Raw genomic sequence first — 61567 nt, forward strand, 5'->3', positions numbered from 1 at the left:
AGAAAAGACATGATTTGTTATATTGATATGGAAGCATCCTCAGGTAGTTTAGAATCCCCCCCCCCCTTATGTAAACTTTTCAATACCGAACTGATTTGTACTTTTTCCTAGCCAATGTGCTCAGGTGAGCAATGTGGCCCCTGGACCTTTCGTTATTTTTCATCATAAGCATGATAAATGGTGTATAATTTTCACATTATAATGTTTTTTTTCTCATAATAATTTCTAATATAAAGTATATTTCTAAGGTTTTGTGATTGATGGAATAAATTTTGTTTTATCATTGGCAGGTATTGGGGATGTGTGCTCACATGTTGGTGCTCTGTTTTTTTTTTTTTTTTTTTTTTTTTTTTTTTTTTTTTTTGCCATTGAAGCCAGTGTTAAGATTAGAAATACCCAACAGTGCTTTCAGAACTGTACAACAAGGACTGTGGATTGCTTCAGAAAGATTTGTTGTTAAAACATTGTGAGGATGCATTCTCATAAATCACTGTGACAGAAGAGGAAGCTGTAGGCTGTGAAGTTACAACCTGAGAGCAAGATAGCTGGAACAGTGGGGGCACTTTAGGACTTACATGTACTTGTTTTAGAAGAGCATGCAGAACTTCTATGGAAAATCCATCCAAAATCCTCTTTAAGCAAGACGTTTTCTTCAATTGCAACAGAGTGAGGCTGTGAACATGAGAAAAAGGCACATTGTCAATATGCAATCAAAATGGCCAAGATGCACACAAATTTTGAAGTAAAGGATGTGGGTTTTGTAATCAGCAGGCAACACCCATACATTGGAGCAAATCTAGATGGGATTGGTAGTTGTGACTGTTGCAGGGAATTCCTTATTAAAATTAAGTGTCCATAATGCAAACTGGATTCTTAGATAAGTGATTCGATAGACTGCCTTCAATCAGTGTACAATAACTTGGAGCTGAGTTGGAGGACTCAACAATACTATGCAAGGTACAAGGCAGCTGCTTATGACAGGGAAAGAATTCTGTGACTTTATTGTTTGGACTACTGAAGATCAACATTAGTGTGTTGCAAGGGACACCACTCTGTGTAAGGATATTACTAGATCATGGAAGGTGTTTTTTAAAGTTCCATTATGCCAGAACTTATTGGAAAGCTGTATTCCTCTCCAGGAGCAAGTATTGACTGCTGCATCGCCAGCAAAAAATATTGGTCAGGATCGAAGAAGGGAAGTTATTTGTGTCGACCAGATGGAGTAGGATGAAGACTCAAACAATGTCATTGGTTGTGAGGATGAGATCTTCCCTTATGTGTGGTTGCATTTTGAGTGTGCAGGTATCAGAAAGTTTCCAAAGGAAAATGGCTCAGCAAACATTGTCGAAATAAAAAAGAAGTCAGCTTAAACTGGACCAAATGTGTAAATAGTGAAAGCTTGTGTCAAAAAGACAAAAAAAAAGACCAAGAAAACCCACTGTCGTCGTCTGCTAGACGGCCTGATGAGCTCTAACAGAGTGAAACAGTGAATTTTAAAGTGTTATGTAATAAAATAAAGAGCATACAAAATTTATAATTTTCTTTTCGTGTTTTTTAATGTTCATAAATCACATAAATCTACCATTGGTCACTGGTAGGTGTAATTGCTCAATGAATAATCTTAATTAATAATACCAAAGATAATTGATTATTGACATTGGAGTAATTTTAGTCATTATTTTTCTGGCTTGTTTTAGAAGAGATGAGTTAAAATTGATTTCACAGATATTTTGTACTACGTGAATTAAATGACCATCAATATTTTTCGGAGGAACTCGTATCAGTTATGTTGCCTGTTTTTCTATACAGAGAATATGAAGACTATTATTTACTGAATATTACAATATATATGGGTTAGGAGCGTCTTTGATGAATATATCCATCGGGAATTTAATGTCTTCTTGGCAGAATTATCCCGAATGTGCCCAAAGAGCGATTAATAATCAGTGTCTGGATGAGCAAGTAATGTACAAAGTATTTTGAATGTGTAAGATCTAGAGGTGCAAGTTGACATTGAAGATATATAACCAATTACTTAAAGAAAATGAAAATCAGTGCGCATGTGAAAGACCAGGGATGACAGTATATACATGTACTTCCCAGGAAAGACCTAATATATGACTTGCGTGAATGAACTGGAAAAAAAACCTCATTCGAATTCTGATCCGCTTTCTGTTTGACATCTTATTTACAAGCAACTTAGTTGCAGAACTTGAGGGAAAAAAAGTAGTTGGCAAGACATAGAGCAACAAATGCAAAACTTGTACCAGGCGTGAATTCAGGAATTTTTTCCGGGGGGGGGGGGGGGGGGGATGGGGGTCCACCCCAGTGAAAAAAAATTTCCTACCCATAAATTTCTTGACAAGCAAAATTAAAAAAAAGAAATTCTTTAAATAATGCCATCATAAAGTCACCGAAGGTAAACTGAGTTCCTAAAAGTAACATCATATCTGGACATCAACTCGGGGGTGTCCAAGGTCACTATTAGTTGCTCTAGACTACTATATACAAATGTACATTTAATAATTCTGTAAATCCCAGGGGGGTCCAGACCCCCCGAACCCACCCCACCCCCTATGTCTGTGCATGGGATTCATGACTTATATACTACATGCATAAGCAAATTATAGAAAACATACAGTGTATTAAAAAAGCATGTGGAAATTTTGATTAACCTCTGACTGAACTAAGATGAAAAGAAACAAATGAGTACATGTACATGTGTCATTTAATACTGAATGATTTTATTTGAAAATTAAAATAAGTACACAAATAAGTACACGATGTACTTATTTTAATTTTCAAATAAAAATCAGTAAATGACACATGTAAATGATGTTGCCACTTGGAAAAACAAAGGGGAAATGGGCAATAGGGGTAAGACATTTGCTGTGTAGGTACATTGTGTATGCATGATTTCCAGTATGTTCGGATACTGCATGAAATTGAAGGTGCTGGAAATGTATCTTTATTTTAAAGAGGGTCCATACAAAGGGCCGGAGATATACATGAGTGGCACACTATGTTGAATACTTACACTAAACATGATTTTTATTTAAAGTACATTTAGATCCCTCTTTGAACCAGTGCGATACCTGAATATTGTAAATTATAAAAGTTATAGGTTAGCCTTGAGCAGATAAAGAGTATCCAGTCATTATGTGGAAATTAATAGAATAAGACAGAAATATTCTGAGAAATGACGGCTAATTGTATTCGGAGTGCGTCGGCGCACCGAATACAATTAGCCGAAATGACAGAAAGTGAAATTTTGTCCAATTTAATAGAAAAGGTATTCTTTGTATACTGAAAATGAAAAAGTCCACGAAAAAGTCCACTTTATCGAATGTTGTGATTTAGATTTATGATGATATAAGAAAAAGTTGTCACATATCAAAATATCTCTTTCTTTCAGGAAATAAGAAAATTTATTTCAGTATGGGGAACAAATATCTTCAGTGCTTAGACTTTTTTTTTCTAGATTTTGAAAGAAGAGACATTTTTATTGAGTCTCAAGAAGATTGATATTTATTAGTCATTTAATACTTGTAAAATACAAGAATTGTAAAGATGACAATATGTTATATTATGCTTTATGTTTGAACTTGACTATGTAAATATATGTGATTATGTAAATATATGTGACTTAAAATATATATACTTTGGGCCGATGGCTTGGAATGCTTTAATACAGGCCCCTAGCAATGGTTTCAAAAGTTGGGGGGTGGGGGCAACTTTGGACTTCCCCAAAAAATCTGAAAAAAACCTAAACTGACCAAAAGTGAAAGGGGGGGGGCAACTTCCCAAAATTACCTGACAAGCCAAAAAAAAAAGCTAATTTACTGTCCAAATCCTTTAATTTGCCTGTACTCAACCTTGCAACAACAAAAAGTGTGTGTGGGGGGGGGGGGGAGGGGGGGGGGGAATCAACATCTAGAGGAAAATTTACTACATAGCAAAATAGCCCCCCCCCCCCCCCCCGCGTTCTACGGGCCTGTAATAAAATATATTAATACCGAAAAAAAATATCACGCAAACACGTCCTGAAGACGTAATTCGTGGAAATAGCAGTACTCGGGATCATATATGGCAAGAAATTAGTCCTGACTTTCAAGTATGTTCATTTCTTGCCATATCTAATCGGGATCGAGATTCCGAAAATTCTACTCGTATAATTCGCCAGAAAATTGGATGGACGATTCATCTAATTCTTCAGATTCATCTATTTCTTCAAACTCCATTTTATCACCATGCTCATCCACTTCAGCATCAGAACTAATGCGGAAAAGGGGAAGATCAAGCTCAAGCGACGACAGTTACACCTTCGGAGTGAAATGTGGGAGGTTTGCTGAAGACCATGTTTCAGAATGGGATATTTGTAAATTAGAATCTTTTGGAATCTTTTATGACGAAAAAGCAACAGAATTATCTGAGTTATATGAATCAGCCCTGAAAGACTTGTATTTGGTACTAGGTATCAAAGATCATGCTACGTTGTGGTCTAAACTTCTTGAGATAAAGGAATTTCTGGTGGAGTCAACGAAAAGTTGCATGCATAGCTTAGATGTAGATGAAGAATTTTCTGAAATTGATTCAATGAGTCGATTTGTTGTTGTGAAAGAAACCGAAAAATGTTTGCAAGCAATAGCAAAAATTAAAGAGGAAATGGCAACAAAAGGATCTGCATTATCAATGGATTATCTCTCCTGGTATATTATTTCATTGATATCCTTTCACTCTTTGTTCCATATTTCACTGTGGCAGATGGGGGGTTATTTTATATATAACAGAGTTGTCAAAATTCTTAAATTACTGTCAGACATTTGTTCTGACAAAGTTAAAAGTTTTGTTGTACTGGATGAAGTTTTTTCAGACCAGTTACAGGTGTACGTTATTGTGTACAGAAAGGAAAATAAATAACATAGTGCATCAAATTGCCCTTTATTGTTGTAAACAGCATTCCATCTCACAATTTTATTTTCTTTAAGGACAATGTATCTTTAATCAAAGACAATAGCAATGTGTGCAATTGGACAAAACAATTAAGATACTGACAATTTGGACAATAGTCAAGATTTTTGGACACTTAAATTCTGAATTTAATAAAAAAAAATGTATGTGGTATTCAATCATCTTGTTCATCACAATTTTCAGGTCCATGGCCATTGGGGGGGGGGGGGGGTCTCCACTATTTAATGCACTGTAGACTCTATTGTAGTGTATATACTAGTATCATTCAAATGTTGTGCCCACCCCCACCTTCCCCACTCACCCATATTCCAAAACGCACACTTTCTGTTGCAGTAGAGTGGAAAGTGTGCCATGTATTATGCATGAAAAAAAAAATTCCCACAATTTAGAGGAATATTTTGACCTTAATTCTGAGTTTTAACAGTATATGTTTTTTTTTTCTAGCTTTTGTCAATTTTTTTTTTTGGCTGCCCCCTACCCTCTTTTGAAAATGTTGCTATACAGGACGTCTGTTTTATGTTTATGTCTCTCACACTATGATCCTCAAGAAAACAAATCATTTATTAGGTCTGTTATCTACTGAAAAATGTATATTGAGTTGATCGGGCTCATGGAAGGCTCAGCTCTGCCTTGTTGTCTATAAGATTGATCAATTTGATTCTTTCAAATGGTCATTTGGATTGATACATTTTCTAGTAAATAATCGGTCTAGCATTGTCAGCCTTATATACTGACAGGACCGATGGTTTTTCTACAACTCTGACATAACATTAAAAAGTACATAGTTCTAAAACCTAAACAATTTTATATGTATGTTATATCATTGATATTATAATGATTAATATTATGCTAATTTACTAAGCAAACTTCTTAATATTAACCTATGATCTCCATGCCTTGAAGATGCCAATCGCATCATCTCGGGTCTTTCCGTCAGAGGTCGGAAAAACAACCTCGAATGTATTAACATCACCCGATGTTAAAAATTCATACAACTTCCTATTTATTAAACTATAGGATAGATGGAGTTTAAAGTCCCTTCTATAGTATATTTTAGGTAATATCTTTACATTCAATAAAGTTTAACTTTATACTCCACAGGTAAGAGGTCTTTCCACATTTAGTTCAAAGTTTGTGAAAAGGGAGGTTGTCATGGCGTCTATATGTAATACATTCGAGGTCAGGGTTTGACATTAACTTTTATGAGTACTAGACCAGTCGGCTACTTCCCATATTTTTTGACTAGCCCTGACCATAAAATCACTAGCCCTGACCAAACTTGAAAATTTTCTTTTTATAACCTGCTATTAAAAGTTTCAAAACCATACTACAGTGTACAGTGTATCTCTCGCATGTGTTCATGTAAACATTTTGACAGACTGTTCCATAGGCAGCAGCCCATTGAGTCAACATGCGAATATTATAAGCTTTAAAGAACATTAATTCAAGGAACTTAAATAAAATTATTACCGTAAATATATATGTAAATAAATCAAAAACTATATTATTCAATGACTATTCATACCAAATGATACTGAATGAAGCTAGTTTCGATTGCTACTTGTCTATTACAGCTGGGCTCAAAAATAGCGATTGTGTCATGCAGGGAAGTTTTCTTCTTCAGAGCAATGGCTGTGTTTGCAATCGGAAATTAAGAAAATTTCTTTAAAAAGATTTTAGAGCATTTTTTTGAAAGACTGAAATGAGGGTTAACATTTATTTCATCCACACGACCAGTCAGTCTAGTTCATGAACATTTAACACGACCGGACCACGCATTTACTAGACTGGGTTGGTCGGACGTGCCTTAGTGTCAAACCCTGGAGGTTGTTTTTCTGCTAATCGGAAAGGCCCGAGAAGTTGCGATTGTGGAAGATGCATCAGTAGGCCATTGAAAAGAGGCTTATTAGCAAAATTGGTCACCTGAGTCATATGATGTTGTTTTAGTCATGAATTCTTGAAGATAAGGTTTGGCCACAATATGGGGTGAAATTTTTTTTATGGGATAAGGGGTGTGCAATTACCATTGCCTAACACCCGGGCTACCGATTTTAGGGGTCGAGTGAGCAAACATCAATGCTTCAATGGATATGGCAATTAACAGATATAGGGAAGTGTTTTGGTATCCTTGGCAAAATTCTTAACAATTCTTTGTAAAACTTTATGGTTATAATGAACTCTATTATAATGAATTTACAGATCTATACATGTATAGCGAACTGTGAAGGTTATAACATATATATATTTACATCTTTTGGAAGAAATTTTTAAAGATCTCAACATCAGATCTAAAAAAAATTCTCAAAGAAATTTTGTTTAATATAGGAAAACATTAATAATTTGTAATCCAAAGTAAGGTTTGTAATTTTTATACTTCTCAGAACATATTATTGCAGTTAGCAAGCAATTAGTCATAGTTGAAGAAAAAAATCCATATTTTGAATATTGGATATACATGTATTTACTTTAAGGAATTCATTATACCATTATAAGGAATCTTGGAAATGATGAAGTAAATTCACAGGTCCCCATGACTTGGCTGTAACTGAGTTTTAGAGTACAGTAACTGTTACAGTAATATAACTTATCATTAGTGGTCAAGACTTTCACCACAGCCTGATATAATTTTGGTGTGTTTTACATGAAAGATAGTCTTCCCAGAAGAAAAACAGACTAATAAAAAACAAATATCATCCTCAATTCAATATCAACCTAAGAAAAACTCATTGAATCTTTTATTTCATCATGTTCATACTATATTTACATATACGTTATTTGTGACTTAATATGAAATGATTTTTATTTTTACAGGCACATTTATGGCATTTGGCACACTGGAATTTTGGAGTACATTGAGTATTATTCTGACCTAGTAAAAGAATTGAGGTCTCATGGAAGATGTGGAATGGTAGGGGAATTCAGTCAACTTCTAATGTTCTTCAGCAAGATATTCCTGTTGAACGCTATGTGAGTTTGTGTTATGCTTGAAACAAATTCAAAATTTAGTTAAACACTCCTCTTGTATTTGATTCGTTTTAGCTCATCTGAACTGAAATCTCTAGTGAGCTTTTCTGATCACATTTTTTTGGTGTCCATCTGTAAACTTCTTACATTTTTAACTAAATCTCAAGAACCACTGGGCCATTTCCTACCAGACTTGGGTGAAAGGCAGGGCTTAATAATAATAATCCTTGAATCCAGGTTCAGTAAAAGGACCCTGTCCCTATTGAAAATTTGCTATTTTGAGTGACTAAGGTAACCTATTGCTATCTGTTTTCCTCCATCGATGTGCATCCTCAAGTAATTTAATGTACTTTTAACATTTGAACATTTTTAGCTTCTTTTCTGGAACCGCTGAACCATTTTCATCCATTTTTGACATATGGAATCTATTGGTAAAGAGAGACTTAAAAATTGTGATTAATTCATGGTCTTCTCTCTCCTGAGCCTGGGGCTAAAGCCATCAAAATTATAATTCTATCTTTAAAAAATTGCCTTCACTTCTTGACATCAAGCAGTCATACTGTTACATGTAGCATGATTGTACAGTAATAAGCATTATGAAATTCATGGTCCAAGAGTTAGGGGTATTGGAGTTGGATGTGCTCTATTGATCATATATTGAAAATGCATAAATTTCTTTAAAAAAGCTTCTCTTCCCCTGTATATTATGGTATATTGAACAGACAATGTAAGTACCTGGTTGTGATGTGCAAGGTGCTCTTTGCAAAATTTTATGGTCCCTGGGTCAGTGGTTCTGGTTATAAGGCGGGGCTCTGCAAACCAGTGCATGGTTATGATTTAGGTTGTCTCTTTCAAGTTTGTGTATTTTATGACCCCTGGGATCAGGTGTTCTGGAGTTAGGCCAGGACTCTGTTGATTAGTGAACTATACTGACTGGAGTTTTTTGATAATTGCTTGCTAACTGCAATAACCAAGATAACAGTGAGTTGTGAAACCTGACCTAAATTGTTGGCCAGGTAGCTTATATCATATACAGTAAAACACGCTTATAGCGAACACACTCATAATGAACTGACGTATACAGTGAAGTGATTTTCATTCCCCATGGTTTTCAATACATTTTGAAATTAAAAGATATACCGATAATGATTGATTGTTGTTTAACATCCCCATTTGAGAATTTTTAATTCACTCAATCTTATAGTGATTTCACCATATGCCAGTGAAGGGCTTCAAATTTAAACTTATACTAGGCACTCAGGGCCACTGAGCAGTGAGCGTTCTTTATCGTGCCAATGCCTACAGTGACATAGCATCTCGATTTTTAAGGTCTCATCCAAAAGACCCAGGACTTTCACTTCTAGTACCGAGCGTTTGGCAAAGGAACAGTCACTACCTTTGTTTATGTCTAAGGTTTGACATGGCTCGGCGAACGAGAATCAAACCTGGGCCTTCTGATCAAGAAGCGAGCACCCTACCACAAGGCTATCGTGACTGGTCGGATATATAACAAAGCAAAATCGTCCATTCCTGACACTTCATTATAAGCATATTTTACTCTATATTGTGTACCAGAATATGTCCAAAAAATCGCTCCTGCATATTTTAGCATGTAGATACGATATAATCAATAATTTTGTAACCTCCCAAAAATATGAAAACAATACATATATCTTTCTAATTTGATTGCATTCATCTGGATGCACATTTATTGAACTCATGCATCCTCTGCAAAATTAGTGAATAATTTACCCAGGACGCACAACAAAACTGACTCGCTGAAAATGAGACAAAAATACCACATCTTTGTACAATAAATGTTCTTCAATGACCAAGAGAGGCCAATGTGAAAGGATATGTGATGGGGTTACTACATGTGCTCAAGCACAATTGTTTTGTTTAGACTGCATGGTGTAAGTGATAAATTATGGGAGTGTAAAAGCACTGGCAAGTAAGGGCAAGTAAATAGATCTACTGAATATACTCACCTATAAGTAGGTTTTTTGGGAGTTTAATTTTGGTCCAAAACTCTATGTCCGACTTATAGGCGAGTCATAAAAAGATTAGTATTTTTCTGGATGGTGAAATGTAGTATTTTACAAACATTTCCCACGATTATCTTTGAACAGTCTGGATATATTATATCATTTATGTAATCTAAGATTATACATAAAGTACAAGTATTTACATATTTAAATCACTTTATTTTTATCTTAAGTGTGCATTAGGTATTTTTCTTAATGATTTAAAATTCAATATCGGCGTTATTTCTAAAAATATTAATTAAAACCAGGTTAAAACATTAGAGTATTGATTTGAAATTGTCAACTGATTCTGGCAAAAAGTTGTACCGACTTATAGGCAGGTCAATGGCAAATCCATCCAAAATAATCTCAAAAAATACAACCAACTTATAGGCGAGTAAATAAGGTACTTTTACTGAATACTTGAAAAACTATTTTGTTGATCCCTGATCATCCTATTTTTTTTGCTTTTGCAAAGTATTAAAGTGGTTTCTGGAGAGAAAAAATTGGAGTTAGTTGGTCAAAGTTGGCCACTTAAACCTAACTTGTCACAATGCATCCTTGGGTGAGTGGGATTTATGTTTATTTAAATGAAGGGCCACAAACAAAATGTCTCTTACAATGAGACTTGCAGTAAAGTGTTATAACTTAATGTTTTTGAACAGATCTTATTCCAAAGTAACTAACTATAAGCCCTATGGTGACAGGCTAAACTTGCATGGATTATGCTTCTAGAGATGCATACTACCAGGCTCGCTTCTGATGCTGGATCTGACCTTCAATTTTGGGATAAATAAAGTTTTTTTTATCCCCAGCAAATGAATTTTTTTATTGGAAGGGGGGGGGTATAAAGGAAACATCTAGTCAACAACTATTCCATAATTCTAAAAGAATATTCATGACCAGAGGATGTGCCATTTTTAAACTAAGGTGTTTTTAGCAAGTTCAAGGGGGGGGGGGGGGGGGTGTTACTATTTTATAAACTTGCTCATTGTACCTCTAGTTGGAGCAATTTCATTTCCAATAATTGTAAGCCCTTTGATGAACAAGCTAGCATGGATGATGCATTGATACATCTAAGGATGCACACTACCAGACTTGCTTCTGATGCTGGATTTGTCCTACATTTTCGGGATAGTTGACCAGATTATAGTTTTTTGGGCAGGTCCATTCCCAATGAACTATCAATTCTGCCCTAACCAAACTTGATAAGACTGATGAACCATTTAGGGATGAACACCACCAGAACATTCCTTTGGTGTGAGGTGAGGCTTTGCCTTATACTGGTAGATAACAGTGTCATAATGAGCTTTGTTAGGTTGAGATGCTTAGAATAGCAAATCCCTCTTTGTTGCATGTTTAAATGACAGCTTTCAAATAAAAAAAATTCTAGGACAGCATGCATGTAATTCATCTTTTTATGCCCCGATATTGAAGATTTGGGAGTATATAGTTTTTGCCCTGTCCCTCCGTCTGTCTGTCTGTCTAGCTGTCTATCTGCAAAAACTTTAACCTTGCCAATAACTCTTGATTGGTTGGAGCTATGGCTTTCATATTTCACATGTGTATTCCTTGTGACAAGACCTTTCTTTGGGTACAACCATATTTGACCTTGGAGTTAGACCCAGTTTTGCAAAAAATTACCAAACATTAACCTTGGCTATAACTTTTGAACAATTGGTGCTAGGGCTTTCATACTTCACATGTGTAATCCTTGTGAAAAGACCTTTTTTTGGGTACCACCATATTTGACCTTGACCTTTGATACAGTTTTGCAAAAATTTACCAAACTTTTACCTTGGCCTTAACTTTTGAACAATTGGTGCTAGGGCTTTCATACTTCACATGTGTAATCCTTGAGAGAAGACCTTCCTTTGGATACCAACAACTTTGACCTTTTGACCTTGATCTAGGAGTTTGATCTACTTTTGGAAAACATTAACCTTAGCCATAACTTTTGAGCAATTGGTGCTAGGGATTTCACATGTGTAATCCTTGTGACAAGACCTTCCTTTGGGTACCGACAACTTTGACCCTTTGACCTTGACCTTGGAGTTAAACCTACTTTTGGAAAACTTTAACCTTGGAGTTTGACCTACTTTTCGAAAACTTTAACCTTTGCCATAACTTTTGAATGGTTTGTGTTAGAGCTTTCATACTTCACATATATTATCCTTGTGAGAAGACCTTTCTTTGGATACCAACAACTTTGACCCTTTGACCTTGACCTAGGAATTTTGACCTATTTTTGAAAAACTTTAACCTTGGCCATAACATTTGAATGGTTGGTGCTAGGGCCTTAATTTTTTCACATATGTAATACTTGTGACAAGACCTTTCTTTGGATATCAACAACTTTGACCCTTTGACCTTGAAGTTTGACCTACTTTGGAAAACTTTAACGTTGGTCATAACTTTTGAACAATTGGTGCTTTGGCTTTCATATTTCACCTGTGTATTTCTTGGGAGAAAGCCTTTCCTTGGGCACCATTAATTTTGACCTTGATGTTTGACATACTTTTGAAAAACTTTTACCTTTTCCATATCTATTTAACGGTTGCTGCTAGGGTTTCATATTTCACAGGTTTATTCCTCGAGACAAGACCTTACTTTGGGTACCAACATATTTGATTTGCATTTGAGAAAGTATAACCTTTGCTATAAGTTTCCATTGAGGGCATCAGTGTTTCGCAAACATGTCTTGTTTTATTGCTTTCATAACAAAAGAGTTAAGGTTTTTAGACCAATTACATTTGATGATTTTATCATGAGAGTAAAAAAATAAATTAAAACATACACCACCATATCTTGAAGCATATTTTATTTTATGAGACATCTTTTGAATATAATTTCTTATTTATCAAATTCTAAAAAGAAAATGGTCTTTTAATTAAACGAAGTAAGGGAGTCAACTCAAATTTTGCAGGAGAGGAAATGCTTTACCGAAAATGCAGATGATGCTTGATGGAGTAGCTACAACTAGTGTTCCAGATCTGAGATACAGGTTACAGGGGGAATGTCACAGTGGTTTTAAAAGTAATTCTTCTCTACTGACAGTGACTGTAGGAGAGGTTAGTATAAAAGTTCTAAGTGGTATCTGTTAATGATTATAATTTTGATTAATGTATACTGTAAACGTATTACGGTAAGTACTGTACTACATGTTTATATACAGTTGAACTTCGGTATCTTGAACACTGATATCTCGAAGAACATGATTATGTCGAAGTGATTTGGATCGAAGTCCCAACTACTTATTCTTCAAGTATTTTACCCTCGATATCTCAAATCCTCGGATATCTCGAAGTTTTTTCTTGGTCCCATTGAGTTCGATATAATGAGGTTTGAGTGTATTTTGTAAATTTAATTTGGCAGTGGTGCAGTCAGCATATCCAGTTGACACACAGGGACAGTAGGGAGTTAATGCTCTCTGAGCATTGAACCCAGCTAAAAAAGGATAAATTATGTGAAAATATCTATCAAACTGCTATGCCTGCATTTCATTTGATGTCAAAACTTGCAATTGTTTCAAGATTAAAAACATCAGGCTGCATGATTCTGTACATTTAATTAAGATTTTTTTTTCAAGTGCAGGTGCTTGTAAACTGTTTTCCTTTACTTTTATTACAAATAAGTAGAGCTAGAGTGTCATCATAGACTTCTGGTTAATAATCAGATTTGTAGATTTTAAAACTAAGCACATCAAAAATCTAATTTCAGGTGAAGAGGTGGTCGCTTTCACATGAAGTAAAAACTACTGCTGATTTCAATATCAGAAACCTAAAGTTTACAGGCCAGTCTGTAGAGAGCTTGTTAGGGCAGCATGGAGGAGAGGTCTTAGTGGAATGGAAAAAGTCTGCTTTACAAGATACAAATTTAGGAATAATTTGTGTTAAGAACACGGTTAGTAAATTTAAATTAATATCAATGCTGGAAAGGCTCAATGTACTTTTCTGATTAAATTTTGTCAATTGGCCATATGTATTTTGTTTACTTTTCACATTTTCACATTTTGAACTTTGTTCAATTGAAGGGCCACATCCTCATGCAAGGGGGGGGGGGGATAATTAAAGAAGGCAAAAATAGGGTGGGTGTCCTATAAGGCCATATAAGAAAACCACTGGGCTAGAAAAGACAAAACATGTAAAAATTAGCTTTTTGACAGTAGGGTGGGGTATCAATGGGCAATCAAAGGTTGACATAGTAAAACATAGGAAAAATATTTAAAAATCTTATTCTCAAGAACAGCAATGTCATGATACTAGTAAGTCATGCCATGGGAAAGGCTCAGTGTACAAACAAGTACTTATGATGCCAATGTATGAAACATACTGAAATCAGTCCATGTAAAGTATTTTTTCACATTTACTTGTATAAGATAAATATAATATGGTTACTGTATATCAATATTGCAGATCATTTTCACGTGTTTGAAGTTGGACAGAGAGCATTTATCAAACTTAGCACACGGTCATTCAGTGGAAAATGAGAGAAGTGTAATCCGCTACTCAAAGCCTTACAACTTCTTAGTTAGAAAAGATCGAGAAGAAATTATGAATACCATGTTTCATCTTGGTTTGCTCTGCAGACTTGGAAGTTTACACTGGCTTCTGGATTAGCAACACATTTCACTTTTTTGTGTTAAGACCTTGAATACACCTGAAAATTTGTGAATGAATGCATTGACATGTTAATGAAAGATATGCTACTGGATCTTTTGAGAGGAGAAATGGATGACAAGGACAGGAAAATAAAATGATTGGAGAAAACGTGTGCAGAATTGGGGAAAATTCAAGAAGACTTTTGAAAAGAAATGAAAGCAGAATATATTCTACATAATGTAATGAGACCACAAGATGAACAGTGCCATGTATAATTATTTCATAACCATTGTATCTTTTTGGTTGTTGAAATATTGGTATTGAATACTATATTTTTTAATAAGTGAATAAAAATAAAGAGGAGCATTAGTGTTGTGTTTCTGTGAAATGAAGAGTCCATGCTAAATATGGTAATGATTTTTTAGCTTGTCTGAGCTTAAATCATGTGAGTTCTGGCTCACCTGAGCTGAAAGCTACCTGAGCTGAAAGCTCTAGTGAGCTTTCCTGATCACATTTTGTCCGTATGTGTAGTCTGTCTGTCTGTTCGTCTGTAAACTTTTCAACCAAACTTGCCACAAAGCATCCTTGGGTAATGGGAATTCAAAAGAAGGGCCATGCCCTCATTCAAGGGAAGATTATTCAGAAATAGTGAAAATTTGGTGGCATGTTTTAAAAAATCTTCTCAAGAACCACTGGGCCAAAAATATTGACTCACTTAAAGGAATCTTTCTTTACATAGTGTAGATTTAAATAAGTTTGTTCAAATCATGACCCCAGGGGCTAGGGTGGGCTACAATGGGGGGAGAGTCAAAGTTTTACATAGGAAAAATCTTTAAAAATCTTCTCAAAAACAGAAAAGCCATATACGGAAGCATCCTCAGGTAGTGTAGATTCAAATTTGTTCAAATCATAACCCCTGGGGGTAGGGTGAGACCACAATGGGGGGGGGGGGGGGTTCAAAGTTTTACATAGGAATATATATACATGTACAAGAAAAAATCTGATGAAGAGCAGCAAAGCCATGATTAGTCATATTTATATGGAAGCATCTTCAGGTCATGTAGATTCATTAGTTTGTTCAAAGCATTACCCTGGGGGTAGGGTGGGCCACACTGGGGGATCAATGTATTTTACAGGAATATAGGAAAAAATCTTTCTCTCAAGAAAAGCAAAGCCATGTTTAGTCATATATATAGAAGCATCCTCAGATAGTGTAGATTCAAGTGTGTGAAATTTGGCATTTTTTTTTTTTGCTCAAAGGTATGCTAATAATTTTGGCAGACACACAGTTCTAAGATGTTGTAAAAGAGAGGAAGTTTGTTTCATACTAATGAGTTTTCAGTACGTTAAATATACATTTGAATACCAATTCAGGCAAGAGTTTGAGTAAAAACCAACACCAGATGAAAGATATTATGTTTAATAACAGATTGTCCAAAGTTATGTTTCTACTATTTGTTACATGTACTCATTTGCCAGGGTGCAGCGAATAAACTATTAGCGGGCTACTTCAAAACTGCTAAAATAAGCCTAAGTTAGCACCCCACTAAAATTTCCTGCTAGTGTATAGTTTTATTTTTTCCCCGTATTATTTTTGCCCTCTCACACTTGCAAACAATTTTGCCCCATTTTAAATTCACTCAGTCACATTCTGTTTAACAAATTATACTGTTTTTTGAATTTGCCCACCTATGTGCAGGGCAAAAATTAAAAAGGGGCAAAAATTTTCCTGTATACAGTATGTGGTATTTAATAAATTTGATGTCCACATCAAAATAAGAGAAAAGAAATGAAGATGCAATATATCCAAATGTAACAAGCCCTAGGGCTTAGAATCACTCTTCTGATGAATTGTACAACGTACCCTATCTTTTTAATTCTAGGCCACTCAGTTTCATATTTAGTTGAAGCCTTGAAATTTAAAACATAATTCACCGTCACATACTTTTTCAAATTGATATCACACGCAAGAGCCCAAGATGCATCAACTGACAAGGTTAATTGATTATAAATCTCTTAATTATGATCTGAAATATGCTGATACAAAAATGAAATCCCAAAAGTAGGTCAAAGTTACCTACATTTTGGTTTACATAGTACATGGACCCAAGTGATTCAACTGACCAAATTTAATGATTTCAAGGCTCTTTGTACTCTAAATATTCAGATACAACTAGAAATTTTGAGGGTAGGTTACTGTGGCCTACAGGGGGAGAGTATCATTTTATCAATTTATGTACTAAACTGGACTAAACCGAAGGTATATACTTGTATGCTTGATATACAATCAAAATTTCAACAAAAATAATTGAAAAAAGGGGGGGGGGGACATGCCTGGTGGGCCAGTGCTGGATCTGTTTTTGCTTTGCTCTAGTGATAAATTGAACTCATATTAATCCTTAACCTTTGATAAACTATGATGCCCTGTACTCTCCTTTGCTGTAGTGAAAAGTTCAACTCAGCTTTAAACCTCATCATTCAATAAACTTTTTTCTAACCACCTTGATTTTTCAATATATTTTAAAAGAACAAAAGCTGTCATTGGTTCTACTATATTGTAATATATAAGGATATATTTCCAATAATTAACAGTGATCAATATGTTGACATTAGTGTATACTAATATGTACTCATTTAGCATCTACATGTACGAATCTGTTAAATAAAAACATATTTCCCCTTAAATTCAGTTTTTCACATATGCATTGCTGATTAACAAATTCGCTTAAATTCAATGTGATGTACTTTATGCTTGTGGTGACTCAACGCAGACAGACTGGCAAACACAGCATTGCAAGCTTCACATTTGTGACTGACAGGTCTTTCGTGTACCTTTCTGTGCATCAACATTTCTTTCTTCCTAGAAAACACCCTGATACAGAGACCGCACTCATACACAGAACTTCTGTCTGGGGACCGTGTTTGTGTCCCAGGGTTTTTAATTTCTTTCACAGTGTGGGCCTTTATATGGGAACACAGATTTGTTCTTTGCATGAAAAGCTTACCACAGATGTGGCAAAGGAAAGATTTTCTCAATTTTTCTGGCTCTTTTGGGTGAGTTTTCATGTGCTTTCTCAACATTCGTGGTAGTTTGAACATTTTTCCACACACAAAGCAAAATCTATTGTGCTTCAAGTCCAGAGTTGTCATTTGATGATAGTCTAACCATTTCTTGTACCTAAATTCTTCCTTGCAGACAACACACTTATAAGATGCTGTCTGGTTTCCAGGATTCATAGCATGAAGGTTTTTTTCCTTTGGATAGGATTTCCTTTTGTGCATTTTAGGATCCTTTTTCTTGTGAACAACAAATCGGTAAAGTTTATCAAAGTCCTGGCAACAGACATAACAGAAAAGTGCTGGGTTGTAATGTAATTGATTATGGATGTTAAGCTGATGGCGATAAGTGAATTTTCTCCTACACAATTTACAAGAAAACCTGTGAGAAACTGCATGACTTTTCATGTGAAGCCTTAGACTTCTGTTTTGACTAAATGTCTTCCAACAGATAACACAGGTCTTTTCTGTGCTAGACACGTGACTATTCATATGTGATGTCAAGTGAAAGAACGTAACAAATGTTCTTGAACAAACCTGACATCTGTGGACTTTTTGGACCATCCTATATTTCAACAGAGTTAATTTAAACTTAGCTCGTTCCTTACATTTTGTGCACATAAAATTGAGGTTGTTTACCTCCCTATGCTCTTTGCTTTGGAGCATATCTTTTTCTAGGTGATCTGAAATCTTCCTTGCTTGAATGACAAATTTCTTACAAACAGTACACCTCCTGAGCTTGCTTTTATCACGTTTCTTCAGAGCCTTTAGACGCTTCTGATATTCACGACACCTTTTCCGTTCGATCTCACGCTGTATTTCCCGTTCGATCAAGCGTTGCTTTCTTCGTTCATGGCACTCCAGGTGCCTCTGTAAATAACACTGACGACTATAAATCTTTGAACATATATTGCAAGGGAATATTTCTGGCCCAGTTACTGCGTGAACTTCTTTCAAGTGGTCTTGAAATGGCTGCAATATCTCAAACTGGGTTTTGCAGAAACGGCAATTTAAAATCATTTTTCTGCTGGTGGAAGGTTGACCATCTAAGTGCACACAATCACTGTTTCTTTTCCAAAATGGGAAATCCTTACCACATGTATCACATCTAAATACTATCTCCTGAGGTCTGAGTCCATGGACCCTATAGTGTATGCCCAGTGACTTGTCTCTTACTTGCTTTGAACATATTTGGCAATTTGCAAATAAAGGACCTTGCTGCGTTGGTTGACAATGAGTCAAGTGAGTTTGCATGTCTGTCAAAAGAGGTACAGGTTTTGAACAAACAAGACATGTTCGGGTGTGTTTGGCCCTAAAATGGTTCCCCAACTCATGGAATTCCCTATATGCTGAATCACACAATCCACATTTAAAAAACTTTCCCGTCAGCATAAATTCATCTAGGGACTTACATATTGGTTGCACATTGGTTGCATCCTGCAAATAAAATTATTCAATTATTGGATTAAAGTTATACTGATCAGAAGATTATATTTAAAAAAGCTTTTTAATGTTTGCTGTCAAGTTTGCAATGGGCCTCTCATTTGAATACAAAAATCTCTCTTTAATACTAGCAATTCTATTTTAATTCAATCACTCATTCACTAGATCATGAAAATCTGTTGTGAATGATAATATTTTGTTTATTTTTCGTTGCAAAAATTTACAAATTGAGTCATTTAAAGATTGCTAGTTCTGCATGGTCAAATCAAGCAAGCTTGGTAACTTGGCTTGGAATACTTTTTTCATCAAATTACCAAACAAGGATATAAAAAGAGGGGCATTTATTCAAAAATATTGTATTATAAATGCAAAGTCTTACTAAAGCATGTCCAGTTGTATGACCAGGTTCTCTCTCGAATGATTCTATTTGGTCAGTAATTGCAGGTTTAAATGTTACTGGAACAAGATGTTCAGTCAATATTAATTCATCTGATGTACTTCTGTGTTCTGAATTTTGGACCTGTGATGTCTGATTAAATACTGAGTAGTCCTCATCTTTGATTGCATTGACTGTTGAAGAAGTTTCTGTTCCATTCTCTTCAGGTATGTGAAAAGTTAGAGAAGAGCTGTGGTAATTGAAATCAGAAGGTTCAGCAGTATGGGTATAGTTCTCAGCAGAAAATCTGCCTTTTTCTAAGGTTGAAACAGAAGGATATTTGGGATGTGGTGAAAACTCTAAATTTTCAATATAAACCTCTGGTTTGATTTCTTGGGGAATTTCTGATACTTCTTTTCCACTATAGACATCTTGAGAGAAATCTAAGGATTTATCATTTGAAATACAGTTCTCCACGGCCAATTCTTGTTCAACAGTTGAAAAAGTTGTGAGCTGTGCAGATTCTAGATCCTCTTCACCAGTCTCAGACTTGAGGACTTCAGAAATTGTGGAGACTTTAGGTGTTAATCTGTGAAGTGTAAAATATGGAGGTGGGCCAGATGGAGTATAATTTTCAGAATTTCTCTCGAGCTCCCTGCATGGCACAGGTGCAGGCTGTGAATATAGTGAAGATGATGGATCTGTTTCACAAACCTCTGATTTTATCTCTTGGGAAACTGGAGGTATTTCTTCTCCTGGTGTAGAGGTAGAGAAGATCTGAAATGCTGGATAATTCTGAGAATTTTTTTCTGGATCATCATCACATGAGCCTGAAACAATCTTTGAAGGTTCTAAATTATCTTCACAAATCTCTGATTTGATGTCAGGAGCAGGTGGTGAATGATTTGCACCATCAGATGTAAGTGAAGATAAATTTTGAGGCAAACTGCTGTTTGTAAAATTTGCCAATGTTTGATATGTTTTAATGTTAACTTTGTGTTTAGGGACTGTATTTGGACTTTCCAGAATTCCACTTGGTTTTGGTCGAAGTATTACCACCTTATACTGTTTTTTCTTACCACCGGTTCTTTTGGCATTGACCACTTCTTGAAATCTCTTCAAAATTGGAGCATAAGCACCATTCCAAACGGGGTTTTGATTCATGTCTCCAAAGGAAGATCTATCCAACTTCTGTTTCTGCTCAGAGTTTTAAGATTTGTCACACATTTTTTTTCTTTTCTAGCCTCCCACTAAGACAAGACTAAGGATATGTTTCCCATTTCCCACTGAAAAATAAAATACATGACTTAAAGTCTGGCTTTTTTATTTTAGTTACTAAATAAAATAAATTTCTTTTCATTATTCTTTTTTTTACTGCAATGATTGAGGATTTTTTTTTTTGGCCATTACACGTGCATGTACATGTATGATGAAAGAAGATTGAAGAATTAAATATAGGCCACAAAGAAAAAAATCAATTAATTCTTGCAGTCATTTAAAATCATGTTGGTCAGCATGGGCAGGTCTTGAAACAATGATATGTAAAAGAAAATGTAGGTATATCTTGTGGCTATGCTTGCATGGACAAAAAATGAAAATCTGTGAAAACAGTAATGCAAGAAAGGCAGAACTATTTTGCAGAAAATAACTGGTCCCCTGAAACCCGAAGTTCATAGATAATAAAAGCAGTCATACTTTACTATTTAGGCCACAGTCCAATTTGTAAAAAAGTTCTTCGGATTTTCAAAAATAAAAAGTGAGGCGAGTGGGCGAAATAATTTTACAAATATTATTTTTCATTTTGGGGTTACAGGGGTTGAAATTTTCCTGGAAATCCCACTAGCCCAGGGGCTACTGATCAGTAAAAATTTACTAGCCCAAACCTCAAACAAACTAGCCCAACAAATTTTTTTATGCAAAATGAAAACGTAACTTAAAGATTCAAACACTTTGGTGAAAGAAACAAATCAAACTAGTTCTCGGTCAAAAGAAACCAGTCTACATAGAAAAGAGAGTGAACTGATGAGAATTTTTTTCCATTCTGCTAGTCCAACGGACTACAGTTACATTTAAATTAGCTGGCCTGAGTCTTTCAATGATTAGCCCCGGGCGTCGGGCTAGCATATATTTCAACCCCTGGGTTAAAAATTTTGATGCGAGCGAGTACCAGTACCGGGTAATATAATTTTTTTTAATGAATATAAAGCATGATTTCAAAGAGTGAGCGCTTAAAAATAAAAACTTAAAATTATTAGAAATCATTTGTATACCATATGAACTAATGATTTTCAACTTTTTTGATGTAATTATTTTCAATAAATAAAAAGTTTCAGGTTTCAAAGACTTTATTTTCATAACAAGTAATGTTCTGCTACATTAAAGGTGTTTGGACACAGATTTGAAGTTAATATTTTCTCAAGTTTTCGGTATAATATCATGACTTATATGTTGCTATAGCATTACAAATGGAAATAAAATAAAAAATTATCTTATCTGGAAATTATTGAAACTACAAATTACGGGACACGTTTGATTGATACATCCTAGCACTTTCTTAAAGCAAACTTTATCCTTAATACTTAAGAAAAGTAAAATTTTTGTTGTGTATTAATGAAATATATTCAAACTAAAATCCAGATTATTCTAGAAATGTAAGAAAGCAAAACCAGCTCACCAGTATTGTCAGTCTGTGCTCAGTGATGTGTGCTGAGTTTTACAAATTGAACACACCCGGTGAAACGTAAACATTAACAATAACAGAGCTCGTGCCCTGTTTACAAAAACAGTTTACGTACGTTTCACGGGTGTGTTCAATTTGGTAAACTCGATCTGCACATATCACTGAGCATGGACTGACAATACTGGTGAGCTGGTTTTGCTTTCTCACATTTCTACTCTTTATTTTTCTGGATTACAGTTTAATATTTTTCATTATTGCACAACAAAATTTCTACTTTTCTTATGTATTAGGGATGAAGTTTACTTTGTGAAAGTGCATAGATGTGTCAATCAAATGTGTCTCAAAATTTGTAGTTTCAATAATTTCCAGATAAAATAATTTTTTTTATTTTATTTCCATGTGAAATGCTATAAAACATATAAGTCATGATATTATACCAAAAATTTGAGAAAATATTAACTTCAAATCTGTGTCCAAGCACCTTTAAATAAGGTCTATTTGAAGAATTTCCTCTCCAATTTGTTGCCCATTCTATCAAATCATTAAATAAATTCTGTGGTCTCGTTTGCCTGTAATTTATTCCAGGGAGAGTAACCATTGTACCCTCTGTGCCCATTGTAACCAGGTCACCTTAACAGTCCTTCAGAAATTTAATTTCTACTTTCATTTTTCAATGGTTTTCTACTATAACCTTTTTGTAACCTTATTGTTAAAGGATAAATAGGGGATGTACCCTAGGGTACAAAAGTATGACCTCAAAACACAGTACCAATTTCTTGCCATATATTTTTCCGCTCTAAGCAAGTTGATCTTCTATAAAAAATATATTCATTAAAATCATTAAAATCCAAGCATTTGCTGTGATCAGAAGTTGTTGCCAGTGTTTTCAATAAGAGCCAGCAACCGGCAAAATTAACCGCCTGTACGAGAAATTTTGCCGGCTATGAAATTTCTGTAATTGGGATTTTTCGGGGGTTGGTACGCGAAATCCGTAGATTTTATCGCGACTATCTACATTTCTAGAGTAACTTCCCTTGAGTGCGCTCTTTTTAATTGAAGTTTGATTTGATCCAATACGTACTACAACTACTGAACAAGGCAGTTCAAGGCTACAATTTGCGAGAGTAACGTTTGAAGAATAAATTTTTAACGAATAATTCCAACCTCATATAAAATTCACAACTCAACGATCGGGATTTAACTTTAGCTATACAAGATATGATCAAGATTATTGGGAATTTGGGGCTTCATTGACGCAAGCGTCAGGTATCTACGGCCTAAAATGTCGAACAGGAAAATATGTTTTTTTTTTTTTAACATTCACTGTCACTTCACAAGCTAGGTCAAGATTATTACAACAGCAAATATTTAATATATCTAGACCGATAAAATTGTAAGACCTTACAAATAAAAGTCATTTTTTTAATCGTGACTGAGACGTGGGACAAAGGAATTCTTACAGAATTTCCTCAAATTGAAAATGTAAATTTGTATTCTCGTTTATTTGTGCTAGCTCTCTTGAAGTACAAGAACAGTTTAACTTTTCACAAGAAGGTTTTTATGTACTAGTAATTTGTATTTGTATCCATTTTCTTAATTATTTCGTTCTGACAATCTGTACAAAATAGTAAATAAATTTAAAGATTTATGATATTTTAGTCTGCAGATTACAGAATGCAGAATATTTCATTTTTGGGGGTTTTTGTACGTCACTACGTGTTAAAAAGTTTTTTAATTTTTAAATAAATTATCACCTTAATTTTGAATAATTTTCCTGACTGGTTAATGTGAAAGGGACTAATTATGCAGCATTTTCAGTATGAAATGAAATTCTAGCACAAACAATTGTATGTCAGTCTGTTAAAAGTCCATATAACAAATCAGTGAAAGCTAGGTACAAATTGTTTTCTTAATGTCTTTAATAGGTAAAATTTGGTATATAGTGACAGAAATGTGAAAAATTTATTGGCCTGAGAGGTAAGAAAAATGAGTCAAAAATGCCAATTTTCGTTTTCGGCCGGGGGGCTTTGCCCCCCCCCCCCCCCCCCCCCCCCCCCCCGGGCTCTGCCCTGGACCTGCTGGGGGCCTGAGACCCATCGCCGAGATTGGTTTCCTGCTGTTCCATATATATTTCCTTCTATTGAAAATCTTATTGAAAACACTGGTTGCATTAAATTATTTACGCATATTTTAAACATTTTGAACCAAACATCAACCTGATCAAGGTACAATACATACATTATTGGTGTTAAGTGTAAAGTTCTATGTTTTGGTTTCATAATCATATGATATGTACCTGAAAGAATTTAATATTGTTTTTCCAATAAACTTCTGAAAATGAGATCAGAGTTAAAGAAAATATAACCATACGTTCAGATCTTTCCTATACCACCTGAAGTACCAAGTAGTCATCTTGGGGTACAAAGCAGCTAAGCTGTGTGCAAATCTATGATGGCAAGCACCTGCCCTCTAGCTGTCAAAGACATATTTGTGCACCTGCAGACAGGTATATATATATATGTCCCTATTTCACAATACTATTGGAAATATTAAGTCTTGTGTTAAATGCTACTTACTACAAAGTAATCTACCTCCTTATAAGTTATATATATATGCAAAACATCTCCGATAAGTTCTCTTGGCTTTGACCATCGATGTATTACTCGAATAACGAACCCGAGGGTAAATAAACTGAAAACGACATATTCGCCCCCTAGCAAATCCTTACCGGTCATTCTGTGCTACCATAGTATTTATGAAAATTTTATCACGGCAACTTAGATAAAAATGACATTTATATATTAATTTGTACAATGTATATATATTTGTCCCTGCATTACTATAGTTCAAAACCTGTCTCTTTTATTTCTTTTTTATTTCTAAAATTGTGAGACAGATTATGCTCTGGAATTGCAAATTTCACTGGAATGTTTTATTTGATGAGCATTAGCCAGTATACAGTATAGTAAATACGGCTGTGCTCATGTTAACAGACATTTTAAGTATCCCAATAGCATTTAAACTGGCAAGGGAGAAAAATGCCACAGATCAGATAATGATTTGAACTCAGGCCCCTTGAATCAATATAGTCAAATGGGATGCTGGACAACTCGCCCCCAAGACATGTCGCCCCGAAGACAACTCGCCCCCATTCAGGACAACTCGCCCCCATTCAGGACAGCTCGCCCCCATTTAAGACAACTCGCCCCCAGTTTAAGAAACCAACAAATAGTAAATATATTATATAGATATTTGTATTTAAAAATGTTCCTAGAAAGTTAAAACAAACAACTGAAAATAAAATTTCTCAATTTTATTGAAAATAAAACACAACACAAATAATTTAAGTTATTTAACACTAATATCTATTGTCGGTACTGACACTTTTTTGATATATCTTCACTAAATTCACACATTTCTTTACATTTTCATCACAAATAAAACTGATTGAATATATGTAATTTTCAGAGCTAGCATGCTTTAATTCTTCATCACGTTGAAGCTGCTTTGGAGCTTGGATACAGCACACCAATTTTTTTAAACAACTAAATATATGCAATTTTCAGTGCTTGCATGTTCTAATTAGTCGTCACTTTGAAGTATCCAAATTAATTGTTAGCTTGGGGTTGTCATTAAAAATTTTTGTCTGATGTCTTCATTTAATTAGTAATACTCATTATCATAGTTTCTTAAAGCCGTCTGTTTAAACGTTAATTTCGTCATTAAATAGTTCAGATGTTTTAACACTGAGGACAACGTGCTCTTTTAAAATAGACGTATTTTATAAATATAAATTTAAAAAATGATAAATCAAAATGCATTTATTCACACTATTTCATAAGAATAAAATTTAAGAAAGCATGGATCTTATGATATATCTTTTATGCACACATTGTGTTTTTATACAAAAATATGATGTAAATGCATAAAAAAAAAAAACTATCCATTACAATCCTAAATATTGATTATAATTTAAATTTGCATATAACATGTATAAAATAAACATAATTGAATAACAGTTATTTTTTCCCCTTGCAATTCACAAGAAAAAATAATGGGGGCGAGTTGTCTCTATAATGGGGTCGAGCTGTCTTGAGTGGGGGCGAGTTGTCCTAAATTGGGGGCGAGCTGTCTTTAATAGTGTTGGGGGCGACTTGTCTTGGGAGAAACTGCCTGACAACCACATTCCCCACTCCATAAATGCCTTTGTCCCAGACTCCCTAAGACATTAACCAGTTTACCATTAGGCTCCTCCCTGCGCTGCAGGTCTTTCTCTTGTCACATCCTGGTCAAGGTGTCAAATGTAACTGGTGAAAAATACAATGGATCAGACCAGGATTTGAACCCAAGCCCCCTGAATCTCCAGTTAGGTGTCCTACCAAATTTTTAACTGAGCTAACTGGCCACTGGCAATCAAACCTGCCTGGCCAACACACATTCTACTTGTAAGTGAATTTGACCTCAACATTTGTTAAGATAAATCATGGTCTCTTTATTTTTTGGCTTACCAACTAGAAATATAAATCATGGTCTCTTTATTTTTGGCTTACCACCAAGAAATATAATTAGAACAATAGGGTACAGTTATGCAAACATCATATTAAGGATTATCAAACATGTTTAACATAAACTTACAGAATATGATTTTGACCTTTGACCTGTACAACAAGAAATGAGACTGAAAGAAAGATTAGACATAGTTATGTTTTTATTTGATGCTCACAACATTATGATAGATTACCTTAGTACAATTTACATATATTAAAGACATGATATATCATATATTCCCTGCAACTTTTTAGCCAGTCAAAAATTAACATGAAAAACTATTCATGCAATTGCCTAGCTGCTGTCATTAAACCTGATACATAACAGTAAAACACACTTACACAGAAGTGCTAGAGACAGTGTTTGAAACTCACTGCAAAATTAGCCAGACATGCAGGGCTGACTGCTAGTAAAAGTTGTCAGCCCTGCCAAAGATCTACTCGACCGAGAAAATGTGTGTAATTTATAAATTTGTTTTTAACGATTATGTGACTGGAACCAGGTCACCATACTTTCAAACCAGCTAGAATCTATAGACTGATGAATTCTTCCTCTTGGCTTGTTACACTTTGCTACCGATACTATTAGTTGATGTGAAAGAGATTTATCATTGACAAATATATGAATTTTAATTATCGAAAATTTTAACAGGTCCAGTCGAACATCAAACCATGCAAATTTGTTCACCCTCTGCTAAATTTGTGCATCTTGGGCGGTTGGGCACACGGTTATTTCAAACACTGCTAAAGACGGACAATTTGGCTTCATTGATAACTTAATTCGATATATTTGTCCTGTCTACTTTACTATTTTAAAGCAATGGGGGAGGACAATCACCTCACTGTATTTATGAATTTATAATGAATGTGTTTGCTACAATAAGCATATACTGTCTCTATAAAAACTGTATGTATATGTAACAAATCATTTCTGCTGTGTACAATTTCAGCTGTATTTCAATCCATCACAATCACAATAAATGACACCAAAAAAATAGTAAATGTTTTTCTTTAAGTTCACTTGGAGTTTAGAGATTTCAGTAGCTTAAATCCAGTATCTTTGACAGAAATTTTAAAATTTGCTGATTCATACTGTAAACAGGGAAATTTTTGCCACCGTCCTATTTTCGCCCATTTCTCCCTACTCACAGGTGGGTGAATTTAAAACGGGGCAAATTCAAAGAAAATGGTATAATTTTTCAAAACAGAACTGTGACTGGGCAAATTTAAAATGGGACAAATTGTTTGCAAGACATTAGTGTGAAAGGGTGAAAAAAAAAACCCTGTTTACAGTACGATAAATCATGTTGAAAGTTAGTGCATTTTTTCTCGATGACTTTCAAAAAACTCCAGCCTATCAAACTCTGCTGGACATTTAGGACATTTTATTAATACATTGTTATAAAGAGTATCCTTCCCTTGCAGGTGTGTACAGAAAGTATTTTTCTTAAAGAAGGTTCTGTTGGACCACTTATAACCATAGATGTTACAATCATCACATGTGATCATTAGGTCCTGTGATGTCAGCCCATGGCTCTGTAAATGCTCCGATAATTTCGGGCCCGTTATAACCTTGCAACATAATGCACAATGAGGTTTCTTCTCTATGTGAATGGTTACTTTGTGGAATTCCAGTGCACAGTAGCAGTCAAACTCTTTCGAACAAAACTCACAAGAAATATCATTAGACAATTCTAGGTTATTGGATAGCATTAACTGTTTACAGCGTTCACATTTGAGAGGTCGATGTTTCTTGTTGGGTTCTGCACTGTCTTCTTCTAAAGCTGGTCTTTTTCCATTAGATTTTTCTGTGTCTTCCTCTAATTCCTGAAATAAAGATGGCAGAAATGGTATAGGTCATGAGATACTTGTACATGTTAACAAAGTAAAGGTTTGCATCTAAAATAACCCAAGAACAAATGTTGAAAAAAATTGAGCTGACATCATTCTATAAGTCTAAAATTAAGAAAGTGTGACAGTCACACAATAATGACAATTATTATATAGCTAATAAATAGTCTATGATAAAATAACTACTAAAAGTCTAGAGAATTTTAGCGTTCAATATCTTGGTGTTTTATTGAATGCTTAGTTTGCAATGTGTATACAAGTATGTCCCGAATCATTCCGAATGTGAGGGTTCAATATTGAATGCCCCGTTGTAAACAAAAATATGTCCTCTGGTGAACTGCTCAATGGCAATATTTATGCTGGGTAGTGGCAGCTAGGTCTTAAGATGTGTCTATTTTCACACATCAATTTTGAGTTATTTGATATAAATAATTAACATTTAAATCAATTTGAAAATGTTTAACTATAATGATATAGTAAAGGAGTTATTAAATTAATTTTGGTGAATATTGGCACTCATTGGCTTGTACAACCAACTCGAGCCAATATTCACCATTATAAGTTCAATAGCCCTATAATACATCAGTTATTAAATAAGTCATCACCAGATGCTGTAAACAACACGAACATTCAAGTAACACACTGTCTGACATTCATTATGCATGCTAGCTACTTTAAAATACTACAATAATTATGAGACCCAAATAATTCAAGTATAATACATATATTTACCTGCTCTGCATAGTATAGGTAGGAGATGCATAAACAACATATTTTTCAGCAGGTGCATACATGATTTACTCCTTAAATGAAACAAATGTATAGTCTTACCAACTCTGGCTCCTCTTTAGTCTCTTTGGATGGACCACTGAGTTGCTGCCTCTTCTTGGGACTTGCTTGTTCACCAGCCTCAATCTCACGTAAGCATAAATCATCCTTGCTTTCTTCAACGTTACTTCTTTCTTTATGATTTATCTTTCCTTGCTGGGGAGGAAGAAGCTGCATTTCAGAGTGAGGGACTGGTAGGAAGGTAACGGAGACATGTCGTTCTACTACAGTCATTTCCTCTTTTACCGACTCAGTTTTGTGTTGCGAAGAATTTTTAGTTGCAACATTACACATGGAATTGGTTTCGGGGGGCTCATTTAATGATGTATCAAAGACTTTGGTCTTAACATCTTTAGAACTGGACCCTTCACTTCTGTGCTGTGAATAATTTTCACAAATGGAATTGGTTTCTGGGGGTTTTTTAAATGATAAATCAAAGAATTTGGTCTTAACATCCTCAGAATTGGGTCCTGTAGTTCCCTGCTGTGAAAACTTTTTAGTTGAGTCGTTGCACATGGAATGAGATTCTAAGGACTCAATAAAAGATATATCAAAGACCTTGGTCTTAACTTCGTTGGACAGTTTAGTTCCTTGCTGTGAAAATTTCTCAGTCGAGTCATGACACATGGAATCAGTTTCTGTGAAATCATCTAATGATATATCCAAGACTTCAGTCTTAACATCGTTGGATACTTCAATTCCCTGCCATGAAGAACTGTCTATTGAGTCATTGCACATGGAAATGAATTCTGGAGACTCATTTAATGATAAATTAAAGACTTTTGTCTTAACATCTCCTGAATTTGGCACTTCAGTTCCATGGTGTAAAGAATTTTCAGAGAAAACATTACTCAAGGACCCGGTTTCTAGGGAACTCTTGAAGGAAAAATCAAAGACCTCAGTCTTAACCTTTTCAGAAGTGGACATGCCTGACAGATCAGCTTTCAAAAGATTGTCAGGTGGCTGGTATTGTTCCCCTAAAGACACTTCCTCTACTGCCCTGTCAGTTCCATGTTTTGAAGAAATCCTTAAGGCATTACTCATAGAACCAGTTTCTGTGGACTCATTAAAGGATAAATCAACAACCTTGGTCTTGACCTCTTTGGAATTGGGCACTGCCACACCTGACTGATCATCTTTCAAGAGATTGTTTGACAATTGTAGAAATTTCTGAGCTCCAAGTTGCAAGGGTGTGTTCGAATTACAACTATTGTCAAGCTTAAATTTTGAATGCTTTACTGGTGAAAATGGTTTGGCAGCTACAAGAAAATGTCTCAAAGGCCGTTTTAGACTTGAAAGTGTTGGACTATTTGTGCTAAAACTGAAGTGCCCTCTACTGGTATGAGATTTTTTGGACTTGTCCTGTTTAGATTCTTTTAATTTTTGTTCTTCCAAAAGCTTGTCTTCATTTCGTTTAGTGCTTGGAATTGACAGGCGAGACACACGTTGTGCAGGGGGGCTTTCAGCAGAATGTCGTTTATCTTCAAATACATCCCCCATGATTGTCTTCAAATCTGGGAAATGTTTTACTGAATTTAATGTATGTTGATCAAGTTTCTAGTTTGAATGGTCATTCTATAATTCCCATTTTATTTTTTTCAGTACTGATGCAAATCTATATTGTTTCACCAGATTTTGACTGTTGTACATAGACACTCATATTTTAGATTCTTAATTCATTTCATGAAGTCTTCATTTCCTCTTGTTTTTTATGTACCAGTGTGATCTGAAAATGGAAATAAAAAGTGTCTTTTAGCTAGGGTTCAATTGCAAAATCCTTTGTATGTTATGAATATGCCTGTCTTCTAGAAGAGTGAACTTTGCTAAAAATATTGAATTTTCACTTCAGTGTATCAAATCATGTAACATTCCTCTTTTTTCCAGATACTGCATTCATCTTAACATAAACAGCTCAGTAGAAATATTGTTTTTCTTAACACCTTTCCATTTTGCATATATAATTGTGTGTTTTACAACAACAATAATAACATTCATAGTATACCCCCTCCCCCCACCATCACCCAATTTAATTAAAATTAGACTTTTACATCCACACCTGTATATATATTATTACACTCTACATAAGCTTCTTACACAGAATGTATGTGACACAGACAGATGTAAAGAGTCTGATTGATGTACCCCCTTTTAATATAGTAAATTTGTAAAAATTAAAAAATCTATCTCCCATATATACATGTACTAACATAATGTCGAATTTACCAATGAAGATGGTCATCAAAAACATGCGTGGAAACACCTCACTAAAATTGAATAGGAAAAGTCAGCAAACTCTTGACAGACTTAATGATCTTTGATCTAGAGCTCAGGAGCTTACCTGCAACTTACTGATAAAATTTCAGGTACCTGTCTGTACAAATATAGAAGTAGATTTTCGATCTAGAGCTATGTTCATGAACTAAACAGCTATAAAAGGACTTTTTAAGTGAGGGCTTTATTTGATAAAATATCAGGCGCTCGTGGAATAACAAGATTAAAGTACTTGATAACTAATTCATTTTCAAAAAATCTTGCCATGGTTTAAAGACTTACTAAAATACTGCCAGCTCAGTCTATTTTGTTTACAGAAATCGAATTTTCTCTGTGGTATTCAACACTCGGTTTACCTTGGATGCTTTACTACAGAACTAGCTATGTTGAGTTCCGAAGGACAAGCAATCAAAGTACTAACAGTACTGATGGAGCCCCAAAACGTTAGTAGACCGATTGTCCATCCTTCTAACAAGGGCGGAGTGGGGTTGGGAGTTATTTGAATTTTTATGAAAAAGTAACGAAAAAGTGACCTTGGATCTCCCCTAGGAAATTCAGACCCCTCTTAAAATGTGACTTAAGACACCCCCTCCGGAAACAGTTTTTTTTTTCAAATTTAGTGAAGTTTTTACTATTAGGCCCTATTATTGATTAATCAATTTATTTATTTTTTATTTATTTATTTTATTGTTATTTTATTTATTATTATTATTATTTTTTTTTTTGCTTGTCAAAAAATTTGTGAGCCTGGCATTTCATTTGTAACTAGAGTTAATGTGCCCCCCCCCCCACTCCTTCCGGAAAAAATCCACCCCTGTTCTAATCTTTACAATTTCTCATTAATATGTTTTGGAGAGGTTTTATTATTTAGATACGCCATTTTGCAGACTTGTATGAACATTTGATTGATAAGATGTAAATTAATTAATGAAAACCGTAGGGGACTATAGGGTTCCTCCTCGTCTGTCTAGCTGTCTGTCTGTCAGTCAGTCATTCTCTCTGTCCCTCCCCATATATCTGTCTGCCAGTCCGTCTCACTTAATTTTCCGCACTTTTTTCTAAACGCTTGCAGATACTGAGCTGATTTTTGGCATGTGAATGAACCTTGATGAGTTACAGATCAAGTTCGAATTTTGTTCCACTTTGATGATATTTGATGGAATTACCCCCCCCCCCCTTTTAAATTTTTAAGGGAAAACCAGTATGTGAATCTACCTTGATGAATTATAGATCAGAAAGAGCATCTTGTTAGATTTCAATGGTTTTTGACAGAATTTTAGCCTTTTTATTTTTAAGGAGAACCAGATTACACTTGCTGGTAGGGTACTAGTATTGCTTATGCAATACTCTCAGAATGCATTTAAGGGGATGAAGGACACATGGTCACATGACTCTGTTTAACTACGTCATAGTCTCCGATTATATAAGTGCAAAACGTGTAAAGCATCAGTTCTTGTATAATTTTTTGACATTTTTTTAACTTTAATAACCACCTTATATTAAAAAAATGAAAAGTTTTAAAATTCTTGTAAACATTAACAAATTATGAAAAAGATTGATCCACTCCTCTGTTTCCCTAAACTGCGCGTCCAACAAGTCGGTGACGTCATACACGATTTGTTAGTACAGCAAGATCATACTCGGTAAATACTGGGGCTGTATTACTTTTGTGAAAACAGGTCTTAATCAGTATATGATAAAATATTCTGAGACACGGGGAACACAAAAATTTTTTTTGCATGGCTGATGACGGAAATCTTATTTAGGTATATCTTATTTCGCTTATTTAGCTTACGTGTGACGTCATAGTTGGTTTTTCCCGTACTCGAGAAATGTAAACATGACACGTTTTTGTCATGCTTATGTCCTCTTTAACGATGTCCTGTGCAATATTGAGGTCAGCTTCACCATTCGAAATTTTTACAGTTAATCAATAATTTGAAGGACTTACATTTCAACGTAAATTTAAAAATATTGAATGATAGAATTTTTGGTAAATTACGTTTTTTGTTGTTAAAGTTGTCTTAAAAAGTACGTAATTTTCGCTATCTAGATGCAGTGTGATAGAAAAAACTTGCTTTTTCGAATGTTAAACCCTATTCATACTATGAAATATTTTAAAAGATACATGTCCACTTGCATGTTTTTTATTTTTTGCTTAAAAAATCCCATTATGGACAGAGTAATGGCCCCGGAAACATGGAGAACTAAAACTCTACTTAGATACTGTAGGGCATAGCATTTGTCAATCAATATCTCTAAAATAAGGTAAGAAACCTAGTGATATAACTGCTTTAAGATATGTGGGACATACTTAATAAGAAATATACAAAATATGAAAAAAATTGAATGACAGGTGTTTTTTCAGCTCAAGGTCCTTCTTCCCCTTAAACGAATTTCTTGAGTCTAAACTTATTTGTGATATTGTTTATACAACAAATTACCTTGGCAAAGATTTTTCATCGATTCAGATACACCCACACTGTACATGTCGTATGATTAGGTTAATGAAAATGTGATACATGTACTTCTCCAGCCTTCATTTAATTACTGCAGATATATGTACATCATAATTAATACAATATGCGGCACATTTCAGTAAAACAGAACTGAAAGGAGGCTTTATGAGAATAATCTTTTACTTTTTCTTAAATATGAAATTTTTCATTGAAAGCCCGTCCCCCTCCTCTTGTAAAACGGTCAACCCCTCCACCTTCGGTGTCAGGTCATTTCTCTCTAAAACCCTTTCTTTCCTAGGTTATTTCTCTCCAATACCATTTCACGATAGGTCATTTCACGGCAGGTCATTTCACTCTCCTACCTGGGTCATTTCACTCCATGTCCGTCTGTGTTCCTGGATTCATGTCTTTTCAAATAAAATTCATAACACTGATGAAAACTGAACATTTGCCAGACTTTTGCCATTTAGAGGGCTTTCTCGTCCATGAAAACCATATTTTGAATGAAAATTTTTAATCAAGAGTAAATAAATTTTATTAAAATAATCATTTAACCGGCTCCGTATATAATAAAATTGTGTGTTTGTAGATTAGCGCTTAGATTTACAAGACATTTTCATAAATAAATAAAATCGGCACTATCAATTAGAATTATATATATTTGAGAAATTTAATTTAATCGGTTTATTTCGGCAAGCTTTAAAACAAGATCTGCCACAAATGTAAATAATCTAATTATTGTTGTAAGAAAAGGGTTTAATGTAATAACAAAATGGAAATACAAATACTTATTTTTTGTTTAAGTTATCACTTTGTAAAACTTTTTTAAACTAGGAAATGAAGACACAGAAAAGAAAAAAAACTGAAACGCAATAGTTTGCTAATAAAAAAAATAGAAATACATATGTAATATTCACATATTAAAAGTGTATGTAACATTCACGTAGTAGCCTCTAGAATTACATGTATAGACTTGATTACAATATATAAACTGAAATAAATTGTATAAGCAATTATTAAATGGTTTATCAGTTTTAAAAATTGATTTACTCAGTTTGTCCAAACTCACCTCTAAGAAAAAACTTTTGTAATTATTTCATCCTAATACTCAACCCAAGATAAATAAATACTTGAAACCGTGGTTATTTAATTGTCAAATGTTGTGAAAATATCTTTATTTGCATATCGCCAGAAGAATTAATGATCTATGGAAATATATTTAGTTTAGATACGTCGAGTTACAATACTGAAGATATGTCCACAACATGAACGCCTTATAAACTGTTAAAGTAGGTAAGACAGAGTTGAAAAAAACTACAAGAACTATTTTATGCTTTATTTTTGAATAAAAAAATCATTGATTATGAATCAAACGCTTTGTATATTAAAGTACTCCATGTATCACAGGCCATTAGATCACTTAAAAAAATATGGTGTTAAAAAAATATCTTTTTTATACACCCCAATTTTTTAAAGTCGGATTTAAGCGATCCAAAGGCCTGTGCCATCTATATATCTTTGTGAAAAGTCCTTTATTTTCAAATTTGCACCAATTCTGATAAAAAATGAATCAACATTAAAAAAAAAAAAAAGACAATCACAAGCAAAGACCTATTTAATTATTGATGCAGTTATCGCAGAAAGATAATTCACTTTTTGAATTCAGTCAATTTTCAAATGATATTAGAACAAAGCAATCTAGTGTATTTGTGAAATAAATAAATATTTTCATTTTATTTAACTCCAGTCGGGATCAGTTTGATTTTGATCGGGAAATGTTTAAAATTCAAAACTTAGCAAGTTTCCTTAAATTTTGCTATTTTATGTCTTTTTCCATTTAAAATATAACTGCTTAATGTTCCTTTCCAAAATGGATAATCAATAACAATGGATTCTCAGTCTTGATAATGAATTAAAGCAATTGAAAATTCACACATAAACATATGCTCACAGCATGTATACATGTACAATTTATTGCCTTCGTATAATGTGTCATAAATTTGATAGACAACAACTTAAAAATTAGCATTTTTACATTACATATTCTTGATAAAAGCAATAAAAAGTAGATAAAGCAAAGAGAACAAAGATTATATATCGAGTACTGCTCTATTTTTTTTATAATCGATATTGTTAAGTCTACAAAAATAAATAAATGAATAAAACATAAATAGACTTTGAATTCTATAAAATCTCTACCTATAAACTAATAAATTTTGCAGATAAACTCCGAAACGCCTGCAACAGATTTCATACTAATTTATTTTCATGAAACTAACAACAAACAATAGTTTAAATATTTGTTAAAACGTCATTAATGAATTATTTGATCAAAAATTCGTTTTAACTAATATAGAGTGAATAAGTTTTGCTTATTTATTACAAATTAAAATGTTCAAATCCTTTTCATGAATATCTGATCGGAGTCTTAATAGTCTTGATAGTAGTACTAGTGCATATTCGCCATTAAGAGCATAATTGCAACGAATACGAAGTACATTTTAAATATAGTAATAAACTAGCTAAAAAGAAAAGTCAATTGATGAATAAATCATTGCTAACATAAAGAAGAAAAAGTGTTATATTCTATGTTTTCACATTTTTACTAAAGCTATTAAAAAGTATGCTTTAATCAATACATTTCAGTGGTTTTTTTTTCATACAATCTTTTGAAATATTATAAATACTGTGGGGGGGGGGGGACTTTTTACCCCCCAAAATATGTGCATATCCAATTCTTTAACCTCTTATGGAAATGAAAACAGAGTTCCCAAAGTAAGACAGTAATGATATAGTAGAACAGGTATCAAAATAAAGTTGCGCGTAAAAAGAAAACGTCAATGAAATTGATAGTTTTTAAATTAGTTCCTAAACTAACTGCGGGATTTTGTACTACGTATTTCTTCCTGCTATACGTCTGTAATTAATTGTCAGAAGAAACTTAAGATATATATTTGAAATGATCAGTCAGCGGTTATGAAATTCAATTCCCCGGGCTTGCGGGGTATTTCATCTAGTTACTTTTAAAAAGACGTATTACTGCGTTCACATTTTATTTGATCAATCATTAAACAAGAATAAATAAATAAATAAGAATTAATTAACCCACAAATGTATACAGATTTTAATACTTATTCAAATGATAATTGTATTAGTATAACTTGGGCTAGTATGAGAATACTAATACATGTAGTTTGATAATACAAATAGAATTTAAAACTGGAAATAAATAAATTACTTTTAAAAACCATTTCCATAGATAAACCGATAACTTTTATGTTGAGAGTGAAATGACCTAGGTTGTGGAGTGAAATGACCCGGGTAAGAGAGGGAAATGACCTAGGAGAGAAATGACCTGGGAGGAAATGACCTAGGCGGAACAGACACTGGAGGGAAATGACCCGGATTCTCCACCTTCCCACAATAGGAACTCTTTTAAGTAGCCGTTTTGTTTTCCAAGGTTTTTTGGAAAGAGGGGGCATTCTTTCAATTCTGTCAAGTTCTCTGTTATGATACACAGATTCACTAAATTTTGATCCGCCCCGAGAGGGTATGATGTTAACATAAATGAGACTTCTTGTAACTCTGTAACAATTTGTGACTTAATAGTTCCTGGGAATAATATGAATTTAAGTGTTCCCCAAACATTTCTATATATACACTTTTGATCCCTTGTGTGGCCACAGCCTTGTCATAGTGCCTTCAGATACTACACCTGACAGGAATGTCAGGATAAGTAACCATGCATTCTCCTACAGCCTTGTTTGAAATGCTATCAATATAACAACTGAGTCAAATAAAGTAAAAACAAATATACAGCATGATTTCTGAAAAATATATATATATTCATGTGACATATTACAAGATGAATATAACCATTATACATGATGAACTCAAGTGAGATAATTAAAAAATAAATTGTTACGTCATTAGAGAATGTAACAATGTATATGATAAACTTAATTAGCACGTTGTTTAAGTGTGAGGTCTTTAATCAATTCCAATTCACATATTCTTGTAAGAGTCGACAAATAAGTAAATACAGAGATACTTAGCGTTTAAATATACGTTTGCTTTTTTTTGCAGATATTTTTTTTAAAAACAGAATTAATCATAAAATTCCTTAGGAACATTTACTTTAGCACAGTTTGATACAAAATCGTTGGCTCTCTGCATCATGGTCAATAAATAAAATAGTGCCAGAATATCCTTCTCTAGAGTGGGCAAGTTTTCCTCGTGGTAGTTCGACATTGGTAGGACATTCATCAGCGGGATCTGCATGTATTCTGCAGCCTTGTAGCAGGTATCCCTAACGCCCTGACTTCTGAAAACATCCCGCAAATCATCCTTATTGGAAATGCGGAGTTTGTCAATCTTACTGAAGAGGACTATTTGTGGTATATCTGTGAAACGGAAATAAAAACGTCAAACACTGGCTGCCAGCATGTCATACGATTTGTAACATGTTTTACCAAACAATGAATATATGTCTACAAAATCAAAATAAACCGGAAAAGTGAACTCCTTCGCAAATATTTTTTTTGTTCATAGAAACTTTCCCCCTTTTAAGCTCACCTAAGCCGAAGGCTCAGGTGAGCTTACCTGATCAAAATCTGTCCGTTGTTTGTCGTGTCGTGCTGTCCTTGTCGTCGACATAAACTATTCACATTTTCATCTTCTTCTCCAGAACCACCGGACCTATCAAGCAAACCTGCTTCAAAGCATTCTTGAGTAAAGGGGATTAAAGGGTTTTTTTTCAAATGAAGGGCAACGGCCCCTTTCAAGGGGAGATAATTAAGAATAAGTGAAAAAAATAATGACATACATGTATTTTAAAAGTCCACTTCTCAAAAACCGTTGGTCCAGAAAAGTTGAAACTTATGAGAAAGCTTTATTAGATCGTGTACATTTGAGATTGTTAAAATTTAGGGTGGGGCCACAACAGGGGATCAAATCATTTAGCAAATATCTTTAAAAATCTTCCTCTCAATAACAGCAAAGCCATGATTAGTCATATTAATATAGAAGCATCCTCAGGAAGTGTAGATGCAATTTTGTTCAAATCATGACCCCTGCTGGGGTTAGGGTTGGACTACATTAGGCAAGGTTTTATTTGGGAATATATAGAAAGAAATCTTTAAAAATCTACTTTTCAAAAACAGCAAAGCCATAGTCAGTCATATTAATAGGAAACAAGTTTGTTCAAATTATCACCCCATCCCGGATGGGTGTGGGGGAGGGGGAGGGTGGGACCACTTATATACTTGAACTTTTCACTGCTGAAGTCATTTCTGTTTTTCTCTAACCAAAGTGCTCAGGTGAGCGATGTGGCCCATGGGCCTCTTGTTTTAGAGGTTAGCAATAAGCGTAGTACCTTCTCTGTAATCTCTTGAAATATTATAAGAAAACTAGCTATCAAGCTTACGGTCAGAGGCGATCGTTTCCCGGACAAATCTAAGCTGCTCCTCCGTTTTGGGATCGGTAAGTTGTTCTGATGGATTCTCGGCATTAGTAACATATACCACACAATGCATTCGGTCCTTAAGTTGTGCAATTTCTCTATATTTTGGGTTTTCCTTCTTGATGGAAACTTCTGGATTAATCTGACATATTTTTTTTAAAATGTTACTTAATGTATATGTACAACAATAATTAACTTCTTACATTTTATCAATATTTTCCTGAATGAATATTGAGAAATCTCATCACCAATTCATTTTCACTCATTTTGTCCTCCAAGTCCAATTGAGCGGCCTAGACCAAAATTGGATAAAACCAAGAAAGAACATATGTGCTTTTAAGCTGTAAAACGGCTTCAAGTGAATTTGAAATGATGCAAAATCAGACCTCAATGTGTTTGTGCGAAAATAAATATATATAACATAAAATAAATAATAAAGTTGAAAAATAAATTACATGTACTCAGTATATGTGCATTTGTAACCATATTTATATACATGTGTACCTCATATCCGTTCCGTACGTGTCCCTTGACGATCAGTATGACGTCTTCTGTGGGTACGCCGTGTTCTACATTAAGTCCTCTGCAATCAAACAGCCGGAGTGGAAGAGTCTGTCCATCCCTGGTATGAAGCGGGAAAACTTCAAGCTACAGTATCACAAGAAAATACCAGTATTAGATTTTGTATTGATCAAGATTATATAGAGAATATTTGACTATAAAACTAAGTAAATTTTATCATATAGAGATACAAAGTTATCAACTGTACAAATATAACAAACAACAGCTATGACAGAGTGTACCGAAAGTTGCATATCTTTATGATTGCTGACAAAATGGCTGCTTACTGACGTAGTCACACTCTTGGAAGCCTTCTGATAAACTTGACTGAGGGTTATCAGTCTATTATTGTCCTCTATTGCAGTAGCGCATGTATTAAGAAAAGAGGACTTTCCGGATGCAGCTTGTCCAAGAAGCAAAATATTAAAATAGTTGATCCCAGCAGCTGGCTCCAGGTTTACGATTTTCTCCATAAGTTGTTCTTTGAACTTAATAATATATGATGAAATATATAACATTAACAATGCAGAGCAGCACGCCGTATTAAAGATATAACTTTTTGTATATTTCAGTTTTTACCCGAACCTGTGAAGTCCATGGATCATCAACTTCGGCTGAGATCATTCGCCACGGCTTCTTGAGTGGCTCTAAAACAGCAAGAGTTTTATCTGAAAGGGGGAAATCTTACCAAAAAATTGCCATGGATTTTGAAAAATTGATCCTTTAAAAGGGTACCTAAATATTTTTGCATGTTTTCTTCAGCTTCTAAAACAAATAAAACAAACACGTTAATATTTGATTATAAGCACCAAACGTTATATAAAGTTCATAATTCAATGTAATATACATAATTGTCATTTCACAGTATTATTTTGAAATTCACACTTTTTCAAATACGATATCGGAAATATACATTATTATATATATGCTTACTTTTCCTCTCCCGTTCTTCAATATGCTGGGCTGTGAAAGTACTTAATAATTAATTTCTATGTGCTGAATTACGTGTTCAATCACAGATACACATTCTTAATCCGCAAATCGGAAATAAAAGCACGGTGCAATAAAATATACCATGGTATAGCTTACCTATGTATTCCTCCGCCCGCTTTTGAATCCAGAGATCTGTAAAAATTGGTAAAGAGTTGATATATATATATATATATATATATATATATATATATATATATATATATATATATATATGTTGCTCCTAACAATATTTTAAGCACATTATTTGTAAACATTAGATTACACTTATATTGCAATTCCTTCTATATGTGATTATGTTCATTAAATCTTTGTTTGTTGAAACCGGATTTTTTACAAATATATGTTAATTAATTTTTGATATATTAATATTCATTATGATATCTGTTTTATATTCAAATCACTTACTTCTTTCATGCTCTAGGGCTTAAAAATAAAATAAAATAAATGCATAAATAAAAGTTTTAAACATTATGAAAGTAAAAATCATATATTAGTAAGTAAGTTAAAGTCAGTAATAATTTCCATAAGAACAAGTTACAAAAATAGAAAGGCATACTATGTTTCACCTCATGTGATTACCCTACAGAAATTTTTTAAAAACTTTAAAAAAAAATTGGACTTCCATTTTCAAAATTAACATAACTCGAACTGCTACATTGTACCATACAAAGAAACTGAATGCATTTAGTAAAGCTATTGCTAGCTAGGAGAATAACATCAACAGAATCTTTATTTCGAGACCCCCCCCCCCCCCAACTACTAAAACTAGTCATAATTAACTCGGCAATTGATAACTGTCAATTAATATATTTTCTGTCTTTAATGTTCTATGGTCCCATTGTTTTAGTAAGAAATTGCCGCATCATTCATGCAAAATGAACAAAATAATTATAAAGTTATAAAATTATAATTATAAATTATAATTATAAATAATCCTACCTTCATGTTCTTTTTCTTTGGATTATGTAAAATCAGATTAAAAATAAATCTCAATAATTATCTGTTATAATTATCTAATAATTATCTGTTTTCATTATCTAATAATGCTGGAATAGTAATGATAACGGTATGAAAATTACATACATAATCAATAAATTTATGAACTTTGTTATTGTTTTTTTTAGCATAAAATTCATCAATCATTATAGGGCATATGCTCAACTTTTCGTGGCCGTACATTATATTATTGTTCTCCCTCAAGAAAGCCATTTTTAAGACACCAAACGTCCTATAAAACCATATCTATATTGTTCTTGATTCTGTGAATATGTACTGGGCATTACCTTTAAAGGGGCATGGACACAGCTTTGAAGTTTATATTATCCATCAAAAATGTTTCAATAAAATTCCATGCTTTACATGTTGTGAGAGCGTTTCAGACCAATGAAAAATGAAAATAACGAATAACGAACAGTAATCAAACTCAAAAGTCCATTGGAACGATACAGATTGGGAGCAGAGCAAACAAAGACCTCTAAAAACATCGGAGGTGGTATCAGGTGCAATGGAGTAGAAAGCATCTTCTGTCGACCGGTCACACCCGCCGTGTGCTACTTGTCATGAATCGGCAAACGGAAAAATCCGTAGTCAATTTAGTGTAAAAATAATGGCCTAACAATTTGTTAGTCGGTTAACGTCAGTCAACATTTGACTTAACGATAGATTGTATTTGCTAACAAGGTCATTGCAACAACTATAAAATTTGCGAAATGTCTTTAAACGGGACTGTTGATATCCTTGTATCATCAATTTATTTGTCAATAGCTTGCCTCGTTTTAGAAATTATTTGTATGTAGATCATGCTCTTGCGTATCGAATCAACTGGGAGACATAAACTCCATATGCAGGAGATAATAGTATATTGCTACATAAATAAGAGAAGTTGAAAACTTAGTTAAAGAACTTAGTTATAGAAAAGTTGATGTCATCACATTTATCGTTAAGTTTTTTTAAAGTTGCCATTAACGTCTTTTTTTAATAAAATATCCAAATATGAAACAGATGTGTAAGACTCTGTGGTGTCTTTTATTTCGAATTCAAAGGGATATATCGAATCTACGTAGGAATGAAAATGAATATTGTTAATTGACAAAAATATCGATATATCTAAATGTCGAATTGAAGGCCACAGCAAGAGACTTCTTTTCATGTAGAAGTTTTTGAATAAATTTTATTTCATATGAATACAATTTTGTATGAATACAAAAATAGGTCTGCCAATAACGGGGCGCAATTAGTACCCATGGAAATTCCAACAGATTGTTGGACGACCTGATATCCAAAACAACATAAATATTGTCAATCAGAAACTCAAGCATCTTTTTAATATCAACTTCGGAGTACTTGTGTGTACAATCAGAATTTTTGAAGCAAAATAATTTTGCAAATGACCAATGACAAGGTAGATGAATTTACGAATTCAATTTTTACTGAAAAAGCAGCTGTCTATGATATCCAAAAGCCTCCATGGACTTTTATTTATCGATGGGAATAGTTGTATAACATTTAGAAAAGTCATACGTTTTAATGTTATTGATTTCTAAGAGTTCCTTGGATTTTTTAAGTATCCACAGCTGATAACACTACTTCTCGAATATGTTGTTCATTACTCCTAAAATTTCTCCTTCACTGTTAATATTTTAGTAAGGGTAAAGAAAGAATCTTGGTAGAACTTTTACTGGAAACCGCTATGTATCTTTGTTTATAAGGATTTCTATGTAGTTTAGGAATCCAGTATACAATATTATAAAGTGTGCTGAAACACTTCATCTGAAAATCATAAAAAAACATGAATTTCGGGCGTGTTTGATTGACATACATTCACGCACTTTCAAGAACTAAAACTTATCCTTAATATTTAAGAAAAGCGAGAAATGTGTGGTGTTCGGATAAAGCATACTATTATCAAGAAAATTCAGAATAGAAAAAAATGCAAAACCAGCATAACAGTGTTGCAGTGATGTGTGCAGTACGTGACAGCAAATCAAAACTTAACAAAAACAGAAGCTCGCACCCATGTTTACAAGTCTTTGATGTCAAATTATAAAGAATACATTTGTAGGTGATTGAATATTAAGAACTTTCATGTAAGTTCAAATCATTGAACCGGAATAATTTTTGCAATAGAGAAATTTAAATTAAAAGAAAACGACAATACAAGAATGTCCATGCCTCATAAATGATTTTCAGTCTCTTATTTGAATAAATCTTGCAGACAAATACAGCTGAAAGCATAAATTTCTTCGCTGTACTAAATGAACGTTGCTGCCGTTTATATGTATTTTACAAAAACTTTTTTTTCAGTCTTAAATTTTTTAAATGTAATAGCAATTTAAATTCAAATCCATAATGTTCTGTCTTACTTTTGACTGTAAAACAGCATTTAAAACACATTGTAAGTTGTCTGATTTACATGAAATAATTGTTACTTTTTAAGCTCGACAATCATACATCTTTATATTTTTTACAGTTCTAGTATCACTTAAATAGATGTCATGTAGTTACGTGTATTTTGCTTTTTAAACGTACGTTCTTGCAATCCAAAAAGATCGTTCAATAAAGTTTAAGTATTTACCTCCCTCGATCTGCTTTGTCAGTTTGTCTAAAAAGAAATGACATCGTACCAGAATGCAATATCCTTCCCTAATATCTAAATCGATTATGACTTTGTGTTCAATAACCAAGTATTAAAAAATTAAAATATGGCGTATTTTTTAACTTTCATTGTATTAAAGTCTTCGTTTAACAAATTGTAATTGTAAATTTTATGCGAAGTCGTTACCTTCCAGTCTTCTTATTTCTCTTTCACGCTGCCGTGTTCTATCTGATAAACACAAAATCACTTATGCAGTTTTTTCCCAAAACAATATTCATAAAGGACAAGCAGTAACTCAATTTTCATGCAAAATATCTCAGTTTCACAATCTTTTTTGACTTTCTATATGCTAGAAGTTCAGAAAGAAATAATAATTTTGAAGATTTGAAGGGAATTGTCAATCAAAATTGATGTACAACTTAAAAGGTAATTTGAAAGATTTTTTTATCACATTTTTGTACTTGTAAGCCGCTGATCATTAGATCCCAACTTCTTGCTCAAGGTACACCAAAAAAAAAAAAAAGAAAAAAGAAAAAAAAAAATGAAATGCAGTTGTGTCAAGTAATGAATCAAAAAATTAGAGTTTAGAAAAATATCGACAAAGATGATGTTTTGCATTTTCATTTCGTGGACAACATTACCAGACGCAGTAGTGCTTATACAATGCCTCGACGATACACGTATTTTCCAAAATTCGCAGATAAAGGCTCATTGTTCATGAATAAATGTTTTTGCTGTTTGTCTTCTGGATTCAAGGAGAACTCAAACTTTCAAAGATTTAAAAAAAGCTTCATCTTAGCCTACACTAACAATGCTGAGCGACCTATGAAATCCAATGTTCAAAACACCAAAAGAGGTACATTGTTTTTTATGACTATAGAAATTATTGCCCCGGCCGCCAACATACAAAGAAAAAAATGAAAAGAACAAGATGTGTTTGTGAAACACTATGCACCCGGCGGCAACAAAGTTCGAAAAAGCTATTTTTAGCGTATAGGTCACAGTCAAGGTCACAAGGTCATTGACCTTGGTGTCATTTGAAAGAACTTAATTAGTGGAGTATGCATACCAGATATGAAGTCTCTATCTCCTATGGTTCAAAAGTTATGACAAGTTAAGACAAACAGACAGATAGGACAAAAACAATATGCGCCCCCGATCTATCGATCCGGGCGCATAAAAACTATTAGAATATTCAGTGCATTTTCGGTACATGGTCAACTTTTTCACCATCCTAACATAAAACAGGTGAAAAATTAATAAAGCATTGGGAACAGGGATCGATGTTTATTATAAATGGGCATATTTCTTATGCTAAATATTCCAAGAGGCTTTTAAAAAATAAAATGAAAGAAAATTTGATGCATGTTCGAAAATGTTCTTAGCCTATTCCCCGAATCTACACCAAAGAAGCATGCTACATTTCTCAATTTTGAGAGGGGTTTTGCTCAATAACAGTTGTATTTGTTTGGTTGTTTGACGCCCCTTGAGAATTGTTCACTCATATTGAGACGCCACCACTTGCCGGTGGAGGGCTGCAAATTTAGACCTGTACTCGGCACTTACGACCTTTGAGCAGTGAGAGAACTTTTTTCATGCCAGCTCGGGGCCTCGATTTATACGGTTTCATCCGAATGACCGGTCTCGATTCGAACCCGCGGCATAAGGAGCAACTCCTTTCGCCGCGAATTTAGAGCAAACGCTCTAACCAATGCGCCACGCGGACGATTGAACAGTTGTAGAAAGTAAAGTAAATCCTAGTTGATTTATCCTGAGGCAAGGAGCCTTCATTGTCCAGGTTACATGAGATTTAATTACTTCGTTTAGGACTCCCTCTTCCTTTTGGTCCTATAAACATATCGTCAAAAAATATATTTAAACAATGCATCAAATTTGGGGGTTTGCACCCACTTATCTGTCCGAAGAAAAACGGGGATCTTACGAGTTAACAATCGTGCCTCTAATCTTCAAAGACCCTCTGTTTAAAAAAAAAATCCTTATGCATAAATTGTATACATTACCCTTAACCTCCTCAAGAGCTGAAACAGACAATTTTGATAGATGACAATTTTCATATTTTTATAGCGATATCAATGTAACTTCATCTTATATATGTTTATATATATATATATATATATATATATATATATATATATATATATATATATATATATATATATATATATATATATATATATATATATATATATATATATATATATATATATATACTAGAAATTATAACCAGCAACAAACCTTGACTTTCTCCATTTCCCATTTTTCTCTCAATGAAGCTGAAATATTTCACAGAAAATGTGGCGGATCTAAGTAAAAAAGAAAAAGAAACCTACCTTATAAGAAAACAACTAAATAAAATGGTGAAAGGTTTAAGTATTATGTTTACCCTTCCCGTGTCCTTGTATTCTCTTATGGTAGTTGCTGGTGTGACACGATAGTCTAAAAACATAAACATAATATGCATGCGCTATAAGATGTTGGAAATACCAGCATGATGTGCATTTCTGAATATTTGAACAAGTGTTTTAGTAGGTGAGTATTTTAAAAAATTCATATTTGAAAAATTGATAAAGTTAATCATAAAAAGAAGAAATAATGAGTATTTTATTTGCAATCAGAAAAAGAGATATTTAAATATTCACGTGATTTTCTCCTAAAATCTCATTGCACTACTTAAAATTAGTAGAGGTAGACAATAACATCCTCAGTGTTGATTATCGTAAGTTACCTTCAAAAGTGGGACACACCCTCTCTTTCATATCTAGTTCCGAGCCATTAGTGGCCAGTCACTTTCAATTTGACCTTAATACTATATTTACAATAGTACTGTTTATATTTACTGCTAATTATTAACTATAATATTAATTGTAATGCATCTATCTGAGACATTTGATGTTACATTAATAACAAAGGAAGAAATATGTTTGATTCATTACATCAAAATTGACTGTACACATGTAATTATTGACTACATTGTACATATACAATGTAAAGTTCCCGACAACGAACTGAATATGAAAAAAAAAACATGTAGTGATATCTTAAGTTTCATCCAAAAACGGAAAGATGACAAATAATGTTTAGCTATTCCCTAATATTATTCAGTGTTTTATTTTTCAGAAATGAAATTAGCATGATTATAAAGACCCATCTAAGTGAAATGTGATGTTCCTCTCTCTCTAACGAAGTATCTATCAAGGATTCATATATGTAATTTTTAGAAAATGCAGTCATGTGCATGTTATGTTATGTGCACTTACACTTCATTGTCCGTTCAAGTGCCTGAGAAGTTTTTTTTATTATTTTATATACAATTTCCTGTCTAGACATCATAGTGAAAAACCTTGAATGTTTTTGCTCAGCAGAATGACACTTTTCTATACAGTGCTTTGCCTTGAATTTTGATTTAGAAATATGGGTTTCTCGGACTATAATGACCAACTGAGTTAGGAGGACTAGATGGAGCTGGTGATCTAGATATATATGTCACATACATTTTACTAAATATGAAGAGCCGCCCGCGTGGCGCAGTGATTAGAGTCGTAAAGTAAGGAGCTTACGTCCTAACGTCGCAGGTTCGAATCCACTTCGGGATTAGACCGTTTAAACTGAGGTCCCGTGTGAAGTAGGTGTTGGCAAGAAAAAGATCCCTCACTGCTCAATGGCCATGAGTGCCGAGTATAGGTATAAATTTGCAGCCCTCCACCGGCAAGTGGTGGCGTCTCCATATAAGTGAAAAATTCTCGAGAGGGACCTTAAACAATAAATAAACAAACAATCAAACAAAATGTGAAGAGGACTTTTCTCCAATTTTGCATTCCAAATCTTATATAAACTAACTGGAAAAAATATTTCAAATGATTCAATGCATTTTCAATATATGAAATTGCCCTCACCTTAGGGACGAAATTTCAATTTGTTGAAGGATTCATATTATATCGAAATCATATAGATACCTGTTGCTCGCTACATATATTTTAACACGTAAAATAAACTTTTAATATATTACCGATTCACACGCAAATCTGAATCTTTGGAATTACGGACCATTCTTTTAACATTTCTGCTTATTATAATCTTACAGTTTCTCTTCTTGCCAATAATAAAGATAATTCAAAAGTGTAGTGATTTTCTTTAATATTTTAACATTTATCCCACCCTAGAACATAGACTCTGGACCTAGATGATTTCACAATTTTTAAAATAAAGCTATAAGTACTCATTATAATCAGTTAAATAGTTTGCTAAAAGGATGTCAGTGATTAACGAAGACGTTCTTCGGCCAACTTAGTCTCACTCTCGGACCTTAATCTGAAACACAAAGATCATGAATTTCAGTTTTAGCGAATGTTAACTGCTCATTATACTTCATAATTATGCATTTTTTTTTTAAATTTTAGATTGCCTAAACCGAGTATTCTGCACCACTTTAAATATGGGCAGTATTTTATCTCGGCCTTGGGGCTATGGTAAGATATATAATAGTTCTTAGATAAAATAATTTTCGATTTTTTTTTCCCTGAAATAAAATAGTCTATATGTTTATGGAATTGTGTTTGAGCAGATGAAAATATAAATTATTTTCACATGTAAGTGTCACAGACACTTGTGCGTGGTGTGTGTGTGTGTGTGTGTGTGGGGGGGGGGGGTTGAGTTTAACTTTCATCAAGTATACCTATGATTTATGTTCGATGAATTCTATGTACAAGTAATTTACCAGTCTTTCATCTTGCTGGCCCTGATCTAAATGAATTAAGTGCGGTACTGGAGAATTATACAGAAGATAATCATTTGACTAAGTGCTCCTAGTGCTGAAACACAGCGCCCAGCGGAAGCTTGGGAAGGGGGATCCGGACCCCCCCCCCTCCAATGGATTCTCAGATATTAAATTTGTATAGTAAATAACTATATCTAATTGGATATCCCTCTCTGCAAAATCTGTCCTTTAAGAAAAATAATTGCTGAAATATATACTCAATTTGACTACGGAATGTTCTGTCTACTTGATCAATACATAGGGCTCACGGCGGGTAGTACCTGTCAATAGGGGATGCTTACTTACTTCACTAGGCACCAGTCCTGAACAACCTTTCAGGGAAATTTTCAGAGGGCTGTGCTTTATGCCTTGTTCACAGATTTGTATTTTTGTGGACTTTTTGAGATCGATCACTTTTCGTTATTTTCATTCATATATTGTACATAATTTGCGACAAGAAAATATGATCATATGGTAGATAGCAAAAAAAAAAATCATTAAGATAATGATTTTTTCCGATATTATAATAAGTAAAACAAAATAATGACGTTTTTCTTCTTATTTTGTATGAAGAGAGTATAGATGTGGATGTCGTTTTCTCAAAAGACGCACAGAAATGGAAGCACAGCGCAATTTCGATGCTGGAAAATATGAAATTGGAAAACAGAGGACGTGATCTCAAATTAAAAGTGCACTGTATGAACGCTCAAGATGCTGTAGATAATATATGGATCGTATTTTGTAAGGTTGTGTGTTTTCCAGAGCAGGGAAATGTTGACGTTGTAGAGTCAATACGAAATGTCCAGTTACCAAAAGCAGAAAAAGACGGTAAATATTCTCTGTGTAAAAAAGAAATCCGAAATACTAGCAGTTAGGGTATATCACTTTAAATGAATAACCTTCCGCATTTTTCTTATGATTTATACAAAGAATAAAAAGATGGTTACCTCATGATCTGAAATAAGGATGTTGTGAGTCAAATAACAAAAACAATAAATTTAAAAAAAAATTGCTATCTTCCCATCAATATCCATGATTAATCCTTTCTAGCATTTTGTTTCTCTCACCTTTTGCAAAATTACAGTGCACCACAGTCCCTGAAACGTTCTACTTTTCCATTTTTCTATTTCCTCACCGTTCGATCAGCGTTCGCTCACCGTGCGCTCACCGTTCAAGTGGGAAAGTAGAACCTTTCAGGGACTGTAGTACTAAAAATATATGATTTTGGCACGGGTGAACACTGAACAGTATATGCTTTCAACTACTTCGTATCTTAAATTTCTAATGTATGATGCTCAGTGTATTAAATATTTGCCATACTCATTGCAATTTTTAATATTTTAAGTCTAACCATTTTAGGCATGGTTATCATGATCGGAGATAATGCAGAGTTTGAATTCGTTCCATGTTACGAAGATTCGAGGATTAAATACATTACAGTTGTCAGTTTTCCAGACAGCACATACAGAGCATGTTGGATGATCAGTGGCCTTTTTTCAGGGGGTATGAACAATTTTTCTTATTTACATGTGTGTTACATACTTATTTATACATGTATGTCAAACTTATAATAATACAATAAAATACTCATTTTTTCCTGTTTCAGATTATAGTAGAAGCGACAAAAATACTTTTGGTAAGAAAGTTTACGATAGAGTTTCAAATCAAAATATTGTAACCTTGATTATGTGTGTCTAGTGGTTTGCATTTAAGCATACTAAAGTAGTAATTTTTACAACAATTATTATTTTTATACAATGTCATTTTTTCATAAAATATTCAGACTAACAATTCTGAACAAACATTTTAGAGAAGAATAGCTTGAGAACAACATCTATTTTGATAATTCCTGATGCTTCGATCTTTAAGAACATCACTGAACTCTTTAAAAATATCGTATTTCGGGTATTTTACATTTAAAAAAAAATAAATTATTATTTATTGCTTGAATGACTTTAATTTTATCATATAAGACTTTCATTATTGCTGTTTTCCTCAAAAGTAATTTTGTTCCTTCCAAATATGAGATGTAAGTGTAGGTTTAAATGTGTTGAGACTACTTGTACCTTTCTATTTAGGCATTACAAACTGCAACAGTGAAGGACGAAAACAATCCGATGATATCCGAGAGGAAAGAGTTTCAATTAAGAATGAAAATGAATCGGCTGGTCTTACATTTCAATCAACATGGGCTCGTTCTAACAAAAAAAGCATTTACATTAGATTCTCGGCACCTTTGTCAAGAAAAGCGTTTTCAGCTTTCATGGAGAAGTACCTTGTAGGGATCGAGCCTATTTGGGTGACAGGAGAAGACCCTGTAGAGGAAGGGTCCACCTGCCTCATCCTCTGCTTCACACTGTCTCGTCTAATGGATGACATTTCAGCTATTGTGAAGATAACACCAAAACGTAAGACGACCACATAACTACATACACATACTACATACGTATAATAATCAGACATTGATAAATAGCATTCGTTGTATTTTAAAGCCTTTATCCTTGAACAAAGCGCATGTTTTGTTTCTTTAGGTTGTAATTGTATGCTTGTTGTGATCCACAACTGCAGACAGGGAACCTCTCCTGGGCCAGTGCTAAAACATAATCCTGATGACTGCTTCCAAGACTTTACTAATATTATCTACGGCGAGGGTGACTGTTACATTTGCTCCCTGAACTCAGAAGCAACAGAGACAATTCAGGCCTTTATCGACAAAAACTTATAATTGATTTTTAACCAGTATGGGTTGAATAAAATATTAGTTTGCTGCAGTATAGCCAAAGGAAACAGTTTTTTTTCCTTCACTTTTTGCACATTACATCGGAATGTAAAATCATTACGTTGGAGATAGTTAGCGGAGTCGTGATGATGTAAACCAATTCATGTCTATGGATCATTCAGACGAAAATGCCTAGCTTCATAATGTGGCATTTATATAAAAAAAAAAAAAAAAGGACAACGAAAACTATTAATAATCTAACAATGGTTTTCTGTCTCAAACCTGCAAATAAACGAATTTCATGATGAATTATTAATATGAACAAAAGATCCAAACGAGTAAAGTTGCATTTCCGAAAGTATTATCAAAGTGACTGGTGGTGACTCACAATTAACAATTATTTTAAAAAGGAGGGACAAGTGCTTTTTCTTGCACTTAAAATCTGTATCCGGAAAGTGAATGCATTTTGAAAAACATAAACATTTGCGATGTTTTAAGTACATTATAAAGCATGTGACGTTTTTACAAATCTCGTTGGAAATTCCTGATGAAAAGAATTATTATGATTGTATATGGATTCTAACCCTATTTACTTAAGGTACCACTGTTCTTCTCTGGTTCAGATATTAACCCAGTTCAAAAATTTTCTATCGAGAGCTGAATGTGAAGATGATTTGGTGAAAATGACAGTACGTAGCTCTTTTTTTACTTCAGTAACTGCACATTTGGTCAAGAAATAAACGTTTCATCCTTCGATCATTTATAACATTCCAAGGTCGATAGAGTTGAAAAAGTACGTGCACTTGATCTGTGTTCTTTGCCAGAAATATTGAATACAAAGTGTTTCTACGTAAACTTACAGCAACACCTAGCTAGCTATAGTAGTGGAATAAATGTATGATTATTAAATAATTTCACAGAGTGCAATATTCTAGTAATCTGATGAAAAGAACTCTTAAAAGTTAGTGTTTATAATATGTCTGAAGAAAAAGTGATGAAGAAAGAGACTATGGAAGAGTATGATTTGAGTGAGATTTTGGCTGACAATGGTCTGGACCAAGACTTCTGGATGAAAAGGTTCAAAGACGTTGGCATTACAAATGGAAAACAACTAAAACATGCTAGTAGAAAAGATTTTAATCAGCTAAATCACATGAAAAGGTACCGGTGGGAAGAAAATGCCTTAATATCCTGTTTTCCAGCAGTATTTGAAACAAGCAGAGAAGAAAGGCAGAAAGAGATGGAGAAAACTGATAATCACGTCAAGGAATTACTAAATAAAATTGAAAAAATCACCGAAGAAGAGGACAGGGTGGCTAGGATGAAGATCAATTTAGAAACTCCTCCAGGACAGAGAGACCTGCACAAAGAACTGACGAAAACGGAGTTTTTAATAAACGAGATTGCTGTTCGCGAAAAATTGTCATCTTCTGAAATAGTGAACAAAATATCTTCTGGTCGGATATTAGGGGGATATTATATCCATGAAAATGCCTGGAAGCGTGTTGTGCAACGGAAACAACTGATCACCATCCCTGACAATGTAGAGATTTTGGCCCCTAGAATTGCGGAGACATTTACGTATGAAGAGTTTTTCAACGAAGAGAAATCCGCATTCTATGATCACGTTGTGCATCACTGGGGATTGAGTGCAGCTGCTTCTGGCGGATTAATCGGAACCTTTACTGGAGACGTTAGTTACTCCATAAAGAAAACTGATGATGAAACCAGAAGAGGTGAATCCCACAAAGGGTATACTGAAATCAAAGAAACCGTTTATGTTCCCATTGCTTCATTTTGTCTAGAGAACGTGCCTCATTTTATCTCGTGCAATGCTCTAGAAGAACTAAAAAGGCTGGAGGAAAAGCTCTCCGGAGAAAATAACTCTAATCTCTGCAGGGAGTTTTTTGAAAACTTTGGTTCTCATTATTTCGCGGGAACCTATCACTTTGGTGGATGCTACACGAGGTCTGTCGTCTGTCGAAGCGAATCTACTATGACCAAGGGAGACTCAATTAAGCTTTGTAAAGAGGCACTTCATGCAGGAGGATCCGGAATGGCCAGCTGGTGTTTTGGAGCTCGTCTTGATGCTGAGAAAGGTAATGACAAAAGTAGAGGCAAATTTCAGGAAGATGTAGACTACAAAGTAGAAAAGAAAATTGTTAAACGCGGTGGGCCAGCAGAAGTTGATTCCATTTCACAGTGGAAACTTGGACTCGTGAAGTACCCGAATACCTGGGCTGTTATTGACCAAGACGTGCATAAAGAGGAGTGGAAGGGCGTGTGGGAACTTCTCAAAGACGAATATGAAACACATTTTTCAAATATTGAAAATTTACGGTCAACACTAAAACAAGAGTGGGAAAATGAATTCAAAGAATCGATGTTCCTAAAAAATCTTCTCTTAACACTGCAACAGGAGTGGGAAGAGAAGATGAAGGAATCCAAATCGTCTTTCCCAGACCCTTTCATATCCTTGCTTGAAAAGATCCCGTCTACTGCAAGTGGACAGTCACTTAAAATATTAGGTGACACAACAAAATCTCACAAATGGCGAGATGATCGATCCTGGATTGGTCCTCGGTCGAATATGAAAACATAAATAAAGGCCACTTTATGTGTACCATACAGAAGCTACGCTGAGCATGTTTACTGTGTTTACTGAAAATGGTTTCCAAACAACTTTTTTTTATCATATAGCTGAGTGTAACCTTGCAGAATTTTTATATTAAACATTATATATCGTTCCTCTGACAAAACAATTGCATACGCTGAAATATAATACTGTACGTGCTTCGTATATTTCTTATATCTAAGAAACTGGGGGAAAAGCCGAGCCATATGCCCGCAAAACGACGGATAAAAAATCTATAAACTTATTTCTCACAAATTCCACTTTTTTCTTAAATTTAGATTATGTTTATTACCAATTGCGTACAAAATTGATAATTAGTGAATACAGTAACTTCGAAATCGATTATGATTAACCCAACAAAATTGCAACAAGCTCAATTTTCACAAAAACCGACACATATTGGATCCTATCAGTACATTTTTTAATACAGGAGGTCATCGCTCCATTTTTTTTTTTTTAGGACGAATAATGAAATGCAAGGGAAAGATGTTTCTTTTTACACTTGCAAATTTTGGTATTATATTTATTAATTGATATCATCGTTTTGAAAAGTACTGTACACACTTAAATGCCTGTGTAAATTCGGAGATATTTCCGATATACCTACATGCATACATGCAAAACGGGCATGGTCATCTGGCCCGTCTAATCCCCCTTCTCTCTCTCTCTCTCTCTCCCTCCCCCCAAGAATTCTTTGTCATTTATGCGCCAGACAAAAACATGTTTTTATGAAAATACCACTCGTAACAAAATTAATGTCTGGAGGTTTTCGAATTATCCATAAAGACGACTTTCAGCTGTAAGGTACACGTACATGTACCTAATGACTGAAAAAAGTTATGAATAAATATATATGTCTAAGTATAAACCTTTTGATCCTTTCCTTTTAAAAAAGGAATTTTAATTGCTCCTTTTGCAAGGAAATATTTTTTGAAAAATAGGAACAGCAGATACACAGGCTCTCTCGTAATTATTGATTTTTGAACCCTCGTCTTATTATAGTCATAACCTTCCTTTGTTAAAATATATTCCATAACTTTACAAATATGATAATACTTGGCTCACAAATGTGCACATTTTCTTTTTATCCAAAAGTATGATGTTTTTGACAATTGCAACAATTAATACCCCAGATCTCATTTGGTGAAAGGGAAATAAAATCAGTTATTTAAAATACAGTTTGGCACATCTAATTCCCGCCTTATATAAAACGAAAAAGAGAACTAAGCTGATGAGCATATAACATATTTTTACAGAAATAATTTCGAGTACTAGTATATAAAAAATTAATTTAAAACAGTGTTTGGTTTTTCGGCAAGTTTCCTCGGGTAACAATAGGGGTCATATTACTTCTTTGTAGACATTTTTTGTTTATAAACATGCTTGCGTAATACAAGATAAAAAAAAAGATGAAAAAAAATTAAACATGTAGTTGCAGGTGTCGAAATTATTGATTTCCTTGAGAAAGTATTATAAGGACATACTAGTAGCTCATTATCACCAATTTCGACGCATGTGTCGAAATACAAGCATTACATATTTTTTGATTTGTAAGAAAAAAAAATGAAATACTGGTAATTAATGAATATTTTTTGTTCAAAGACATCTAACGACTATGTTTGGCACCGTTTCGACGAATTGGCGATATATTTAATTTCTATTCATACCTTAATTACATTATTGTCATCATACACATGTAGTTTCCCTTTTTCATATACATAGCTGGAGCTTAAACGTCGCAAAACTGCATTTTAATTTACATGTACTTGTCTATCTCTCATAATATGGAGATTTCAATTGAAAAGTGCATTTTTCTGGATCATTATAAATTTGACTAGGGAAAAAACACACACTTGTATTTCTTTATCACATATATCTTTCAATTGGACAAAAACAAAGACTTTCAATTCTCTAAACATTTACATTAAATCTATTAACTGAATAGTGTCACCGACCATCCTGACGTAATTGCCCATTTTCGGACTCTCAAAGCTGAGAAACCAGAAGTCTCTGATGAGACTGTAGCTCTACTGGTTTGTACTTATAACAATGGAAGATAAAAGTAGCACTTGGACTTGAAACTTTGCAACAGCAATACATAGAATAATGATTCTTGGTGTAGTCTCTTTCTGCGGCAAGATTTATTGCAATCAGACTAAAACTGTAGGAGGAGTAGCCTTTTAAAAGAATTTTACAGAAATTTCGATTTTAGTTACCATTGCAGCATCATTCAACAAAATCAAAAAACAATAAAGACAATTTTGTATCTTAGTGTAGTCTACTTGTGTGCTAAGTTAGATTGAAATCAGACCAAAACTGTAGAAGGAGTAGCGTTTTGAAAGTACTTCCCAGAAATCTCTATTTTTAGCAAAAATGGCAACACCGTTCATTGAAAATTATGTATCTTAGTGTAGTCTTCTTGTGTGTCAAAAACTGTGGGAGGAGTAGCGTTTTGAAAAATTGTTTACAGACGGACGGACGGACAGACAGCTAGACAGACAGACGACGGACACCTTACTATCGCATAAGCTCTTCTGGTCTCTGACCATGCAGTAGAGCTAAAAATTAGCTACATAATCACTGGAGCCCTGCCCTAGCAACAGAACCTCTTACCCATTGGTAATACTAGTTTCACAGATCTTTAAAAATAAGAAGAAAAGAAACGCATGTACACCTCCTATTAGCCTCATTACAACTATATACTTGGTTTTAGTGCTAAATGCTTAAAGGACAGAAAAGATTTTCACAATATTAATGCATTTTTCAATACATGATCTGTAGAGCCACGCTCTTAAACACCAGGACCCCTTACCCTAGGACCATAAATTTCATGGCCGTAGTAACCGGGGGTGCCCCCCCCCCTCTAATTTTGCCGATATATAGAATACTATAGAAAACATGGCTACTATATGCTTGTGCCCCCTCAATAATAACATCTGATATGACCTTTTTTTTTTCTTGTCAAGGAAACTTTGAATTTTCGGTAGTCCCCCCCCCCCCCCCATCTGAAAATGTTTGATTGTGGCTTCCCATACTGAAATTTCTTCCTACGGGTCTGAATTTCACAATTTAGGTTGAGGCACACCAATTGCTCATCACAACCATGCATTTTTCTGCCAAATACCCAGATGTTGAGATTTTCAATGAATTAATAAATTTCCACTTAACGATCACTACAGCCACCCTAAAACTGAAACCCTTGACCCTCGGGCGATGAATTTCAAGATTTGTCTAGAGTGCTAAGGGGGCGGGGGGATAAGACATTTCAAGAATTAATGAATTTTCACAGTATGATCAATGGAGCTCAATCGTAACACTAAGCCACCTGACCTTGGGGCTTGATCACAAATTTGGCAGAGACACCCTTGGTCATCATAAGCATGCACTTCGTTTGTCTGCTAAATCTACAAGGGAGAGAAAGGGATTTTTAAAGAACGATATTTCACTTATTATTAATTGTGCTACGCCCTAACATCAGAACCTCTGACCCTGGGCCATGAATTTCACGTTTCTAGAAAAGACAATCTTCCTCGTCATAACCATGCACTCAGTTTGTCTGCTAAATATAAAAGGGGGAAAGATTTTTAAAGAATTAATGCATTTTCACTATATGATCAATAGAGTCACGCCCCTACGCCAGAATCCCAACCTTGGGGCCATGCATAAATTCCATAATTGTGATAGAGGGCTCAATGTACATTTTAATCAGCCAACAGTTTGACTACTTTATGTCCAGTAGTGAAGAGGAGTTTTGAAGAAACATTTTTATGGGTTTGGCCCCACCCCTCATGGAGCAGGGAACCATGAATTCACAACTTATGTCCCTCTTTGCCCATAGATGCTTTATACCAAAATTGGTTCAGCCATTTCAGAGAAGCTGAAAATGTACAATAGATTATGACTGACACACGATATAAGTGGCAATGTCACCTGAGTGAGCCATGTGACCTAAAAATGGTAATGTAATTCTTATGAATTATAAAATCTAAAACAGGAACGAAATAAAGTGCCCCGCCACAGCATGATACGCCCGTCAAATATTGTTCAATTATCACAAACATTTTAGAGTGCAGGAAAATCAAGTCAACCTTGATACACGGATTTCCATGATTTTTCCATTCCTTATAATATTTGTTTATACATTTCCTGTGGTGTAGGCATGAATTATAAAAAATATTACATTATAGATCCTCAACTGGTTGTGTTAGAGCTTGACAAATGCCCATCTGCACCCCCCCCCCCTTTTTTCATATTTACGAGACATGATGCTCTGAAATTTGTAAGTTGATATTTTCAAAATATTAAATAAAAATATCATATTATTCAATATGAATTTAGTCTTAACAACTTAATCTATACCAAATTAATTTTAAAATAAAAGACTGGCCATCAAATGAAATATGCTATAAACTGACCAGCAGTTCTTCTGTTTAATTCCCAAAGGATACAGATAAGAACTGCTTGATCAGATATGCTCTAACAGAAATGATTGAGACAGCTAGCCTTCCTACACTGAACTCATTAATTAATCTTTAACTGGATGCATGTCCACTCATTACTCCCAAGGGATGAATGGATCTGCGCTATCTGCTTTGTAGTGCAATTAAAATGCATATTTATGTCATACTGAAATTAGATTTGAAAACAAAGATTTTTTTTTCAATTTGTTACAAAGATTTATAAAAAGAAAAAAAATGTAATCTTGATGTAACATTTTTAATAAGGTTTCTGCTTGACTCTTAGATTTGTAGGGACTATCTACCATAATTAAAACTTTTTTTTGAAATACTTGATTTTTTTTTAGACTCAATGTCAGACTGGTTTTAAGCTGCAATTCATATGGAGAACCGGCATGCTAATTCCAATATCACCCCCCCCCCCTTCCGAGTATAATTAGTTTTAATTAATTAGTTTAATGTAAGATATCAAATTAGTTTATAATACATATAATACAATATCAAATTAGTTTTAATTACTTTTCACCAAATTCATTTTAAAAGTTAGGCTAGCCCACAAAAACTATGTAATCCAACATGGCTGATTCCTCTGCCCAATTCCCAAGAGATATAGATAACACCTGCTTGATCAGAGATGCTCTACCAGTTAGCTCCTCACACTAAACTCATTAATTTCTCTCTAATTTGACATGCAATTTTCTGTTATCAAAATTCTCCTTGACCAGTGCTTGATAATTACACCCATGGGAGAGGTTGAATTTCTCTTGTAACATTATATTTGTTATAGATTGCTGTAAAGTATATAATGAAAAAAAAAAGTATTTTCTTGATTTTAACATTTTTTTAATAAGAATACTGCAACACTTTTACATTTTTTGGGATTGTGTAATATAATAGTAAAAAGACAGTTTTTTTTTAAATTTCACTTAAATTAAAGGTCACAGTGACCTTGAAATAGGTCGCGACACACCTTCTACCTAAGATGCATAAACTGGCCAAGTTTGATGATTCTAAGTCTAATAGTTTTCTAGTTATGAGCCGGACAGGATTTTTCCATATTTGGCCATAGCATCTTAATTAAAGGTCAGAACGACCTACTTTTTGTGCGCGACACACCATCTACCCAAGAAGTATCAGCTGACAAAGTTTGATCATCCTAGGCCTAATAGTATTAAAGTTATGAGCCGGACACGAGAAAAGCTAACAGACAGACAGACGGACGGACATGAACGCCATAACATAATACGTCCCGTCTAAAGACGGGCGTATAAAAAGGAAACTATAAATTATCAGAAAAGTTCATTAAAACTCTGGCTCACGTGTGCTAGAATCAAATAAGTCATGATATAGTCAAATTGTAAAATTCAAGGGTCCAAAACAGGATTTCTATTCCATACTTCTTCAGCATTTTTAATTCCCACTTCTTGTGGAGTGACTGCTGTTACTGGCTAATCGGACCAGTTTAATCTCATCCTATTATTGATAACACTTTTCATATCTTCCGTACAAAGCAATACAAAAGAAACGAACAATAAAATGAATACATAATGATTTTAATATTTCAAAATAAAACTCCTTGTACGAGTCCATTGGCATAAATAGGTCAAACTTCAATGACCAAATGTATATAAACATATTTATACAGAGATTCCTCTCTCCATGATTGTACATCGTCATCAACCAATGAAACATGATTATAAATCCGGCCAATGAAAAACTAACTTTAGTTGATTAACCTTTCGTTCCATCCATTCGCAAGATTATGAAGGGCACAGCCAATCAAATGAAAGATATGCTACACTGTCCTATGAACTGACACCATGATTTATATAATAAGTAACAAAATATAATAAAGTGGATTTAAAAAGCAATACTGAAAACTTTTGTCATGGATAGCATGAGGTCACGTGCTTTCCAGAGTCACGTGATCTCAATTTAATTAAAAAAAATTGATACGAATATTCAATAACTTAAGCCGTTTTCCCGGCAAGAACGTGTTGATCCATCAACAATTAAAACATGATTGATCAGTATAAATGGGTTACTTTTTTCGTTGGGACCTTAATACGACAATCGTTTATCACAGAAATACAAGCTCCCTGAAAATGTTCGTTGGTTGGCTGTAGTATTGATAGCAGATTGAGTCTTTGGCACGTTGCTTTGTATCATATCTATACCCCATAAGGCACTCGTGGTTTAAAGTGTAATGTATTCTTTTCAGTAAAAGTTTAGTTTATCGTGAGGATTAACACTATGTAGATTAAATACTGAAGTTGAGTATTAAGCCATAAAAACTAACA

At 34.0% G+C, this 61567-nt stretch overlaps 4 protein-coding genes across 4 annotated transcripts; 2 read left to right on the forward strand and 2 right to left on the reverse strand.

The window, feature by feature from the left end:
* Window positions 1-4191: 4191 nt before the first annotated feature.
* LOC133201430 (uncharacterized) lies at window positions 4192-14821 on the forward strand. Its single transcript, XM_061337232.1, has 5 exons — window positions 4192-4709; window positions 7783-7938; window positions 12886-13030; window positions 13680-13862; window positions 14375-14821. Exons 1-5 carry the CDS (start codon window positions 4192-4194, stop codon window positions 14576-14578), a joined length of 1206 nt encoding a protein of 401 aa, XP_061193216.1. The 3' UTR covers window positions 14579-14821.
* An 11985-nt stretch (window positions 14822-26806) lies between these two features.
* Window positions 26807-29592, reverse strand: LOC133201475 (zinc finger and SCAN domain-containing protein 5A-like). Its single transcript, XM_061337278.1, has 2 exons — window positions 29346-29592; window positions 26807-28490 (listed from the first exon to the last, which is right to left on the reverse strand). Exons 1-2 carry the CDS (start codon window positions 29574-29576, stop codon window positions 27978-27980), a joined length of 744 nt encoding a protein of 247 aa, XP_061193262.1. The 5' UTR covers window positions 29577-29592; the 3' UTR covers window positions 26807-27977.
* An 8300-nt stretch (window positions 29593-37892) lies between these two features.
* Window positions 37893-42044, reverse strand: LOC133201404 (interferon-induced protein 44-like). The gene is made up of 10 exons (XM_061337215.1): window positions 42027-42044; window positions 41493-41510; window positions 41184-41219; window positions 41028-41057; window positions 40830-40859; window positions 40680-40741; window positions 40382-40582; window positions 40038-40181; window positions 39498-39675; window positions 37893-38475 (listed from the first exon to the last, which is right to left on the reverse strand). The coding sequence occupies exons 5-10, from the start codon at window positions 40843-40845 to the stop codon at window positions 38180-38182; spliced, it is 897 nt and encodes a 298-aa protein (XP_061193199.1). The 5' UTR covers window positions 40846-40859; window positions 41028-41057; window positions 41184-41219; window positions 41493-41510; window positions 42027-42044; the 3' UTR covers window positions 37893-38179.
* Window positions 42045-49103: 7059 nt separating this feature from the next.
* On the forward strand, window positions 49104-52196 carry LOC133201406 (uncharacterized). Its single transcript, XM_061337216.1, has 6 exons — window positions 49104-49169; window positions 50030-50284; window positions 50816-50959; window positions 51063-51092; window positions 51739-51864; window positions 51988-52196. Exons 1-6 carry the CDS (start codon window positions 49136-49138, stop codon window positions 52179-52181), a joined length of 783 nt encoding a protein of 260 aa, XP_061193200.1. The 5' UTR covers window positions 49104-49135; the 3' UTR covers window positions 52182-52196.
* The last annotated feature ends 9371 nt before the right edge of the window (window positions 52197-61567 follow it).

Source organism: Saccostrea echinata, unplaced genomic scaffold (assembly GCF_033153115.1).
Source record: "Saccostrea echinata isolate AGI-Se365-2 ecotype Australia unplaced genomic scaffold, CSIRO_AGI_Sech_v1 ptg000044l, whole genome shotgun sequence".
In the NCBI taxonomy this organism is placed as follows: Eukaryota; Metazoa; Mollusca; class Bivalvia; order Ostreida; family Ostreidae; genus Saccostrea; species Saccostrea echinata.

Bases quoted from the DNA above. Each gene is read 5' to 3' on its own strand.
- LOC133201475 (XM_061337278.1), bottom strand. From the start codon at position 29,576: ATGACTGTAGTAGAACGACATGTCTCCGTTACCTTCCTACCAGTCCCT. The intron at 28,491-29,345 runs GTAAGACTATAC...TCTTTATTTCAG, and splicing joins CTAAAGAGGAGCCAGAGTTG to GAATTAGAGGAAGACACAGA.
- LOC133201404 (XM_061337215.1), bottom strand. The intron at 40,182-40,381 runs GTAAGCAGCCAT...GTGATACTGTAG, and splicing joins CCAAGAGTGTGACTACGTCA to CTTGAAGTTTTCCCGCTTCA. The intron at 38,476-39,497 runs GTAAGCTTGATA...TCCGTTTCACAG, and splicing joins GGAAACGATCGCCTCTGACC to ATATACCACAAATAGTCCTC.
- LOC133201430 (XM_061337232.1), top strand. From the start codon at position 4,192: ATGGACGATTCATCTAATTCTTCAGATTCATCTATTTCTTCAAACTCC. The intron at 7,939-12,885 runs GTGAGTTTGTGT...CAAATTTTGCAG, and splicing joins ATATTCCTGTTGAACGCTAT to GAGAGGAAATGCTTTACCGA. The intron at 13,863-14,374 runs GTTAGTAAATTT...TCAATATTGCAG, and splicing joins TAATTTGTGTTAAGAACACG to ATCATTTTCACGTGTTTGAA.
- LOC133201406 (XM_061337216.1), top strand. From the start codon at position 49,136: ATGGGCAGTATTTTATCTCGGCCTTGGGGCTATG. The intron at 49,170-50,029 runs GTAAGATATATA...TTTTGTATGAAG, and splicing joins ATCTCGGCCTTGGGGCTATG to AGAGTATAGATGTGGATGTC. The intron at 51,865-51,987 runs GTAAGACGACCA...TTGTTTCTTTAG, and splicing joins TGTGAAGATAACACCAAAAC to GTTGTAATTGTATGCTTGTT.